The sequence below is a fragment of the Panulirus ornatus genome, chromosome 63 (genome assembly GCF_036320965.1).
Source record: "Panulirus ornatus isolate Po-2019 chromosome 63, ASM3632096v1, whole genome shotgun sequence".
Taxonomy (NCBI): Eukaryota; Metazoa; Arthropoda; class Malacostraca; order Decapoda; family Palinuridae; genus Panulirus; species Panulirus ornatus.
In genome coordinates this window covers 13,004,813-13,076,901 of record NC_092286.1, presented here as the reverse complement: position 1 = coordinate 13,076,901, position 72,089 = coordinate 13,004,813, and the positions used below count along the sequence as shown (strand labels likewise).

Below are 72,089 nucleotides of genomic sequence, written 5' to 3'. Positions count from 1 at the left end.
TTGCCCGCCCAACTGTAGTCGCGCAATAATAATTCATCAACACACCTCTAACCCACTTATTATACATCTATGTGTCTTAAGTATACCATGGACTGCTAGAAATTTAAATTAAACAAATATTAAATGTAAATTAAATAGATAAATGAAATGATGCATTTTCGTCTGCATTTTACACCTTCTCAGGACTGAGGTGCTCGTCAGCTATGAGTTTTGCAATTTCATCCATATACTTGGCAGCTCCTCCGTGGTTTGCAGACCAATTTTCTCTGCGTACTTTATTTATGGAAATTCCATGACACTTCTTGAATCTCTGAAGCCATCCTTCACTATAGTCAAGCTCATGTTGTAATTCAAGTTCTTTATGGAACAACTTAGCCTGGTCCATGATCATGCTACCTGACAAGTCCACTCCATCACTCCGACGCTGTCGAAACCATTCCATAATCTCTCGATCGTACTCAGTACTCTTACCATCTTTCATAGTTTTTCTAATTGTCATTTGCTTTTTGGAATCGCTGTCTGCATAGAATTTCATTATCTTCTCCCTTTGCTTCTTTATATCATAAATAGTTGATGAACCAATACTGTAGATGTCACACAGCTTATGCACCAAAACACCACGGTCCATTTTTCAACAGTCGTACTTTATCTTAGATCGATATGGATTGGTGTTTATGTTTGACACCATGACTGACACTCTCATATGTCTTAGAAGCCATAGCAAGGGTTGAATTTAAGCAAAATAAGCTAAGAATCTCACAGGATTGCGGTATCACCACCAACAAGTGCAGTGTAAAGAATGTAAATAAGTGTGCCCTACACACAATGCCATCTGTGGCCGCCCAGTAAACTAGTCTGGTTGCCACTTTAATTTCAAGTTCCCTCACGTAATTTTGTGCAGACTAAAGGAGGTACCAAACCATCAGTCGCCGAAAATTCGGTGGTGTACCTGTAGCTAGGCTGTGGTACTCTTCCTTTTGTTTTTCTCTATTTTACCTTTTTCCGTAGAGTCATGTCTTCAGACACTTCGGAGCCCTGATTAATTTCTACTTCTATTTTCTCTTTATTTTTTCTTTCATTGGAGGTGGCTTTGACTGGGGCATGTGTTGCTGATGCTATGATAATCACTCTGATAGAAAAAAATACATTTAATTGCAAGCATTCGTGACATCTTCCCCTTTTTGTAATAATCATTATGTTTTGATATATTTTCAGACATACCTTGAAGCAGCAAAAACAAAATTTACGAGAGGTTATAAAGGTTTAAACCCAAGCAAAATAACAACAACAGTTGGACAGAATGTTGGAGGAATAACATATGCAGGAATCAAGCTTAGTTTTTGGGATCTTGGGGGCCAAGAAGAATTACAGCCACTGTGGGAGAAAGTAAGTAGATATTTACTGCTAACATTTTTTTTAATTAAGGTTGCTCATACTCCTTTGTCACTGGTTTTACTAGATATGAGTGTTTTTTTTTATAAATATTGATTTAAAAATTTTTCATTTTAAAGGAAGTGTATATCAGTTTGCAGTAAAGTTACCCACTAAGTATCTTCCCTAAATACCTGGGCACAACATATCTCAAATTTCAACATATATGTGTATCTAGCACATTTACTCCATTCGACTGTTGCTGCACTTTGTCATTCATTGCATTAAATTTCACATTCACTCTTGTTATTTGTAGGGTGTAGAACCTTAACATAGCTGAATCTGTAGGGTAAGACCCTTTCATTGACTTAAATTTTTATTATGTGTGTGTGTGTGTGCATACACACACATGAGTAAAGACATTGTCAAAGTTAAGAGATGGGGCAACAAGAGTGTAAAACTCTGTCCCTGTAACACAAAAATAGTAATCTTAAATAGTGATAGACACAAAACAGGTACCCAAACTTTAACTGTGACTCCAACAACCACTTCATATCCAATGAGGATGATTACAAGCAATTGTAGGATACAAGGGCCTGGAGCATAGAATGTGCAATAGAGTGGGATCCACCACCCAAAGAGCTTTCTCATCCACCTCTTAGTTGACCTGAAATTTCTTCTTTGCCATATTAAGGCCAAACATTTCTTTGCAGAGATATGCTATTGTAAGCTTTGATATCAGTGGCCCTGACATTTTGTAAAACTTGGAAAAATTAGAAACTACACTCTCCTATATAGCTTTACACAAGTGTCACATGATAATATACGTAATTTTGATGAATACATAGCTACTAACTTTTAAATCCAATCACATGATTGTTATTCAAGGATAAGTATACAGAAAATGATGCAGCAGAAGGGGTTTAGGGGTCCCTTTATGTGATATGCATATGTAATCAATCAATTCCACTACTGCAGCACAAAACTGTAATGTTCATCCTGTCATTAAGAGCTCCTTACTGGGTATGCTCAGACAAAAATGCATCATCTATGACCTCAGTGATTGGAGATGATACTGATTCTTTCAGTAAATAGCATTACCACAGATGAAAAATATTAATGTTCTCATTCAATATTCCCCATAACTGAATTACATTTCAGTCTCTTATCCATTTACTGGATTAGATTCAGTTGGACCAGCCAGTCATAGTTACTGCCACTGCTCTCTCACATATGCACATACGTGCTCAAAAAATAGTCACAGTCATCCCACTTTTAGTTGATGTTTGGACTATAGTCACATTCATCCCACTTTTAGTTGATGTTTGTACTAGACATGTTGTCACTTCTCTTTTTGAAGCTTATGCATGCACCAGTCATTAAACAAGCAACACTACCAAACGTTTTATTTTGCTTACTGTGTGTATAAGTCATTAATTTGTTGTTTGAGACTTTATTCCTTTCAACTTTAAAAAGAATAATTAGTTGACATCACATAATGGTGATATCATGAGAAAGAGGAATACAGAGAAGTTTAATAGAAATTTGTTAGGGACATGTTTTATATGAAATACTGTCATATTCCATAGCCTTTTTACTTGGAAATCTGTGAATGTATCCTTGATATGAACATACTGTTATGAGGATTTCATGTAGTAATGGATATTCCTTGTAAATATGCTTCTCATTATTTGTCTTCATACCATCTATGCAATAAGAGACTACAAACATATAAACAGTGCAGTGAAGAGGCTGACAAGATTTCTGTAATTAGCAAATGTTTCTCCTCAGTGCTGTTATCTACTCTTTTCATTGATGTTGCATTGAGATCTTTTGCTAGTTTTTCTGGCAATACCTTTGCTTTGTGCTATTCTCAAATTGCACTATAATACAAAAGCAGTTGGCGTGCATCATTTTGGCTGAATGCATCATACTGTATCTCCCACATTGTTATTCACAATAGTAATGTTTCTGAAGCTTCATGATAGAGATTTATTAACATGGTAATTCTTGCTGGAAGTAAATTCCTTGCAGATTGCCCGTATGTTTTGACTTGTGATATGAATAAGTTTACAACTGAGGCATGGGGAAAGTTATGTTTGTATCCCCCACATAAGATAATTATTTTAGTACATGTATGTAATTTACACATAAGGAAACACACTCATAAAATATACGGTGTTTTATGGTAAGAATTAAAAGTTAGATAGTTATACTGAAAAATACAGACAGAAATGAGAGTACAGTTATGAGCTACCAAGATAATCATGGACATTACAACAAATGAGGGTCTATTAGGTGACTTGAACTTATTTAGCCTAGAAAAGAAGAGGGTAAAGGATGATATGAAGCAGTTACTCAGATTTTATGCGTGCTTGCCCTTTTCCATGGAAGGTAACACTAGAAACACAAACAAACCCATAAGCTGTCATATATATAGCATTGAAATCATAGCCTACCATCCGTAGCCAATCCCCACAGACCTTTCTGTGGTTTATCCTGAACATTTCATATACCCTGATTCAGACCATTGAAAGCATATTGCCCTTAGAGTACCATGTAACTCTAATTCACTTTTTCCAATGCATGCCTCACACCCTCCCGAAAGTTCAGGCCCTGATAACTCAAAACATCTTTCACTCCACCATCCCTTCTTGTCCTCAATCTCCTTATTCCCTCAGCTTGTGATGCATGTATTCCTTGATTCAGTGTTCTCACTTATTATCTCATTATGTTCAAACCATTTCTGCTAACCCACCTCAGCTTTCTCAAACACATGTGCTCCGATTACTACCACACTTCCCTCTCACAGTGTCTTCTTACTTGATCAACACTCATCATACCACATATTGTCCTCAGGCATTTTTTGCTTCTGGGTACTGTATTTTTTCCACCTTCAAGATGATAGGCTCTCACCTTTCTAAGGATGAGAAAGCCTGAATTCTCACCTGGAAGCAAGAAAGTGAGGGTGCACAAGATATCTAGGTACACTGGGAGCTCGGAATACATTATCAGGCAGCAGCTTACCAGTGTCTCCCTGACAATATCATCCCCCATCCAGAACCTATCCCTGGTTGCATGCAGAACGATATCTACTATGAAAGGATCTTCACATTCCCTTCCACAAGCCAGCTACCAAACCCCTGCTTATGAAGGAAGTGAAATATGAATGACTCAATTTGCAAAGAAATACAAAGACTAGAGTGAGTAAGAAATGAAGGGGAAGGTGAGGAGGCTGGGGTTGCCATCCAATATAATTCTCATATCACAGTGAAGGCTGTGAAACACCCAGATAGTGTGATGATCTAGGGTTGTGTATTGGTTTAAAGGGTCAGGAGAGTTTTATTTCACACTTGAAAATAGTACAATGAATGGAGAGCAATGCATTGAGGTGCTATCTTTTGCTTCCTTTTTATAAGGTTTGCCGGTTTGATCACTTTATGCAGGATAGTGACCCTTGCCATAAAGTTTGAAACATGAACTGGATATCAGAGAAAAGTATTCAACTGCTGGAGTGGCCTAGAAACTCCTCAGACCATAACCCAATTAAAGACTGTTGGAGCCAGATGGAAGCCAAGCTTGCTTCCAGTACGACCTCATCAATGCCTCACCTCATTCAGGAGATCAAGACCCTTTGGACCCAAAACATAGAACTAGAATCCTTCAGGGACCTTTCCAATTCCATGCCCAGAATGTGACCAATCTTCAGAATGTGACCAAGGCCATAGAAGAGATGATTTCTCAAATGTATTGGGCAGACAAGGATTTTTGTGGACACTGTATATTATTTATATTTTTTACCTACTTACATGTATAAGTTTATTTACAAGAATATATGTAGGGGGTGACTGTATTGTTGACTGGTTGGTAAGGTTATTTAATGTATGTATGACTCATGGTGAGGCTCCTGAGGGTTGGCGGAATGCTTGTATAGTGCCATTGTACAAAGGCAAAGGGGATGAAAGTAAGTGCTCAAATTACAGAGGTATAAGTTTGTTGAGTATTCCTGGGAAATTATATGGGAGGGTATTGATTGAGAGGGTGAAGGCATGTACAGAGCATCAGATTGGGGAAGAGCAGTTTGGTTTCAGAAGTGGTAGAGGATGTGTGGATCAAGTGTTTGCTTTGAAGAATGTATGTGAGAAATACTTAGAAAAGCAAATGGATTTGTATGTAGCATTTATTATGGATCTGGAGAAGGCTTATGATAGAGTTGATAGAGATGCTCTGTGGAAGGTGTTAAGAATATATGGTGTGGGAGGCAAGTTGTTAGAAGCAGTGAAAAGTTTTTATCGAGGATGTAAGGCATGTGTACGTGTAGGAAGAGAGGAAAGTGATTGGTACTCAGAAAATGTTGGTTTTCGGCATGGGTGTTTGATGTCTCCATGGTAGTTTAATTTGTTTATGGATGGGGCTGTTAGGGAAGTGAATGCAAGAGTTTTGGAAAGAGGGCCAAGTATGCAGTCTGTTGTGGATGAGAGAGCTTGGGAAGTGAGTCAGTTGTTGTTCGCTGATGATACAGTGCTGGTGGCTGAGATATGCGAGAAACTGCAGAAGCTGGTGACTGAGTTTGGTAAAGTGTGTGAAAGAAGAAAGTTAAGAGTAAATGTGAATAAGAGCAAGGTTATTAGGTACAGTAGGGTTGAGGGACAAGTCAATTGGGAGGTAAGTTTGAATGGAGAAAAACTGGAGGAAGTAAAGTGTTTTAGATATCTGGGAGTGGATTTGGCAGCGGATAGAACCATTGAAGCGGAAGTGAATCATAGGGTGGGGGAGGGGGCGAGAGTTCTGGGGGAGCGTTGAAGAATGTGCGGAAGTCGAGAACATTATCTCCGAAAACAAAAATGGGTATGTTTGAAGGAATAGTGGTTCCAACATTGTTATATGGTTGCGAGGCGTGGGCTATAGATAGAGTTTTGTGAAGGAAGTTGGATGTGCTGGAAATGAGATGCTTGAGTACAATATATGGTGTGACGTGGTTTGATCGAGTAAGTAATAATAGGGTAAGAGAGATGTTTGGTAATAAAAAGAGTATGGTTGAGAGAGCAGAAGTAGGTGTTTTGAAATGGTTTGGTCACATGGAGAGAATGAGTGAGGAAAGATTGACCAAGAGGATATATGTGTCAGAGGTGGAGGGAACGAGGAGATGTGGGAGACCAAATTGGAGGTGGAAAGATGGAGTGAAAAAGATTTTGAGTGATCGGGGCCTGAGCATGGAGGAGGGTGAAAGGCGTGCAAGGGATAGAGTGAATTGGAACGTTGTGGTACACATGAGCTGTGGTTTCGGTGCATTATTACATGACAGCTAGAGACTGAGTGTGAACGAATGTGGCCTTTGTTGTCTTTTCCTAGCACTACCTTGCACACATGCGGGGGGGAGGGGGTTGTTATTTCATGTGTGGCGGGGTGACGATGGGAATGAATAAAGGCAGACAGTATGAATTATGTACATGTGTATATATGTATATGTCTGTGTGTGTATATATATGTATACGTTGAGATGTATAGATATGTATATTTGCGTGTGTGGACATGTATGTATATACATGTGTATGTGGGTGGGTTAGGCCATTCTTTCGTCTGTTTCCTTGCACTACCTTGCTAATGCGGGAGACAGCAACAAAGCAAAATAGAATAAATGAAATAATTTGGGGCATGCAGGGAGTAGAGTGAGTTGGAACGATGTGGCATACCGGGGTCGACGTGCTGTCAATGGATTGAACCAGGGCATGTGAAATGTCTTGGGTAAACCATGGAAAGTTCTGTGGGGCCTGGATGTGGAAGGGGAGCTGTGGTTTCGGTGCATTATTACATGACAGCTAGAGACTGAGTGTGAATGAATGGGGCCTTTGTTGTCTTTCGAGCGCTACCTCGTGCACATGAGGGGGGAGGGGGTTGTTATTTCATGTGTGGCAGGCTGGCGATGGGAATGAATAAAGGCAGACTGTATGAATTATGTACATGTGTATATATGTATATGTCTGTGTGTGTATATATATGTATACATTGAGATGTATAGGTATGTATATTTGCGTGTGTGGACGTGTATGTATATACATGTGTATGTGGGTGGGTTGGGCCATTCTTTCGTCTGTTTCCTTGCGCTACCTCGCTAGCGTGGGAGACAGCGACAAAGCAAAATAATATAAATAATAATGTTTGTATGAGTGGATGGGTGTTTCGTCATTTGTTTCTGTGCGCTACCTCACTGACAGGAAATGTTGATCCAGTATGATAAAAAATCAAATGATCTTACTCTCATTAGAAATGTAAACTGATGCAATAGAAATGGCCTTTTTATTCTAAAAATGACTACAATATTAGGGATGTAAATCTGGCATATGACAAATGTGCCAAATAACATGTTCATGCTCTTTGACAATATATGAATGAATGAGATGCATGGTATTTTTTCCATCTGTGGTGGTAGACTGCTGATGACATCTGTGGGTAATTGGATGAGCTAAACTTTAGCTGGGATTTTAAGTGATAGCAAGAGCTGATATAATGTTATATGACACGTGGAACAGCCGTATCATAGCACATTACAGCAGTTGCACATGGATCAGAGAAAGGATTAATGCTAGAATCAATATTTTGTGTATGAGTGTTGCAATACCAAGTGGTCTAGAGAGGAATTATTTGAGGTGTGACACATTACTGAAGAAAGTGAAAATTTATTTTTTTTCTAATACTTGATCGTTGTTTCCCGCAATAGCTAGTTATTGTCAGCAACAGATGAAGAAAGGCCACATTTGCTCACGTCCATATTCTAGCTGTCATGTGTAATGCAGTGAAACTACAGCTCCATGTTTACAACCAAGCCTCATAGACCTTTCCTTAGTTTACCCCAGATGCCTCACATGCACTGGTTCAGTCTACTGACAGCACATCGACCCCAGTATATCATATAGTTCCAATTCACTCTTAACCCATCCATGTCTTTCACCCTCTTGAACTTTCGGGCCCTGATCACTTAAGATCTTTTTCACTCCATCCTCTACTTCTCACACGTATATCCTCTTTGTCATCCTTTTCTCTTTCATTTTTATGTATATGAACCATTTCAGCACACACTCTTCAGCTCTCTCAGCTGCACTTTTTATTACCTACACATCTGTCTTGCCCTTTCATTACTTATTTGATCAAACCACCTCACCACATATTGTCCTCAAACATTTAATTTCCAACACATCCACCCTCTTCTGCACAGCCTCATCTATAGCCAATGCCTTGCATCCACATGGTATTATTGGGACTGCTATTCCTTCATCATACCCGTTTTTGCCCTCATGGATAAGGTTCCCTCTTTCCGCACATTCTTCAGTGTTCCCAGAACCTTCGTTCCCTCCCCCACCCTATGACTTCTGCTTCCATCATTATGTTTCCATAGTCTTCTCTTGAGTAGCTAAGCTATGGAATTCTCTTCCTTATTTTGTCTGTCTTTCTTTTTACCTTTTCTACCTTTTAAGAGTTAGATCTCTAAACTATTTTGGAACCTTAGTTAATTTCTACTTTTCGCCTCTGTTTTTTCAATTAACATGGCCTTTGGGTAGGGCATGCTTTGCCGATGCCTTTGTGTTCTCTTTAAAGAAAAGAATTACTTTCCATAACCATTGGTTATGTTTTGGATGGGTGTGCTAATGTTACAGGTTAGCATGGGACATTATTTGTGGAAGGTTATTGGAGGACTGCTACAATTCATTACAAAATATCTAACCTTTTCAGCTGCAGTTCAGGTTTGGCTTACAGACTTCATTATTTTTTATCAGTAATGGAAGTTAAGTGTGATAATTTCATATCACCATTTATTGTGATCAAGTTCAGCATGTAGGCATTTTTTATTGGACTGAATCTGTGTGAAATAATTTTAACACAAGCTAGGAACATATTAATCTCCTGAAGGTTTTAGCATATATTCCTTTTGTTCAGCTTTGTAAGATTATATTGTTAATTATGGCACTTGATGTGAAGGAATAATGGATTGCACATAATGTTATTGGGTATCTGACACCAAATGAATAATCTTATAGAATTATTTCAAGCACATTGGAACAAAACAGATCCAAATATATTCAGAGCAAGATTTTTTAATATTAACATCTGAGTGGCAATTTTTTTAATTGTATTGTTTTATTTATTTACAGTACTATGCTGAGTGCCATGCTGTAATATACATGGTAGACTCTGCAGATAGGGATAGAATGGATGAATCCAAAGAAGCTTTTGGTAAGTTATGATGCATTCAGATATCTAGAAGTTAAGTCATGCTGATGGATAGACCATAAAGATCTCTTTCTTTGTTGTCTGGTCATTATGTACATCTCATATTCTTACGCTGATTCCTTTGTGCACACACTTCCATAACCCATATTTGTGGCCTCCACCTCAAGTATCTTACCATCTCTCTGTTAATCTCTTTTTTTTTCATTTATTCATGCCATCTCAATAGTTTTAACTCCCTCATCTACTTATTACATAATTCCATATTTTTTTTTTTTCCTCATTTTAATTTCTCTAACACCACTGCTTACCTGCTTGTGGACTAATATCATGTATAGGTTTTCATATATTTAGAATCTTCCTCAGTGTTTTGGTTGAAGATTCATTGATATTATATAGAACATTATGAATTCTGAACGTTGGTTTGTAATAGAGATCCAAGAAAATTGTGAAAAATAGAGATCAAGTCAGACAGGAAAAGGAAAAAACTGCAGAACTCAATGTATCTTAGTTATAATAGAATATTAGAATGTGTTTTGACCAATCATTGTTGTTACACTGTCAATGTGGCAAAAAGTAAAAGCAGTTGGTGAGGAAAGGGCAGTTCCAGGGGACAAACCTGTTTCCACATCTTTCACTTTTCTAATGCTGGATCTGAATGGTGCCACTGGTTGAGGAAGGCTGGATGATTTCCATGGGCCCCCTTGACTGATGTCAAGCAACTGGGAACTACCTCAATATTCTGGCCCCAGCTCCTTGACCTGGCTCTTTTTCTGTTCATATTTGCAACTTCTGATGTCTGAAATTTAACATTTCCTCTGTTGAACACTCACCCATGTACTTCTTCCCCTAATTTTGTTCTCTTTGAAACCTAACTTCCCCTTTTAATCACTACCATCATTTCTACTCCAAAGGTATTGTTTTCACCTATGATAGTACAAAATCATCAAGTACTTGCTTCTAGGTTTAATGCCATCTGTCTCAAAACATTTTCAACCCTTTATAATTTTGTTCCTGTTTCATGTATATTCCTCCCAGTTCCTCTAGATTTTACACTCCTCAGATATTTGACTTCCTGCCATAGAAATTGCTCACTTCACATCCATGCTCTGAAATCCTGTATGCAGGGGGTTTAATGAACACTAGAAGGATCGGTTGGAATGATTTTGGCAGAGCCAAAACCTTTTCTTCTTCCCTTGTTAATGATCAAAAACAGATGATAGGATACCTATTACAGGTTTTCAACCTTCATGACCCCCTTCCAGAACACTTGACCACATTTTTACTGCTTAATCATCTCACTATAAATACAAGGTTTCTGTATCCTTAAGGGCTTTTAATGGAGCACTCCCACCATCTGTCCCTCCCTCCTTGAAATGCCAACTGTGGCACTTTGAGAGAGCACAGCAGTAATTCTTGCATGCCTCTTTACTGACTCATGTTTTGTTGAACTCATGGATGAGATTTTCGTGGTTGGGATGGATTCCTGTGTCACATAATACTTATTCTTTTTGCTCCCAATCATGTTTTGATTGCTCTTGATCTGATGCCTGTCCCATGATGGACAGAGCACACTTGACCATGAAACGTTTTTTTCTCTGAATCCCACACCACTTTCAATTCTCCTTGAAATCACTGCAACGCTGATCTTTGTACATTTAAGCATACCTAGATAAATAGAACGTTCATTGACTTCTTTTACCTTCTCCGGTCCTTAACCAGTAATTAAAGTAAATCAGCTTTACCCCATTTTTCTGACTTGATCTGATATCTAGCTGATATAACCACTCATTTTGGTACTTTTTTTTTGTAATACAACTTTGGATGATACTGCTTCTAGGCATTCATTCCTATCTCCTTCCACTGAACCTATGGCATCATCTCTATTTTCCCCATGCTAGGTCTTCCAAGGAAACTCTTAGCTCCATATGGACAAAGCAAATGGCCCAGGTGGCATAGCTTTTTGTCATCAAGGATTGTTTCTTTGAGATAGTTCTGATCCTTGCTCATCTCATTTTCCTGTCTAAAGATCTAAATGCATCTTTCCTCTTGGTGCAGCCCATTCCTTAGGGGGGAGGCCAATCTAATCCCTTTAGCTGTTGCCTGGTTTCTCTCATTTCTGCTATATACATAGTCTTTTAGAACTCCCCCTAACTCCCACTTTCTTATGCAGGTTCCCATTCCCTTTCTGACTGCCATTATGGATTTAAAAGTGCGTGGTCTTCTGATGATCTGTCTCTTATGTGACTCACCTCTGCCCCTCCTCTTTTAGGGATTTTGGTGAAACTTTTGTCATTGCCCTTGACATTTCCAAAGCATATGACAAGGTGTGGCATTAGTCTTTTTTTTTTTTTTTTTTTTTTTTTTTTTTTTTTTACTAAACTTCCTTCTTCTGGTTTTGCTTCTTTCTGTTCTCTAATACATAGCATCCTTTCTGGCCATTTTGTTGTAGTAGATAATGAACCGACTTCCCCCTCTTGTCCTATCTCAGTGGTGTTTCTCATTGTTTTGTCCTACTGCCAGCTCTGTTCTTCACTCTGAAAATTATTTTTTTTTTTTACTTCAAACCCTTTTCATGTATAAGCTGATGATTCTTTTTTCCCTCTACTAGCTCTCTTCTTAACTCTGAAAATAATTTTTTCTACTTCAAACCCTTTTCATGTATAAGCTGATGATTCCACTTTACACACTTCAACTTTTTTTCCTTCCATTTTTTCCTCTTAGTTCAGTCCTTAGTAGTATATCATAATTGGGAAGCAGTAACCTTTTCAGATTTAATACTTTATAGTACACTTGGTTGGATGTAGCTGAATTTTTAACCTTGCAGTTGTCCATAAGGGGGGTCTTAAATGTTAACTTCAGGAATGAGTCTTAAGATTTGCTATATCGTCCTTTGTATTTTTCTCTGCTCTGCCCTGAAGATGGAGTTGAATGTTTGTCTATGAGGATACCCCAGATTCTAGTCAGTGGTGACTAGCTTTGTTAAGTATTGTTGAATTTTTATCAGATATGTTCAGAATATTACTTTTACTAATCATTAACTGATAAGACGGAGCAGAGTTGCACAATATGTACATTCCAGACATTAGTTTCTACTTATAGTCTTTACTAAAGCATGTCTGATATTGTCAGATTTGGTTTAATTACTGATTTTATCAACTCTTATCTCAAGTTCAGAGAAGGGAAATTTCATATATGTGAAATCTAATATAAGTTGCTGTCATTAACCAGCTTTGCTGTTTTGTATCTCTTTTGCATAGAACATTTAAGGATTATTTGTTTAAGTCATCCTCAATCCTGGTTTGAAGATTGAGTTGAATCACATATCCTTCATTATACTTTCACAAACTGTTTGTCCTGAACTTTAGTTTCTGATCTAAGAATCCATATTTTTTTTTCCTTATCTAAGATGATTAAGAGTAACACACAATGCTTGATTTACTTTTTATATTTACATGTTTTTAAGATCAGAATTGTATGGAGAACATAATGTTGTTTATTATATACCTTTGTGAGGTAAAAGTTGAGCTGTTCCAGTACCTTTTTTGCTGGCTATTCAGTTGGGTCTCAGATTTAATTTTGGATATATAAATGTTTCTAATGTTGTTATGAGAAACGTGAAAGTTGAGGCTGTGTCTTGGCATCCATGTTGGTTTTTGCATCATTACCTAGACTGAGGATTCCATCTAGATTATGCATCTTCACATAATGAAAGTGATTCTGTAATCCATAATTACAAGTATCTTATCTGTCTTTCAGACACAATGATTTCTAGTGAGAACCTCTCAGGAGTCCCACTACTTGTTCTTGCAAATAAACAAGACATTCCTGATTGTATGGGTGTTCGAGAAGTGAAGCCTATTTTCAACCAGTCAGCAGATCTCATTGGCCGAAGAGATTGTATGGTGATGCCAGTCTCTGCTTTGACAGGGTAGGTAGTCTGTCATATGGTTTGTATCATTTAATAGATTTTTTTGAAATACTGCTGAATCTAGTTTGTACCAGGGGTTGCATCCTAAGGTAAGGCTGATATGAATCAATTTGATATAAGTGAATATGTTTCCATGGTTAAAGGGGGATCTGTTCTCAGTTAGAGCCAAAATTGCCCTTTTGACTGGAATTGTGTTGAGAGAGGTTGCTCATTAATGGGAGTTTGGTTCCTTGACACAGTCCATGTTAACGCATAACATATGTTTGCATGGCAGGTATGAGGTTGGAGCTCAGATGCCAAAGAATATACTCAGAAATGCTTAATAACTGTGTTAGACTGTAAAGTTCATCTGATCACACACTCATAAATGTATCTATTTTAATGACTCTAGCTGCCCCTTCTAAGCAAAACTATTGGCATCTCAACAAAGCTGACTAGAATAATTTAAGAAAATTCTTTTCTGACTTTCCTTGGGTAAATTACTCTCTCATGTGGTGATGCTTCTGTCTCCAGCAAACATATGGCAGAGGTTAATTTAGCAGAAACAGAAGCATTTATCCCCTTTTCCTCCCAAGATGACTCCTTTTTCCAGTCCATGGTTCAGTTTTTTATATGGTCATTGGAGAAAGAGGACTTACCTTTGAATTCATGTGTTTTTTTTTTCCTTCATTTTGTGTTAGATAATGAAGTTTTATTGTAGTTTATTCTCTCTCAGAAAACCAATACTCTGTACCCACACAAACTACAAGGAATCACAGATACGAGCACCTCTCTGTGTCTCCAGTTAGTAGAACTGACTGCTGATTTTTGCTTATGGCACTTTGCCCATGTGGAAGCAAAGTTATTCACCAGAGATGCACTTTTGGCAGCTGTATCTAGCATGACTGAAAAGGGACATCCTATAAATGGGCAAGATCAAATCTTAATAGTAATAAACTGATAGAGCATTATCTAAAAGAGTTCAAAGAAATACTTTCTATATAGCTGTCACTCTTGTAGACAAAGCAAGTCTCTTTGGTTGTACTTTCTTTTCCAATGCAACCTTGGATGAGTCTAACATTCCTTCACTGAGTATGTCTTCAGTTAGCAGAATTGTCTTCTGATTTTTGCTGATGGGACTACCCATGTGGAAGCAAAGTTATTCACTGGATATGCCCTCTTGGCAGCTGCATGGCTTGCCAAGGGACATCCAATTAATGGGTAAGAGCAAAACATAATGGGAATAAACCGATGGAGATTTGGCTAAGAGATTTCAAAGTAATATTATGTATATAGCTGTTTTTCCCTTAGACAAAGCAACTCTGGTTCTCATTTCTCATCTAATTCTACCTTTGATTAGTCAAAGTTTCCTTTACCCCCTGATACTCGTCTTAATAATCGTATGCCCTTCCCAATAATTTCTTTTCAAATTGTTTGAAAAGCATTTCTCTTTCTGAACACACGTAAGGCTCATGTTTGTGATTGCATCCATCCCTGTGAATTGAAAGAGTGTGCTTCTGAACTTACACCTGTGCTTGCTTGTCTGTTCCATTTCTGTTTAAAACCAGACCCTTTCCTTCTTCTTGGAAATGTGCATTGGTACATCCCATCCCAAAGAAGGGTGAATGTTCTAACCCCTTGGGCTATTGTTCTCTTGCTTTGACATCTACCATTTCTAGTCTTTGAATCCCTCCTCAGTTCCCTTGCCCTCAGACATCTTGAATCTTATTCTCCTCTCTGATCGCCAGTATACCTTCTGTTAAGCGAGATCAGTTGGTGATATTCTTTCCTATCTTACTAATGTCTGGTCATTATCCCTGAAAGATTTTGGGGCATCCTATGTAGTTGTCCTTGATATATCCCCTCTTTTGGCTTCTGTCCCTTACTTTGTTCCCTCTTCTCTAGCACACTCTTTTGCCAGTCTGTCTCCATGGTTGTTGATGGATCATCTTTTCCCTTTTTCAGTCAACAATGGCATCCCTCAAGGTTCTATCCTGCTCTTACACTTTTTCTCCTGTTTGTCAATGATTTCCTTTCATACACAAATAACCAAATGGACTCATATGCTGATGGCTCAACCCTGCATTCTTCCACATCCTTCGATTCTGCTCCTTCTCTTACTTGATCTGCATCTTGTCTCAACACAATATCCTCAATAAACTCAAATTTAGACAGAATATTTCATTTAGGCAGATGAAATCCAGTTAGGTTTAACACCTCTAAGACCCAGTTCCTGCCCATCATTTTATCAAAAATTCCTTACAACTTTCCTTTGACAATACTGTAATTCCACCTCTTGAATCAGTGAACATACTTGGTATTACCATAACATCCACTGTATTATGGAAATAACTAAGTCTGCTTTTAAGAAACTGAAAGTCCAGTTTGGGTGTCAAAATTTCTTTCTACCAAACAGTTGCTTTGTTTATACAAAGGATTGATGTGTCATTTTATGGAGTGCTGCTCTCACATCAGGGATGGCTCTAGCTCTGCAACCTTACTTTGACAGAGTTGAGTCGAAAATGGTCTGATTTATCAACTCTCCCAGGCTGACTATTAGTTCACTTTCCCTTTTTAGGTATTACTTTGGTGTGTGCTCCCAAGAGCTGGCTGCTTGTGAGCCCCTACTACTATCTAGACCATGCACTACTTAGCTAGCTGCCACGTCATGTGATTACTGTATGGCTGTTGGCAACTCAAGGGTGGACCATTTTGTTAAGCATTTCCTTCCCTATGCCTTGAAGCTTTCAAACTTCTCATCTTTCCCAGTGAATGTAACCTGGAACATTTTAAAAGTCAGGCTTTTCACTTCCTCCAAAATTCATAAAAACTCTTCTATCTCTCTTCTCTTTCCCTCTCATTAATCTCTCTATATTTAGATATTTGATATGGATCGGTCTTTATTTGGACTTTTGTCCATGACTGGAGCCTCCAGTGTAAAAAAGAAACAAAAATGCATATGTTCAAGTTATGCAGTAATATATATTTTTGGAGCAGCATTTTCATACTTGATTTCATAAATTTGTGATATAGGTTTGGTCATCCTCCGAAGTCCTATCAACAAGAGAAGAACAGTTTAATGAATTAAAATTTTTTCATTTTGACCCCTTGTATTCTTTTGAAGATTTACTTTCGATGGTTATGTAACTTTTTCAGCCCTACTTTGTGATCTGTTTTACATTTTTCATGATCATGTGTTCTAAAACCACTTTTTTTTCCATATATTTGTCTCAATTTTTACTCTTCCCATATCATTTACATTGGTCACTACATTTAGAAGGGCACATTCTAGTGTTAAGTATTCAAAAAAATCTCTTAATATTGTGCAAGCTGAATGTATTTTTTTGTGCATGTGAAATTGTTGTAGGGTCTCTCGATGATATATGTTTGGAAATGAATTGTGATCAATCTTTAGAGAATATACCATCAAGCATGAGAATGAACTAGTTATATACAGATTTATGAATGTATAAATGTATGTGAGAAATACTTAGAAAAGCAAATGGATTTGTATGTAGCATTTATGGATCTGGAGAAGGCATATGATAGAGTTGATAGAGATGCTCTTTGGAAGGTATTAAGAACATATGGTGTGGGAGGCAAGTTGTTAGAAGCAGTGAAAAGTTTTTATTAAGGATGTAAGGCATGTGTACGTGTAGGAAGAGAGGAAAGTGATTGGTTCTCAGTGAAAGTTGGTTTGCGGCAGGGGTGTGTGATGTCTCCATGGTTGTTTAATTTGTTTATGGATGGGGTTGTTAGGGAGGTGAATGCAAGAGTTTTGGAAAGAGGGCCAAGTATGCAGTCTGTTGTGGATGAGAGAGCTTGGGAAGTGAGTCAGTTGTTGTTCGCTGATAATACAGCGATGGTGACTGAGTTTGGTAAAGTGTGTGAAAGAAGAAAGCTGAGAGTAAATATGAACAAGAGCAAGGTTATTAGGTACAGTAAGGTTGAAGGACAAGTCAATTGGGAGGTAAGTGTGAATGGAGAAAAACTGTAGAAAGTGAAGTGTTTTAGATATCTGGGAGTGGATTTGGCGGCAGATGGAACCATTGAAGTGGAAGTGAATCATAGGGTGGGGGAGGGAGCAAAAGTTCTGGGAGCATTGAAGAATGTGTGAAAGTCAAGAAAATCATCTCGGAAAGCAAAAATGGGTATGTGTGAAGGAATAGTGGTTCCAACAATGTTATATGGTTGCAAGGCGTGGGCTATAGATAGAGTTGTGCGGAGGAGGGTGGATGTGCTGGAAATGAGATGTTTGAGGACATTATGTGGTGTGAAGTGGTTTGATCGAGTAAGTAATAATAGGGTAAGAGAGATGTGTGGTATTAAAAAGAGTGTGGTTGAGATTGCAGAAGAGGGTGTTTTGAAATGGTTTGGTCACATGGAGAGAATGAGTGAGGAAAGATTGACCCAGAGGATATATGTGTCAGAAGTAGAGGGAACGAGGAGAAGTGAGGGACCAAATTGGAGGAAGAAAGATGGAGCGAAAAAGATTTTGAGTGTTCGGGGTGGCGATGGGAATGAATGAAGGCAGACAGTATGAATTATGTACATGTGTATATATGAATATGTCTGTGTGTGTATATATATGTATACGTTGAGATGTATGGGTATGTATATTTGCGTGTGTGGACATGTATGTATATACATGTGTATGTGGGTGGGTTGGGCCATTTTTTCATCTGTTTCCTTGCGCTACCTCGCTAACGCGGGAGACAGCGACAAAACAAAATAAAATAAATAAAATAATTTGTATATGTTGATATGTATGTGAGTTGTGCGGAGGTAGGTGGATGTGCTGGAAATGAGATGTTTGAGGACTATATGTGGTGTGAGGTGGTTTAATTGAGTAAGTAATAATAGGGTAAGAGAGATGTGTGGTAATAAAAAGAGTGTGGTTGAGAGAGCAGAAGAGGGTGTTTTGAAATGGTTTGGTCACATGGAGAGAATGAGTGAGGAAAGATTGACCAAGAGGGTATACTTGTCAGAGGTGGAGGGAACGAGGAGAAGTGGGAGACCAAATTGGAGGTGGAAAGATGGAGCGAAAAAGATTTTGAGTGATCGGGGCCTGAACATGCAGGAGGGTGAAAGGCGTGCAAGGAATAGAGTGAATTGGAATGATGTGGTATACCTGGGTTGACGTGCTGCCAGTGGATTGAACAGGACATGTGAAGCGTCTGGGGTAAACTATGGAAAGTTGTGTGGGGCCTGGATGTGGAAATGGAGAAGTGGTTTCAGTGCATTATACATGACAGTTAGAGACTGAGGGTGAATGAATGTGGCTTTTGTTGTCTTTTCCTAGCGCTACCTCGCGCACATGCAGGGGAAGGGGGTTGTTATTTCATGTTTGGCAGGGTGGCGATGGGAATGAATAAAGGCAGACAGTATGAATTATTTACATGTGAATATATGTATATGTCTGTGTGTGTTTATATATGTATACGTTGAGATGTATAGATATGTATATTTGCGTATGTGGACGTGTATGTATATACATGTGTATGTGGGTGGGTTGAGCCATTCTTTCGTCTGTTTCCTTGTGCTACCTCACTAACGCGGGAGACAGCGACAAAGTAAAATAAATGAATAATAAGTATCATGATTCAGAAATATCCAAATTCCCTTTGTCATTTCAGAGCTGGAGTTGATGAGGGAATAGATTGGTTGGTAGAATGTATCAAGAGGAACAGTGATATTAGGCCTCCACTAAATCATGATGACACCTGATGGACCATTGTCTCTATAGATATATTTTAGTTATATTTTAAGACAACATTACTAGTTATTTAGACTGGGCCAGGATTTTCTTAACATAGAACTTGTAGAGCAGTAGTGCAAAGTGTATGGGGTTTCTTAGGTTAGATTTGGAAATCTAAAGCTTCAATTGGAAAGAGTTTAGAAATGGCATTTTATAAGGGTGAGAAATTAGAGAAATAATGCAGTGTATTACAAACTAGATTTCAAACAATTGGAAGAATCTGTTAGCATTAAGGAAGATGAGTTTGTTATGAGATTATCCTCTCAGTCAGGTATTTAGTTTGTGATACAGACCATTAGAAATCTTCACATTATTGTCAAGTTGTTAGTTTGTCACTGTTTGTAGATTTTGGCAAAGAAAGTGGTTATCTGAATATGTCAAATATTTTTTGTATAGCAAATAGGATTTTTTTTTTCTATAAGTATAATGATAATCCTTATAACTAAACATATTTGAATGCTTTATGAATTTTCAGACATTAATGTTAGACAAGTAGAATGTCTTGAATCATGATAAAGTTTAGGTAATAGTATATTATCACAATTTTAGTTTAATCTCCAACATTGATATAGAACTGTGACCACAAGTGTGCAATGGATATGTCAGTTGCATAATATTTTCAGAACTTACTACCTTTTAGCTTTCTTAAAGGAATGTGCATATTACAGACATTTCAAAATTACATTCATATCTTATAACTCTATCCTTATAAAACTATTAGCTCTGTTTCACATATGGTACATGATTTTGATCTACTGTGTATGAATGTTACAAAATTTCCTTGTACATTTATTAGTATATTCATACTTGGTTTTGTGAGTCTTTGCTGTCCATTGATTTGGCCATCCAAAATGTTTTTTACATAAATGAATTTAGCCTAAGTTGGAAAAGTTGAAGACTCGTTCCATTTTCTCACACATGTTGGTTTGTGCCACCAAGCACAGACATAGTTATGAAAATGAAGTTCAAATAATACTGATACTGATCTGTTAAACTCGACTGCTTTATTTCTATGTATAGATAGACAAAACTTTATTTGAAATATAGGATGTAGTAAAGATAAGTAGGTACAAGACTTTTTGTATCATATTGTTAATTCACCAAATAAGATAAGTTGTTTCAACAACAAAAAAATTTTCAGATGCTAGGGGACCTCATAAATCATGTTAGATGTAAGATGATGCATCAAAGAGGTTACAATCCTTTCAGTAATGAGTATAAGGATATTCATACATGTGTTTTGTCACATCTTGGTAAATTGTTGGTTTGTGCAGTACAACACAGGGTTTTTTGGAGCAGAGAATTTTTTGCACTGTTAGAGTGTTTATAGTTTATAAGTGAGGTGTACAGGAATAGTGTTACTGTAACTGTGTTTTAATGATGTGAAAATAAGTTGCCCTGTTATTGCTAGCAAATGGAGTTTTGGAATGTGTTTTCTAAGTCCAGTCATGTATGATCAGTTTTGAGTGCTATGTAAGTGAGTGATGTTCCATGGACTGTTCAACTTTAATATATTTTGGGTATCAAGTATTTTTATTTTTTTCAAGTGCAAGTGGCAGTGTTTGAAATTATATAAACTTTGAAGATTTTCTCTCATGAATAATACATTTATCTATAAATTTATAAATTCTATTGGCAGTAAACAGATATGTAGATAGCATTACAGATATAGGGTATTTTTATTCATATATATGTAAATATATTTTATACATTATACATTATCCCTGGGGATAGGGAATGAAGAATACTTCCCACGTATTCCCTGTGTGTCATAGAAGGCGACTAAAAGGGGAGGGAGTGGGAGGCTGGAAATCCTCCCCTCTCATTTTTTTTTTCTTTTTTTTTAATTTTCCTAAAGAAGGAACAGAGGGAGGCCAGGTGAGGATATTCCACAAAGGCCCAGTCCTCTGTTCTTAACGCTACCTCGCTAATGTGGGAAATGGTGGATAGTTTAAAAAAAAAAAAAAAAAAAAGGAATATTTTATACATATTCACCATTTTCTGCATTTGTGAGGTAGCATTAGGAATAAGTGACTGAGATGTAGAGGAAAAAATCCTTACCTCTATGTTCCTTCTTTTGAAAAAGTAAAACAGTAGGGGAGAATTTCCAGCGCCCTGCTCTCACCCCTTTTAGTTGCCTTCCACAACACACAGGGAATACATAGGCAGTATTCTGTCTTCCCTATGGAGAGAATGAGTGAGGAAAGGTTGACAAAGAGGATATAAGTGTCAAAGTTGAAGGAAACAAGGAGAAGCAGAAGACCAAATAGGTGGTGGAAGGATGATGTGAATAAAGATTTTGAGCGACTGGGGCCTGAACATGTAGAGGGTGAAAGGCATGCATAGAATAGAGTGAATTGGATCGATGGGGTATATTGGGGCCGATGTGCTGTCATTGCATGAACCAGGGTATGTGAAATGTCAGGGTAAACATGGAAAAGTCTGTGGGACCTGGTTGTGGATAGAGAGCTGGTTTTGATGCATTACACATGACAGCTAGAGACTGAGTGTGAGTGAAAGTGGCCTTTCTTTGCATGTTTCCTGGTGATATCTTGCTGACGTAGGGGATGGCGATGTTACGTACTTTCACACTTGCTAGTAATTATGGAATAGACTTGAAGGTGATACTTCAAAATTTGCAAAATGGCCATGGAATAGATTTATAGAGTTATAGGAATTTACACATTTGATGACTGCAAGCCAACTCCTGTTTATGGTCAGAGCATTTTCTTGTTCCAAAGAATATGGGTATTACCTGCATGCCATCTTTCATAAGGAAGAGTTGCACCTGACAGGTTTGTGGTTTGGCCATATAGATAATTATATCTTAGTGTGCAATAAATTTGAATGGATTTTTCACTTTGAGAATATTGATTCACCACTGATAGGCGAACCCTAGGGCAACGTGTATGCATAATGCAAGTATTTGCACAAGTGAGATACTATGCTGTTGAATTTTATTAAAATATGAAAAGGCAAGGATATATAGAAAAATATTAACCTTTCAGGTTAAGTATGAACTTGATCCTTAACATTTGATATAGAGCACCAAAATTTTCTGTTGATATCTGTATGTACCATGCTTACCATTTCTTACATTCAGAGCAGAATGGTTCTTGTAAAACCTTTTCCAAACTTTCCAGTTGCTGTTCATCTCACCAAGCACATGTAAATGAAATTGTGGAATCGATTCATAGATTTTTTCTGAATATGTATCGTATTTGTAAGTATCTCGCATATTTATTTATTTATTTACTCATGAATGTATTTATTTTACACTGTTCACTGAGCACCTAGGTACATAGATGACACTAAAACTGCAATTCAAGGAGATAGATGATTTTATGATTTCTTTTATTTGACTTTACCTTCCATTAATCACAAAAACACTGCAGTAAGTTTTTTATGTGCAATACACATCATGAGTAAGATCTCTAGTTGCAATTTCTGTAAAGCAGAATGTTCCATGAGTTTGCTTAAAACTGTAAGAGTAATTTTTAGTAGAGGGCTGTAGTATAAATAAGTAGGTGACTTATTTTGATTTTTTCAGAATCTTATTTTGCAGATGTTTTTGCATAAGTATTTGGTTTCTGGTTTAATCCCATGTGAAAACATAGTTCACTGAGCACCTAGGTACACATATGACACTAAAGCTGCAGTTCAAAGAGATAGATTATTTTATAATTTCCTTTATTTGATTTTCCTTTCAATTAATCACAGAAAACACTGCAGTAAGTTTTTTTCTTTTTTTGTGTGTGTGTAAGGCACATCAAATGTAAAATCTCTAGTTGCACTTTTGTAAAGCAGAATGTTCCCTGCATTTACTCAAAACTGTAAGAGTGATGTTCAGTAGAGGGTTGTAATAGAAAATAAGTATGTGACTGATTTTATTTTTTCAGAATTTTTGTTAGGAGATGTTTTTGCATAAGTGTTTGGTTTCTGGTATGATCCTATGTGAAAGCCCAGTTTTGGAGATCTTACATATGTCAGACTGTCTTGATCATAGGACAAGCATGATTAGTTATTGGAGACAAGACCAATATAGATGAAATTTTACCATAATGAAGACTTAAAAAGAATCTTGAAGTATCAGAACATCAAATATATAACTATATCTTAACTCCTTTGGTGCATTTTAATTATGATGATGTACTGAAAGTCTTTAGTCAGAGAAAAAAAATATTTCAATAAAAACTGTCAACAAATAATATTCTCACATTTCTTTCTACTTGAATACATTTGATGTTCATTTAGTAAGACCATTGCAACTGATCTGTCCTAGTTTGCAGACCAAATTTTCTTGGAAAACAGACAACTTTCTAGAATGGTTTTGTTATCCCATTGCATCTAGCATTCTTGCAGTCAGAAGTCAGTTGAAATGCAATTTATGAAATGCTGTTGGTAAAGGTAACCTTAACTAATCTTTGTTCTTCTTCAAATGATCTGTAGTCCCTCCACTATCCTTAGCTCATTCTCATTTCATCAAACCAGCAACATTTGATATGACTTCCTTGATAATAGTTTAAGAAATTTTAGTGGTATGATGCCTAGTTGCCACACGCTGATATATTAAGTATGTGGGTGACTTACATAGTTTTTGTGTTGGTAATGGGACATGTAGGTTCACTCTTCCAAGTCTAAAGGAAAGTACTGAACACATGTGACCAGTTTTATGATTGTTAAAAAAAATTGAGAGCACATTTGACTTGGATGTCTGGTTGCTGTTGAGCTCTTAAGTTTCATATTTCACTGCGAGTAAGTTTGTCTATTAAGATGAAATTTTTTAGCAATAAAGTTAGAAATCAGGACAGTGATGAAGTGAATAATACAAATATTGACACAGCCACATTTCCATGGCTTGGGTAACACATGCCCTATCCTAGGCATCTCAGATGAAAAAATGAGGAGAAAGAATTAGAGAATTCAATCTAGGCTTCACAGATATTTGTAGAACTAACTCTTAGAGGCAGAACAAATAATTAAAGGAAGAGGGAAATATGAAAGAACGAAGAGAATCCCAGGTCATCTTTCTTCTAGGAAGAGAAGTTATTGTAAGTTTTTTTTTTATTTTTTTTTTTTGACATTAGAGGCTCCAATCACATAAAAGTCCACATCAAGGCAGGTTCTTAATTGAATATAGAGAAGATTTTGGAAGCAATAAAGAAGAGACAAGGCAAAGTATTTTAAAATTTTGGAGGACATGAACAACCTGTCTTAAGATGTGCCATGTCATAGTTATTGGAAAAGTCATGAGAGGGTAGAGAGTTCTAAAGCTTTGAGGTATAGGGGAAGAAACAGTTATCAAAATGACCATCCATGAGTTGCCAATGGCCACACAGTGATCATGTGACAAAGCTGTTTGCTGAGTACTGATTGGTTTAGCTACAGGTGGGCACACACAAGCTACCAGCTTTAGGAGTAAAAATTAAAGTAATACCTATAGAAGAGGGAAAGTGAATGAACATTGTGGCATAGGTTAAGCAGGTCAAGTTTTGAAGTTACCATAGGAAAGTTCATAAGTTAGATTCCTTTTGACTCAACTCAGTCAAGTTAGGATGCAGAGCTAGAACCTTCCCTGATGTGAGAGCAGTACTACATACAAGGATGGATCAGTCTTTTGTATAAACGGAGCAGAAAAAAATAATTAAAATTATGCATCTAAATAGAAATCCAAGCTATTTAGAGGCAGACTTAGATATTTCTGTAATGTGGGGTTTCCAAGAAACAGTGGATGTTATAGTAATACCAAGTATGTCTATTGAGTCAGGTGGTGGAATTACAGGACTGTCAAAGGAGAGAGGAAAGTTGTGAGTTTTTGATGGAGAGATGGAGAAAAACTGGGTCTTGGAGGAATTAAACTCAACCAGATTTTTTTTTACACTACTAAGATACCCTGTCCAAATCTGAGTTAATTAAGGAAGTTTTCCTCTGACAAGATGCAGGTTGAGTGAGAGAAGAGTGCACGTTTGTGTTGTTTGTGGAAGAGAAGAAATCATTTTTAGAAAGGAGAAAAAGTATTGGGGACTGGACTTTGAAGGACACTGTTGTTGATTAAGAAAGGTGGAGGGAGGCTGATCCATCAACAACATGGAGTAGAGTAATTAGAGAGGAAGCTAGATATGAGGGAGCAAAGTAAGGGAGGTGAGCTTAGAGATGAGACTCTGATGCCACACCTTATCAGAACCTTACTTACTTCTCTCATCACAAACAAACAAACAACAGCATCATTTGTGCATCCACTCTGGCTGTCATCTTTATTGTACTGAAAGTAGATTTAGCCATCCACAGCCAATTCCCATACTATTCTTTGGTCTACCTTGACTGATTCATTCCATCCCATGTATGCCTCTCACCCTCTGGAACGTTCAGGCCCTGGTGCTGCATACTTCTTTTAAGGTAGATAATAGCAGAGGGTGAGAGTAAAAGAAATCAGGGGAATGGAAGAAGAACAGAAATGTTTTAGGGAAGTATTGCTTAGATGTGTTGGTGAGATGTGAGGCATATGGAAGATGGGCTTCTGTTTTTTGGTCAACGAACATGCAATCACTCCATATCATTCATGACGCTTGACAGTATGTAATTCACACCAGTTCTTTGTAGCTCTTTGGTTTTCTCTAGTGAGTATTATGTGCTAGCCCTGCATTCTTGTTTGGGAAAATTTATCTATGCTTCATAAAAATGAACATATTGTTTAACACTATGTAACTGGTGGTGGATGGTCAACAAAAGGGTAGATTCTCAGGTTTGTCCACATCCAAGGGGTGGGTGGTCAGGTCCAGCCTCAATTAAGAGTAGATATTGAGGTTTATCTACATTTAAGTGAGTGGAAATAAAACAGCGTATTTCTAGGTTTGTATATTCATCAACAGCATTAAACCTAAATTATATGCAGCACTTACAACTAGATATGAAATGATGTATAAAACATTCACTAGGTGAAATATGAGGAAAGATAAGAATATAACCTAACTAAACCTGTTTGTGATTTACTATTTTTCTGTTTTGGGAAGAAGAGTTTTTCACTTTCCCTGTGTTTTTGGGTGTGTCAGGTTAAAACAGCATACAAGCAGTATTGTCCTCAACATGAAGAAATTCTGAATGAGAAAAAAATTTCACAGCTGTAAAGATTTCAAGAGTTAAGTTGCAGTTATAGTGGTGGTCCTAGTATATTTCTCATTTATTGCCATATCTTACCCCATTCACAGCAGCTGATAAGAAAAAGATACAGATGCCAAAAAACATTCACTGGGACCTTGAACAAAGTGAAAATATACTGTACTGATTCACAATTTTTGATGTGGAGATACAAAATCCTCCCACAACTATAAGTATATTTTTACATTAGTGTATAACAAGATGCTAAATTTAATCTATATAAGAACTGCTATACTTGCCCGAACACTGGCTCTGCAACTTGTTCAGCTGAGCTGAAAGTGTTCAGCTTGGAGAGTGGATGATATGCTAAAGTTGTCAATGTCACAGTTCAAAGTATTTAGTTTATAAAAGAAAGCAGCATCTTTGAAATTTAGTTTTATTATATTTCTGAGTATTTACTTAATTGTTATCAACAGGGCCATACAACAACAAATGTCTAAGTCAGTACTGATGTCATTAAGGTGTTTTATTTTCTACATGAGTTCTTCAGGACCTGCGGGAACCCATAGGTATAGATTCGAACCCATCAGTCATTCCAAACTTTCTGAGACCCACCATCATTATCACAATTCCCAGTACGAGACCCAAGATGAACATTCCAATTCCCATTCCTGCCATGTCACCTGGAATGATTAAGAATTATTAAAAAGAATATCTGGAAACTTTAAGTTGTTGATAAAGTGTGTATGTGGTGAAAGTTAAAAGGAAATATGTTCCAGTAGATATACTGCAATCAAGGATGTACTTTTACACTTGTCATGAGTGTGTTCCTTGTGAATGTATCTTTTATCAGTAGGTTTAAAAGTCATAAATAGATATAGGTTCACACCATAGCCTGTCTTGACATGCAAACCATTCTAAGTTGCACACACACAGCCTTATCATTTTTGGAGAGAGAACCATAGTGTAGATGTGTGTAGACCTTCCAGAACAGGAAGTCTTTATAAATGCAGTGGGTTACACTCACCAGTCAGCTGACTGACTTGGGTTATCTGTCACAGGGACATAAATAAAGTTATTTGATGCATACACATGGAAAACGAGTCAAAACTAGTTACATGACATTGCGGGCATCTCTCTTATTGTGGAGCATACAATTAGTCTGATGTACAGTATGAGAATAGTGGATAATTGGATTATGCTAAGTGAAGAAACTGGATGCAGATGTTATACTGATTTAAACAGTTGAACGCTTAATATTTGAGAAGGCATATAAGATGATGTCCCATCAATGTAGAACTTGCTGTGTGCACTGTATGAACAAGTAATTGCACTTATGGAACTACACAATTGTTTCTGGTAGAGGGCTGAAGATGGTAATCTGTTACCTGGTGTATACATTGGAGAACTCCTAGTCATCTTTTTGCTTGCTGTGTCCACTGCTTGCTGCTCAGTGAGGCCACGAATACCTTGGACTGTCTTGATGAAGAACTCGCCACCAAAGAATCCAGCCAGATATTTTGGTTTTATTGTTGTCTCTGAAGGTTGTCCATTTTTCTCTTCTGAGATCTTTTTGCCATTTTCCTCAGCAGGGTCGAGCTGAGGTAATTGGTCATCCCTCCATTGTGTATCCTGCATTGCCCGCCCGGCTAGTGACACACCCTTCATCGGCGAACAGTTGTCTTCAAACATTTCTCGGAGACTGTCGGAGTATGCCACCATCAGCTTGGTGTGCTGTGGGCATAGACATGGAACTCCTGTTAGCGTTAAAGATTATGGATTCACTGCAATCAACATCACTATGATTTCCCCATAATTACACAATCTTTGATTGAAATGCTAGAAACAATGTAGCCTATCTAAATAGCTGCTGGGGGTGACCATGAGTTATTCAGTATATTGTCAATATTCATAGAAAGGACAAAGTAATTCTGAAACACTTTAATGTCACCAATATTACTGGTGTTCTTAACCTTTCTGTAAGTAATGGGAAACGGTTGATACAGTTGGAACAGTTAGTAGTGCTAGTGAAGTGTGGGAGTATACATCTTTGTCTTATGCATCTTATAAAGACATTTACATATTATCCAATTCAAAAGAATGTTAGGATATTTTGAGCCAAAATTCAGATGAAACTTCACCTAAAAGTTTGCTAGTAACTATGAAGAAGCTGTTTAACTTTTATACCAACTGCTCCAAGTCTTGCTTATATTGTTAGATGTTACCACAAGGCATGGTAACAGACTTGTAAGTGACTACGTTTTCTAATTACTGAGGTACATTGGACTTGATGGATATATTCTTTCCACATGATGCAAATCATATGCATTCATTGTGGTTCACCCACAGGTTTGTGATATTTGTGGCCCATGTATATATGAAGAAAAAGTTGTTTAAAAATTTTGGGAGAAAAAACCCTATTTTCAAATAAATGTAGATTTTACTAGAATAGTCCATCTAGCTTACCTAACAAAAGGTTTAGCCAGCCAAGTGGGATTTGCTTACTTTGTTGGTTTGAATGACTTCACTGGGGACTTAGCTTCCTTGCAGGATTAACCTATTTGTGTTAAGGTTTGCGTGCCTTAACAAGAATTCATGTAGAGTGGTTACCAGAAACTTTACTTGCCTGGCAAGAAGCTAAGCTTGTCTAGTCAAAAGTCAAGCAGACCTAATAGATTGTTCAAGCTTTCTTGTCAAGATTAAATCTCTGTAGTTAGGTTTAGTTTTCTTGAAAAGTTCTAACTTACTCCTGGGGATTCATAGCTGGGATCATAGAGGATGACAACTAGGTATTTCATAGCATTTTGGAGATTAGCCACCGCCTGCAGGAGGGGTGGACCCACACCTGCAGGGAAGTCCACGTTGTCTACCTGCGGCTGGTCCACTAGAGTGAACTCGCAGTACAGTTTCCCATCCTGCTCATTGAACTCCAGCTGTATGGAGAAAGAGATAGTTTATTAGGAAACTCCAGTGGCAGGGAAATGGATGTGGTTGATTAGTTTCTCAATAGTGGCATGGAAGATAGGGAGACATTACTGTAAAATTGATGTGTGAAGAGGAGAAAGAGAGAGATGGTCTGTGTGTGATTTGCATTCCTATGGAGGAGGTTACAGATGATTTACAACTGTGATGCTGTTTGAGAGGCACTGGTTAAGTGTTTCATATTTGGCAGGTATGATAAAAAGTGAAAATAGGTAGTATTTTTAGTTTACAGAAAGGAAAGATGGAAGGATGGTAAACACCATCAATACTGGGATAGATGGAGGTACTTGGTCAGTGTTCTTCATTTATATTGAAAAGCCAGGCAAAGAGATGCTAAGTATACCTCATTTATGGGGAAGAATGGATAAACATTTCAATTAGATATGATGTATTGTTAAGGAAGGGTTAAAATGTGTAGCAGAGAGATAGAAAGTTTGGTAGGCATCTGTATGTGGGGAAAGAGAGTTAACACTTTAGATAACTTACAGGGGAAGTGGAGAAAGTTAGGAGGGAGATGATAGATTGTATACACTGGGTGTGGAAGAGTTGGCTGGTAACTGTTCGTGTAGGGAAGAGGAGTGCAAACCATGTAGTGAGGGGGAGTTAGCCAGGACACTTGTCAATAAGGGGAAAGTAAGAGCTAGCTAATATACTGTATATGGAATAGGAGATTTTGTGAGGGAATAGGTAGGAAGTATACTATATGGAGTACATATAGGAGAAGGGGACAGCTAGCTGGTACACAATATATAGGCAGAGGGAACAGCCAGTATACCATATATAGTAGGGGAGAACAAGCTGATACACTAAACTGCATACAGTTGGAGGAGACAGTTAACCTGTATATCTCATATATGAGAGGGGAGAGCTTGCTATCATAAATGTGAGAAAGGGTAGACCCACATGACAGGTAGGGACTGAGGAAAGGTAAAGGGAAAGAACAATGGAGGATTAAAGATAAGGCATACCAGCATTGTCTTTAAGCATCTGTGATTTCAACACCAGATAGTGATCTTGTCTACAGGCTTGATACTGGAAGAGGAAGGCTGGTCAGAAACAACTTCCAGGAGAGGAAATCCTTACAGCAAGTTGAGTCTTGTGAAAAGATTCTTTTCAAGGATGCCTGTTCTTTGAGGAGTTAGAAGGTGAGTACTGTTGCATGCTCCTGTGGTGTATGTACCTGTGTGTGGTAATGATATACGTCTTTGTGATATGACTCTCTTGATTTTCATAATTTGCATAAAACATATGAGAAGAATGTGTTGGTATGTGGAGTTTTGGGGCTCACTACAAACGCTTAATCCTTGGAGCACAATGGTTTGATCTTTGAGCATAGTGATGTGACCTTTGTTTATATAATGGCTTGGCCGTTGACTATATCCTGAAGAGTTCAGTCATCATAGCCAAGAGTCATACCTGTTGTGCTCAAGGGCCACCATGCTCATTGTGCTCAAAGGTGTTCAATTTTTTTTTATTCTCACATTGTTCCTTATTTTCTTGCCCTCCCTCATAAAGTAGACCTCCCCCATCCTCTCCTCATCATCCATCATCACTCTAAGTTGCCTCGAGCCTCACCATCACATGTTGCAGCCGGATGAGAGCGACTTGCACTTCACGGGACAAACTGGACTGAACAGCCAAGGTGAACTTGACGGAGTCCTTCTCGAAGTCATCACGGAAGTCCCCAGGGAAGGCCACCTGGAAGCGCCTGATGTGGTCGTGGCCACGGAAGCAAGGGGTGATGTCGTACACACTCATGCTGGGGACCTGCTCTTCATACCTGCAGTGGCAGAGGGAAGGTGTGTGAGCTATTATTTCAGTACTGCCTTCGGAAGAGGTTGCTGGGCCTCCTCAGAATGATGGTACAACCATAGGTGACTGATGATGATCTAGCCTTTGACCTGATTCTTCAGGGACAGTTCTAGAGCCAGGTTTTCATACCCAAGGGTCCTACGATGCATCATGCTTAAGGGTCATGCTGTCATGCTCATGGCATGCATGCAGTTCCATTGCTAAGATACAATTGGAATTGAATTTTTTCTCAAAAATCTGTTAAGAAAATGTTCACTGATTTTTTTTACTACTATACATCATTTTGACCAGAATATTATGTACACATTTCTACTACTACATAAAGCTAACATTATCTGCTTTTCATAATTGATTTGGATTATTTGCTCTTTCATATTACTCATTCATGCAGGTTCATACTTATTGCTACCTAAATCTAAGAAGAATGTGTGGAAGGCAAGAACATTATCTCGGAGAGCAAAGATGGGTATGTTTGTAGGAATAGTGATTCCAACAATGTTATATGGTTGTGAGGCATGGGCTATAGTTAAGGCTGTGTGGAGGAGGGTGGATGTGTTGGAAATGAAGGACAATATGTGGTGTGAGATGGTTTGATTGTATATGAGAGAGCTTGGGAAGTGAGTCAGTTGTTGTTCGCTGATGATACAGCGCTGGTGGCTGATTCATGTGAGAAACTGCAGAAGCTGGTGACTGAGTTTGGTAAAGTGTGTGGAAGAAGAAAGTTAAGAGTAAATGTGAATAAGAGCAAGGTTATTAGGTACAGTAGGGTTGAGGGTCAAGTCAATTGGGAGGTGAGTTTGAATGGAGAAAAACTGGAGGAAGTGAAGTGTTTTAGATATCTGGGAGTGGATCTGGCAGCGGATGGAACCATGGAAGCGGAAGTGGATCATAGGGTGGGGGAGGGGGCGAAAATTCTGGGGGCCTTGAAGAATGTGTGGAAGTCGAGAACATTATCTCGGAAAGCAAAAATGGGTATGTTTGAAGGAATAGTGGTTCCAACAATGTTGTATGGTTGCGAGGCGTGGGCTATGGATAGAGTTGTGCGCAGGAGGATGGATGTGCTGGAAATGAGATGTTTGAGGACAATGTGTGGTGTGAGGTGGTTTGATCGAGTGAGTAACGTAAGGGTAAGAGAGATGTGTGGAAATAAAAAGAGCGTGGTTGAGAGAGCAGAAGAGGGTGTTTTGAAGTGGTTTGGGCACATGGAGAGAATGAGTGAGGAAAGATTGACCAAGAGGATATATGTGTCGGAGGTGGAGGGAACGAGGAGAAGAGGGAGACCAAATTGGAGGTGGAAAGATGGAGTGAAAAAGATTTTGTGTGATCGGGGCCTGAACATGCAGGAGGGTGAAAGGAGGGCAAGGAATAGAGTGAATTGGAGCGATGTGGTATACCGGGGTTGACGTGCTGTCAGTGGATTGAATCAGGGCATGTGAAGCGTCTGGGGTAAACCATGGAAAGCTGTGTAGGTATGTATATTTGCATGTGTGGACGTATGTATATACATGTGTATGGGGGGGGGGGGGTTGGGCCATTTCTTTTGTCTGTTTCCTTGCGCTACCTCGCAAACGCGGGAGACAGCGACAGTATGATAAAAATAAAATATATATATATATATATATATATATATATATATATATATATATATATATATATATATATATATATATGAAATTCAAATGATTTTCAAGCTGCCTTGATTTATGCTATCTTTATATACTCCAGTTTTCCAAATTTATTTGGTCATATGTCTTTTCGCAGCACACTGACCAGAGGAATGCCGTTATTCTTTCTCTGACTCACCTGAAGATGTTCTCTTCGATGTCGATTCTGATCTCTGTATTGGGGAGGCTGGTGACTGTGAAGTCCTCCTGGATCTTGAAGAGGACTGGGACTGGGGACTGCTGCTGCAGGGGGTCCGTGGCCCCGGTGTCCTCATGCCATCCAGGCTGTTGGCACGGAGAAGGTGAGGTGTTGGGGTTTAGTGTGAGTAGCTCGTACATGTTGTGGGGATGTTGATCTCTCTCTCTCTCTCTCTCTCTCTCTCTCTCTCTCTCTCTCTCTCTCTCACACACACACACACACACACACACACACACACACACACACACAACACACACACACACACACTCACTCACTCACTCACACTTCTGCTATAAAGTCAGTTGGCGAAACATTGCCTTATACCTTTTTTTTTACATACTTTCATCCACTGTTCATACGCGAATCATTCCAATGGTACTTTTTTTTGTGCGAGCGTTCAAAGATCCTTACCACAGTAGACTGACCATGATCAAGGAAACAGATGTTTAAGAATGGGCAGAAGGTACTGATCCTCCTGGGAGTCACCCACCTTTAGGAGGTACACTTCGTACATGAAGACGTCGTGGAGGCTTTCGTTTTCAAAGAGGTAGTCAAGGTGACCCACCCACACGTCGCAAGGCAGGCCACGGGCGTACTTCTGCACCGGAACCCAGGATGGGGATAAGTTAGTCAGAGATTTAAGTTAACAGTGATGGAGTTGAGCCATGTCTTAAGCATTCACCACAGCTCCCTAGACCCATTTTATTTTTATGATTATTATTGTTACATTCGCCATGGCCTTAGGGACCCGGCACTGGTCTTCAGTCATACGACATCCCCATGATCCTTTGATCAAAACCCTTGATTTGATCCTATATCTAAATGGCACTGTTTTTGGAGGGTTCCTGGGTGATGTGACCTTCCCAGTTATCCGAAACACGTAGGTCGATTCTCATTCTAGGTGATGCAGTTGTCAAAAGGTCTCCCCAGGCGGCCATGACCTTTTTCAAAGACCCATGGTCAGTGCTTAGTCTTAGATAGCATCTTTTTTTTTTTTTTTTTTTTTTTTTTCCCCGTGAGAACGACATTAAGGTTCTTGGGTGTGATGACTTATACCTAAGCCTATAGTACCGTCATGCTCAAGGGTCGAGCCTAGAGGGTTGTACCGTCACCTTAATGGCTTGTAACGTCATGTTTAAGGGTCGCGCTTTCATGGTGAAGGGTCATCGTGCTCAAGGGTCGTACTGTCATGCTTAAGGATCGTCGTGCTCAAGGGACTAACTTGTCAAGTTCAAGGTTGACACCGTCGTGCTCAGATGTCGTACTGTCATACTCTTAAGGTCGTACCGCCGTGTTCAAGAGGTCAAGTGATTTTTTTCCCCAGTACCTATAGTATGGTACCATTGGGTTGGTTATCTTTGTCCTGTAATTGCGAGGATGAATGACCTGCCCTAACCCAAGGTAATTGATCGTGCCTGACCCAGAAGTTGACTGACCTGGCCTAAAGCAAAATTATTTTCCCTGCCTGACCCCGATGATAACTGACGCCACCTGGCTTAGATGGTGGACTGACCTTGCCTAACTTAAGGTAACTCACCATGCATAAGATAAGGAACCATACTTAATATAATTGGCCTTGCTAGACCCAAGATAACTAACCTTATTTGACCCGAGATAGGATAACTGACCTTGTCTGACCCAAAAGATAACTGGCGTTGCCTGACTTCCAAGATAAATGACCTTTCCATAGAAGGCGTGGGTGATTTGCCTCCAAAAAATTCAGTCTGGTTGTCTCGGATACTCGTCCTGAAGTCCATGGGACTACATGGGAAATACAGATGATCTGTTCCTATACTAAGTGGATCAGGTAAAGGGCAGAACAGTGTAAAGTAAGGCTAACTCATTTAGTTCACTAAGGAGAGACAGGCTAAATCCATTAAGGTCACCAGTCTTTTCATAGTGAGGTAAGGCCAATTTGCACTTCATTTGTAACTCTGACTTAGCTAATCGTATTTGAGGATGTGTTGAAAAAAAGCCTCATCTTATCAACTTTGGGTTGATGAATCATGTTATCATGTTTCGTCGTTCGAGACTTAATGTCACTATCCCAATAGCTCGCAGGCTCATTAACCTTAAGCCTTTAACCCGATCCCAATAACTCCAGGCAAACTAACCTTATCCCACGTACTGTAACATTATCTCAGTAACTCCCGGCTAGCTCACGGTGTCCCAGTAACTCCAGACTAACTAACATCATCCCAATAACTCCAGGTTAAGGAGCGTTATCCCAGTTTACCACCCGGGTGACCACTACTGTGGTCCCAGTAAGAGTAACTGACCGTGCCGTAGTAGGTTAGGTTGGTGATGCCATGGAGGCCGAAGAGCGTCATGGGGTCCTTGATGGTGATGTCGCCGCTGGGGGTCGTGATGCTGTCGTACTCGCCCTCGGGGATGGCAATGGTTGTGCAGTTCCCCAGGGCCTTGTCGATGATGTACTCCACCCCGCAGCTGTAGTCCTGCCGCGCGCGCGAACACACAACGTAAGGAATGAAACACTGGAACGTTGCTTTATTGAGGGAGGGATGGTTGGGAGTTCTGGATCTGGAACACTGATTTTAGGAAGTCCTGGAACGAGTTGAGATATAAGAACAATGGACTTAAGGTAAGTTCTGGAATTCGTTAGGATACTGGGACATTGATTCTAGGGAATGATGGAGCGAGTTGAGGTACTGGAACATTGATTTTACGGAGTTCTGGAACGAGGTGAGATACTGAAACGTGGAATATATATCTGTTTATCCATAATTGTTCCAGGACCGACCCCTAGTCTTACCCAGGACGTTTCCAGTGGCTCCTGCCACCGAAGGCTGCGCTACTTCCAGTAACAGGGAAAAGTAGATTCCCTTAGAGTGAGAAGTTCTTTGACGAGATTGGACTGCCAGTGGTATAGTCTCGTCAAAGTTAACTTATAGCTCACTCACAGACTCCCAGTCCCCGAGGGGGACATTCATGAACCACCTGTACCCTCTTTGCCCCCAACACGGCGTAGGAGTGCGCAATGAGCTCAGGGCAAAATATCCGACAACTGTCAGTGGTTACTGATTGAAAGTCTCTTCCTCGTGAGAGCAGGTGAAGCTTACCTTGATGGAGGCGATCTCGTTCAAGCCAGCCTTAGCGAATTCCACACTGGCTGGGTCGGGGATTAGGTCCTCCCTGATGATCTTCCGATCGTAGTTGTACCAGACCTTAGTGGATTCAGGGTCAAAAAAGAGAGAGAAAAATATTCAGGTTACTGCAAGAATCAGTGTGGTTGGAGGGCACTGTGGTTCTCCATTGCAATTCCTTGACTCTGGGGTGAGCTTTTTATTTTTCCGAGGTAAACTACTTGGGGGGGTTATTAGTGGGGGGGGGGGGTAGTGGAGGTTACACCGTCAGGTCAATAATGGTCATCTAAAGAAATGGTAAAAGGTCGTCAGTGGTTAAGGGATATGGTATAAGGTCGCTGGGTTGTTAAGCTCCTTCTTGAGCAAGATAGTATACACCTTTCGGGTATGATGGCCTCTTTGTTTTTGTTTTTTTTATCTGAGTCAGGTCAAAGGCTAGACCATCGTACTCAAAGGTCGTACCGTCGTGCTCAAGGGTCGTACCTTCATGCTCAAGGGTCGAAACGTCGTGCTCAAAGGTCGTACCGTCGTGCTCAAGGGTCGAAACATCGTGCTCAAAGGTCGTACCGTCGTGCTCAAAGGTCGTACCGTCGTGCTCAAAGGTCGTACCGTCGTGCTCAAGGGTCGTACCGTCGTATTCAAAGGTCTTAACGTCGTACTCGAGGGTTATATTCAAGGGTCGTATCGTCATGTTCAACGGGGGTTCAAGAACTACCATCCAACTAACCAGCAGAGGAACATGTAAGCCTAAAAAAGAAAGTCCAGTGTGACTCTCTGGTGGGAATAACTGCAAATGTTCATTTTAATAAAAAACTTGACAACATTAACCTAGAATAATGTGATGTTAATCATCCGCGGGACAGAAAATGGGGTTCCAGTTAGACACTTGACATTCACAAGTTAGCGGAAAATGAGTGTAAAGTGAGCAAGAAATATGTCAGAGATGGACGTGCTTGTGGCCACTTCCACTCAGGGCTTTGTGTGGGGAGACATTTGGCCATATTGGCTACGGAAATCTTAAGACGCTACAATATCATTTGATCATCAAAGACTGCAGGCGAACCCGGAGTGGAAATGAAAAAAGACACGGGAGATGATGATGGTTGGCTCGGGAAAATACTAAGAGAAGACGTCATTTGCCTTGTGAAGGGAGAGGCACACATGATGTGAACAGAGAAAGGAAAAGACATACAGAAAACGAGGACTGATCTACGATCGACGTTTCAGAAAACGAGGATTGATTTACGATCGACGTTACAGAAAACGAGGACTGATTTACGATCGACGTTACAGAAAACGAGGACTTATTTACGATCGACGTTACAGAAAACGCGCGGCAGCTTGAAGCATTTTGCCTTGGATTGCAGTATTTCCGAATTTCGGAAGACGCTCAGGTCTAACGGATTACCTTGGCGGTGCTGACGAACTCGTGGCGCGGACTCATCGAAGTCTGGATGGCGAGCTCGACCCTGTGGGAGAACGCCTCGGCCAGGTGGACGGGAGGAGGCTTCACATCCGGGAGCCCGCCGCAGTACACATCGCTCGGCACCTGGAGTAAGACAACACAGACCAATAGGGTTATGTACATACACCCTTCCCTCACTCATGTACGACGGGACTCACACGGCCCGAATTTACTACATTCAGGTCAACTAATATCCCCAATTGCATCGTATGAATTAGCAAACACATGCAAGTCCCTCCATGACATACGGTTCCGAAAATGAGTTGAACTAGAGGTGATAAAACTGGTTAATTCAAGCCGTGAATTTGGTTACTGAGACACCGTGTGTACTCATCATCCAAGAGGGTATATTACCCAGGAATCCAAGATGGATGAAGAGATGAAGATTATATATTTTTTTTTTCTGTTCTTTAATCCGTCAGGTCTGTTTCAGTCACGGTCTCCTATTTTGTCTTTTCCTAGATTGTTTAAAGTGTCGGTGTTGTATACTGGCGCCCGGTGTATAGCCGTGCAGATATATATATAAGCCAGTTTTATTCAACCGTCTTTGGTTCGCTGATGATGGTGATCGTAGTCTTATTTGTTTGCTGGGAGGAACGTCCTCACGGTGCTTCTGCTGCAGGACGGATATTGTCTTTTGTCTGCCATGTTTGATTGTGTTCGTCTTGAAGCATCCCATGAATACAAACTCAAGTATATATGTTTGTGTGTGTATGTGTGTGTGATTACTATTATGTATTTAATGGTGAACTTTAAGTGATGCAAAGAACTGCAGTAATACTGTGTTGATATACATTATGTATTAATGGTGAACATTGAGTTATGAATATTTTCACGTTGGTTGCGTTACAGTGATACAGTTGTTAACATACGCTTAACTACGGGAAGCTAAGCTGTTTGCTTGCTTAGCAGTGCACTTGTTCATGGATTTTTCATGCCATGAGCATCGTAGTTGTTCATGGATTGTTCATAACATTCACAGATGTAGGTATGGGACAAGTCTTGTACGTGTACAGCACTGGTTGGTACAAGGTGATTGTGGTGACGGACGTTGGTCAAGCATTAGTCCCTCTGACCTTAGAGGAAATTGTTATTGAGTCTTTGTGGTCAGCTGGATGAGTCACAACTCCCATGGTCAGCTGGGTGGGTCACAACTTCTGTGGTCAGCAGGGTAGGTCACAACTGTATTCAGCTGGACGGGTCACAACTCCTGTGGCCAGCTGGGTGGGTCACAACTCATATGGTCAGCTAGATGGGTCACAACTGTAGTCAGTTGAACGGGTCACACAACTCCTTTGCTCAGCTGGACGGGTCACAACAACTGTGGTCAGCTGGGTGGGTCACACACAACTCCTGTGGTCAGCTGGGTGGGTCACACAACTCCTGTGGTCAGCTAGACGGGTCACAACAACTATGGTCAGCTGGACGGGTAACAACTGCTATGGTCTGCCTGGCAGGTCACAACTCCAACAGTTCATGCCGTGGCCATTGTTGTTTACAATGAGGTGACCGCAGCTTGGAAATATATATCTCTGTGGAGATTCTAACTGAGTGAGTGACTGGTTCACTGGTCAAGGCATCTAATATGTGTATCTCTTTCCCAGTCAGATTCCCACGGAGGTAGAAGCTCTCGTCAGGGGTAATCTAAGCGTCAAGCTTAGAGAGAGAGAGAGAGAGAGAGAGAGAGAGAGAGAGAGAGAGAGAGAGAGAGAGAGAGAGAGAGAGAGTTTTGGGGACATTCACTATTTGCATGTAAGAAGCAAGCAATCGGACGTGGTACGTAGCCATCAGCGTTGCCATTCACCAGTTCAGCGGGCCGAAAGCGCCACTGACACGCGTCCTACCCCATCGAGGGTTGGACGCATGTGTGTGTGTGTGTGTGTGTGTGTGTGTGTGTGTGTGTGAGTTGAACGCTGACGGAGCACATGAGCCCCGTACATTGCTGCTGATGATGAGCAGAGGGATAAGTATTATAATCGTACGATTTTGTGAGCCTCTTTGTATCGGCTCTCATACATGGCATGAACAATCCATGAACAAGTGCACAGCTAAGCAATCAACCAGCTTAGCTTCCCGTAGTTAAGCGTATGTCAACAACTGTATCACTGTAATGCAACCATGGCAAAAGCACTTCGTGGACCTCCTTACATTCCTGTAAGATTCATATTGTCATACAGTGTGCGGAGAAGTTCTTCCGCTCTGAATGGAGATTACTGGAGAAACGTTGAAATCAGAACGATCAAAATATTTGACTCCATATCTACCAGATATTGGATCGATTTACTGGTATTTAAAACAAGTGAAGTCATCATCAGAGAAATGACTGACACACACGTCCGTCACTTTCTGTAGAAACCTGGGGAATGTAATCGGTGTTCGGACGTCCGTACCTCACCTAAGCGGACCATCAGATATTCCCAGAGGTTCAAGACCTTACCTGGGCAGACGAGGTGGCGAAGACCTCCGTATCCTCCCGTGTGAGTCTCCTACAGGATAACACGAGATCATCTCGAAGGATTGGTCTCGATCACTTATAATAAGATTTGAAACCTTTTATGAAGCTGGTTCGAAATGGATGTCGAGATTACTGTTGCCCTGTATCATTCATACGTCACTACATTCAGTACAGAGCCGGTACTTCATTTCGAAGACAAAAATGCTTCGTTCATAGCTCGAGAAAGTACCGAACTCGCTTGACCACGAAGGTCCTTCGAGCGTCGAGTACGGTAGCCGTACCGTTCGTCTGAAAGGGTCGTCGTCACCGTGATCAAGAGAACGGATCCCATGCATGAGTGTAAATATGAAAACCTCAACACTTCACCTAACCTCAAAGACCCACTTCAGGTCGTTCCAATAGGGGTTGTCGTCGAAGAGGCCGAAATTGTACATCATGTCCATCGGTACCGGCCAGGGATCGCCGTTGGTCAGGTGCATCTCCCCAGTTAAGTGCATCATAACCGGCCGCTCGCTCGGGTATCCGAACATATCCTCGATGCCTTTCGGATCTGTGGATGAACTGGGCATTATGGCCTGGCTGGGAGTGTGGGGAATAAGTGTGTGTGTGTGTGTGTGTGTGTGTGTGTGTGTGTGTGGGGTTATGAATATGTGGCTGGAGGAGGGGTTGCTATGAATGTATGGGTGAATGGAGGTTGTATATGTGTGGATGCAGGTTGTGAATATGTGGGTGGTGGTGGGGGGGGGCTTGTGAATGTATGGGTAGGAGGGGGTTGAGTGTATGGCTACGGTCGATGAATGAGTCGGAAAAACGTGTATATAGAGATAGTGAATACCTGAGTAATACTTGTGAGTGGCTGCATGAGGGAATGGTAAACATCTGTGGTGAGAGTCTGGATAGGATGTGGTGAAATTTTATGAGATTGAATGTATATGGTTTGGTGAATGTTTTTTTGTCGTTACGTGATGAATTTATGAGTGTGTGTGTGTGTGTGTGTGTGTGTGTGTGTGTGTGTGTGTGTGTGTGTGTGTGTGTGTGTGTGTGTGTGTGTGTGTGTGCGTGCCCACGTGGGTGATACTGTGACCTTCCGGGTTGGAAGGCTCACGTGAACTGATGATGTCGTGTATGAATGAGTGGGTGAAGCTGTGATGGTATATATGAGAGTAAACCTCCTAGGAAGAGAAATGCCTCATCTCTTGGTATCACAGATATCTTCGTGCATACTCGGAAAAAAAAAAACAAGTCTTTCGATAGAGTTTAGACATGAGATTTGAAATCATTAATGAATGCAGTTCGTATGCAAACTATACACAGACCAGAACTGCACAATATCATTCTGAACAGTTTTGTAAACCTGCTTAAACTGCGGGAGAATGTTAACGCTGCGTTTCGTACTGACCCGACCAGTGGTACTCAATTTTGAGCGTTCCGTTGTTGGGTATGTTGATGCAAGCGTCCCAGCGGTTGCATGGCAGCTCTCTCACCGTGGCGTTGTCCACCCACGAGTACCTGAACAAAAGGGGGGAGAAGATTTAGTCTTCATAACGGTGGGACAATGTGTGAGTGTTCAGTACACTGTGTCTGAGCTGTGGTACAACTCTTGGTCACACCACACCCGTAGTTGTTTTCTTCATGGGAGATGGCTAAGTTGTTCATCCGTAATTATAGACTCTGGCGAAACGTTCGTCCATAGGAAATCACAGGATATGGCTCGGTGTTCGTCCATATATCACACTTCATGGTTTAGCGTTCGTTCAGAGGTCATAGGGCGTTGGCTTAGATGTTCCTCCATAGACCATATGACATGACAGAATGTTCATCCTAGAGAGTGGTACGAGGCCGACTAACTCACTGCCCAAGTTTGTAATTCATGATCGTATTGACCGACTGTGAGATGTGATAGGTCTACATTTCTCATCGACTGAGAACGCGTTTTCCTACGTACACTGTTTGGAAAGCAGTAGAAGAGGAGGATGCAGCTCCTGTCCATTGTACAGGAGAGTCAGTTCAGTCACAGCGTAGGTGTAGCTCTGAACAGAGCAGTTTCAGGAGACCAGGCGCTCCTGATTTGAAGGACGAGTTTTAAGAGCTGAAGACTCTGGAAGGGTTTTCTTGAAGGGTTCTAGGAGTGTTGATTGGAGGATTGGGTTGAAGGAATTGAAGTCTTTAGAAGAGGCTTCTCATAGTGTTCTTACAAGTGCAGTGACCATGAGAAGGGTAGGGTTATGAATAGATAAGAGAAGGAGGTAATAGATTCTCGGGCTCAGCCAAGATGCTCTCTTGTCCATCAGTCAAAATGAATGTTAGTGTGAGTAGTGGAAGAACATCTAATCATCTCCCTCGTTCGTGGATAAGACAAGGCAAGGTATCTACTGATGTAGACAAGCTTCCAAGACTATCCGATGTGGGAATAAAGAGTTCGATCCTGATTTTTTCACCCCCAGTCCGTCTTGTGATAGTCACTGGATCTGCTGATTTTCTGTACGTCAGCCAGGGCTCTGGGAAACTGTTCCTCAAGAGTTCTTCTATCTTCAAGAGAGGCAACGCGTCATTGATTGGTCTCGTGGAAAAGAAATGACAAAAGACAATGACCGCGAGAGGAGAGAAGTGGCAAGAGATTACGAAGAGTTCTTGTGACGCTAAGTGAGACAAAAATGATATCTGTTGGTCCTCTGGTTCATGGAGGGCGGCATTCGACTGAAATACATCAACGGTGCGATGTGACGTTCTGGATAGGTGATCGTAAAGGGTCACGTCAAAGGCCAATCCTTCATTCATTCTTTAAGGCTGTCTCATCGTTTCCAGGGAGCCCGCCCCCCGTCGTGCTGGAGGATCGTACAGTCGTTCTTAAGATGGCATTGACACAAGGGATGATGGCTTAAGCTGTGAGCTACTGGGGTGATTCGATCACAGAATTGCAAATGAAACGGGATATGAGATCGTGAGGTGTGTGTACTGCTGTATAGACAAGGGAGGGAGAGCGGAGGTCGACTGGGACTACGGGGTGATGATGGGGTGACCATGCACGTAGTGAAAGCCGTGAGTATAGAAGATTCTTTCACGAGTTCTCTACAGCGCAGCGGGGAGGAAAGCTAAATGACCTGCCTGGAAAACAGAAATGATGTAGTTACCCCTCATAAAGTATGAGAAAATGGATGTATATATCTGAGAAAGCACGTCGGAAAATGCACCCTGAGGGTGGGCGACGTACTTGTAATCACTGCCGAAGAGGAGCGCCTGTGACGGAGCGATGGCGAGCATGGAGGAGTTGTTCATGCCTGTGGTGAAGCCAGCCATCCAGGGCACCTCCTTCGAGATCTCCGTCGTGACGCACTCCACGCGGGCCCCGTGGTCCTCTGCGCCTGCCAACCATAAGTTTGAAGTTGTTATATAAAGTTCAAGTGATGACGCCCCACGAATGAAGAACCGCCACTCCGTACAGCAGAAATACGTAACCACACACACACACACACACACACACACACACACACACACACTCAGGTAGGTAACAGAGGTCTTTTGGACTAAGGTTATTCTTACCAGCGTTGACAACAACGTGGTCGTCTGGCAGTAACAACTCAGTAGATCTAAAAATAGTAAAACACTCATGTATGATTTCAGACTCAAAACTTAGGAAAAAAAAAATGGGAAAATCATCTCCGTGTGCTTTTATCTTGCTAAGTTACTGCCTGGGAAATAGTTTCTTCGGTGGTTATACAGTGCATAACAGATGTATTAGGTATACTTGGATCGAATGTGGTCATATGAACTCATTCATCTTGACAGGTGACCAAGCATTCTGAATCGATATATTAACTTCCTGAACACGATAAGAGATCAAAAATAGTTTTCTTTTTTTCAGAATTATGCAGCCACGAGAGGATCTCATCAAACACCAAGTGGTTAGCAAATGGTGCGGTTGCAACCACAGAAAACGGTGGTGCAGGTTTAAGACAGACGTTTGGAGACGTTTGTCAAAGTGTACGACTGTAAGGATCAAGGTAATAGATAGTGGTGTAGATGAAGGATGTACGAGGTAGATGTAGGGGTTGTAGTGATTGTAGCCATGTTCTCATGATGGTGGCAGGTATGTAGGGTTAAATGAACGTGCAGGAGTTCATGTGAAGAACAGGTAAAAGAAGATCTGATGGATGGTATATGACTAGGTCATCTGTTGGAGGACAGTACATGGGAAGAACAAGTATCATAAGACCTGATGGATGGTCTGTGACGAGGTCATCTACTGGAGGACAGTACATGAGAAGGACAGATGACAGAAGACCTGATGGTCTCTCACGAGGACCCCTGCTAAAGTGGGGTATGGTGGACGTACTTACCAAGGTAAGAGCGGATGATGATGGCGGTGTTGATGGGGTACATGAAGATGGCTCGGGTGTAGGTCTCCCTGCTGTTCTGTCTGACGGCCACCATCTGCTGCTGGTAGTGGTAGTACTCCTCGATGTAGTGCGTCGTGTTGTAGAGCATGTCCACCGCCTCTATGTATGCCATGTAGCCGTTCGGCGGCGAGGGCGCGATGGGTCCTGGAGGAACACAATGGGAATACCATAAGCCATGCTTGGGAGCATAAGGGAAGGATAGAAAACAAAGGACCTGATGGTCTATGACGAGGTTATCTTCTGAAGGAGAAGTATCTGGGAAAGACAGATAACAGAAGACCTGATGATCGATGACGAGGTTATCTGCTGGAGGTTAGGACTTGGGGAACGCCAGACGACAAAGGAACTGATGGACTGTGAGGAGGCTGACCTGCTGGGGCATGGGAGACCCAGAGAGCAGAAGTTCTGATCGTTTACGACGGGGGTGTCTGCTGCAGGACAGTAATAGTGGCTAAAGTTCCAAGTCTGTCGAGATAGACGCGACATAGTATCTTCTATCTGTCTATCTTCCTATCTATCTATCTATGTATCTATCTATCTCTATCTATCTATCTATCTATCTATCTATCTTTTTTTTACGTTGTAGGTTCCGGTCACAGACAAAAGTCCACATCAAGTTCGGGCCTTAATTGGAATATAGAGAAGCTAATGATGAAAGGAGGGGGAAACAAAGAGACAAGGAGAAGTATTCATGAATTTTGGAGGTGAAAAACTTGGTTTTCGGAAAAGTACCAGGTCATAGTTATTGGGAAAGATATGAAACGGTAAAGAGTTCCAAGCCTCGAGGTGTAGAGAAATAAACAATTGCCAAAACATTTGTCCACCTCTGAGTTGCCAACAGCCACACAGGAATCATGTGACGCAGCAGCTTACCGAGTATTGCATGGTCTCCCTAGTGGTTGGGGACACACAGGCAGCCAGCTTTAGGGAGCAAACACCAGAGTAATACCAAGAAGAGGGAAAGTGAACCAACATTTCGAATTAGGGGATGAGAGTCAGGATTTGAAGTTGGCTTGGGAGAGATGATGAGACGAAGCGCTTTCGATTCGACTCTGTACCTTTGAATACAAGGGTACAACACTTGAGAAATAGGGTACAAGCATTGATTATGACGGTACAACCCTTGAATATGAGGGTATAACCGCTGAGAAATAGGGTACAACCACTGATTATGACGGTACAACCCTTGAATACGAGGGTATAACCTTTGAGCACTAGGGTACAACCATTGATTATGACGATACAACCCGTGAATACGAGGATACAACTCTAGCATTAGTGTACAACCATTGATTATGACGATGCAACCCTTGAATACGAGGGTACAACACTTGAGAAATAGGGTACTACCATTGATTGTGACGGTACAACCCTTGAATATGAGGGTATAACCCTTGAGAAATAGGGTACAACTATTGATTATGACGGTACAACCCTTGAGTACGAGGGTACAACTCTTGAGCACTAGGGTACAACCATTGATTATGACGGTACAACCCTTGAATACGAGGGTACAGCTCATGAGCATTAGGGCACAACCATTAATTATGGCGGTATAACCCCTTGGGTTATGGTGGCCGAACCTCAGTCTGACTTTACTATTGGCTCATCCTCTTGAACGCTGAGGTACAACACCATAGATTGCGTCAGAACAACCCTTGCCTATGATGATGACCTGGCCTGATAGGTCACGTCACAAAGGTCAGACCAGTCATCCCCGAGGGTCAAATGGCCAAGTACAAGGGTCGCATTGCTGTGTTCAAGTGATAGATCCATAGTTACTCTTCATCTGCCGCAACTCACCGCAAGTGTAGGTATAAGGCGTGCAAAACGGCCCATCTCTGCTTGGCTCACAGTTCACGATCGCCGCCAGGAGCACCAGGCCAACACTCCACAGTGTATCCATCGCCTTCACAGGATCACTTATCCGGACACGCTGTGCATCGCCACTGTGCGACGACGCCGTCCACGAGAATGTTCACAATGGCCACCGAATTTGTCATCTGAGCTGATACAGCGTTGTCACGTACTCGTCAACACGACGTGAAATAAATCACGCCGTTCCCAGACACGGAGAGGTGAGATGGCCACCTCAGTGACCCTCCGAGACTCTAAGGTCGTAAGAGGTATTGTGACATATACTCCATACTGAGCCGTTACTCGTGTATAATACCATAGATAAATGGCGTCTAATTCTATAAGGCTACCGCCCGGTGATCCTCCCCCACCGATAAAGCCATATCTAAGCAAGACAGTAGGGATTACATCAGCCAGCCGTTCTCTCCCGGGCTCAGGCAAGATAAGATAATGATTGGCACCGAGCGCTGTGAGTGCCATTACAATAAGCTAGTGGGGAAATACCGAGGGAGGAAGAGGAGGGAGCGACGTAGGACTGATTACGGCAGTGCACATGTGTGTATCCCCCTTGGTACAGGCTGGCGGCGCTTGCCTTGCTATCTACGCCACAGTCACTTGGCACAGGATAGTCTATCAGGGTGATATGTTTGACTCGTGTCAGGAAGACACGTATTGGTATGATGTGTTGTGATGTAGGTTGTATCATCTGTGTCAAGGAGACAGTAGAATTACTGAGGAGAATTTACTAGGGGAGTTTTAACGCCTTGAGCACGACAGTACGACCCTTGAGCACGACCGTGCAACCCTTGAGTACGACGTTGCGACCTTTGGGAATGATGACCCGGCCTTTGAATTGACCAGTTATGGGTCAGGTCAAACGCCAGTTCGTCATACCGAAGAGTCGCACCGTCATGATTCTGGGGCGTATTCTCGTCCTCAAGACGCTGAAGGAGGACGAGTCTCCTCCAGCGTGTCGACCACAGTTGGCCATCTCCGGTTGACCTTAACCGAAGACAAGATGGATGTCTTGAAGAAGAAAGAAAAAGAAGAAGAAGAAGAAGCTGAAGAAGAAGAGGTTAAAGAAGTTGAAGAAGCTGAAGAAGACGGATTGGTAGAAGAAACTGAAGATGAAGAAGAGGTTGAAGAAGTTGAAGAAGAAGGGGTTGAAGAAGCTGAAGAAGACGAATTGATAGAAGCAACTGAAGATGAAGAAGAAGTTGAAGAAGTTGAAGAAGAGGTTGAGGAAGTTGAAGAAGCTGAATAAGACGAATTGGTAGAAGAAATCGAAGATGAAGGAGAAGAGGTTGAAGAAGTTGAAGAAGAAGAGGTTGAAGAAGTTGAAGAAGAAGAGGTTGAGGAAGTTGAAGAAGAAGAAGAGGTTGAAGAAGTTGAAAAATAAGAGATTGAAGAAACTGAAGAAGAAGAGATTGAAGAAGCTGAAAAAGAAGAAGAATTGGTTGAAGAAGCTGAAGAAGAGGTTGAAGAAGAAGAAGAAGGAGGAGGAGGAGGAGGACGAGAAAGAAGATAATTTTTGAGCGGATCCATGCACTTGGTGTCCTTGTAGATTATCATCATGGGCTACGACACGGGCTGTTTGCAGTGCTGGTTCATCTGAAGAAGTCGTTTCCAGGCGGTGCACCGTTAGACACCACGGGAAAACCACTTTAGTTTCCCGCAACAGTGGATCATCTTAATCTCCGGGTTACACAGTGGCTTGGCTTGCGCTCTTCCTTCCTTACTTACGTACTACATCGAACCATCAGTTATGGTCAGTGTGGAACAGTGAATGAATGAAATCAGTGATAGCTCTTACTTTAAAGGTGGCAAGACTGAAGGAAGAAAGAAAGACGAAGGAAGAAGAGGAATACCACAGCTTCGCTGTTCAAAGAAAAAAGGAGGTATCATAACGGTCAATCCTCGTGTGGCTGGTCACCACATACAATCTGTGGGATGTGGCTGCCACGCATGTGACACGGGTGCAAGCTGTGATGGCATGGATACTCGTAAACAACTTACGAGATCAGTGGCCGAAATGATACGTATAGAGCAGTGAGAAAGCAGCAACGTTCCACTCGATAGAAAGAGATGGATGAAGAGAGGTGATCGGTGGAGAGCTATTAGGCGAAAGGCTCCTCATTCCACTGTAGTTCAGGCAGGAGCGGAGGAAGACCCCAAGATATGGGAGCAATGCTTCGTACTTGGGAGGATAAAACCTTCCTGGGATTGTAATGGCCAATCGCTGGAAAGATAACTGCAACATCTGTAGAATATTCGTAGCTTTTGGGAAGCAGGTTTTGTGATAGTCAGTATTTGGGGTTTCCGGGATAGAGAGGAGGAGGAGGATATGGTTATGCGCAACATGTTTATGTTATTGTAAGGCTGACTTGTGATGTTTGTAAATGTAAGAATCAGGAATGAGTCAGATTTTAGAAAAGAGATATAGGGAGACATTTGGTTTATACACGATAGACTGTAGCCGAGTCACTGCCTCCCCATTCCGAACTGTTGCTCAGGTGCGGATCAAAAACAGGAGGTCCGTTCATCACGAAGAAAAACAGCGAGTATTTGAGGCGGGAGGGGAAAGTGAACTGAAGTATGAAGAGTTGGAATCATCGGTGTAGGAGTGAACAGGGTTAGAGGCTGAAGAAATGTGAGTATCAGTGGAAAGGAGAGAGAGAGAGAGAGAGAGAGAGAGAGAGAGAGAGAGAGAGAGAGAGAGAGAGAGAGAGAGAGAGAGAGAGTTGGTGTTAGAACAGAGCAGGTGAGGAACGCGACTGTTGATATAGGATAAGAGAGGTGGAGGAAAAATTGCTCCATCAACGGCCACCGCATTGGATCGATTACGGGAGGAGAGGATCAGTGCCTCAGAGATCAGAGAGAAACTAAAGGAAGGAACTTCAGAAGGTAAAGACGTGCCAGAACATCACCAAAGAAAGAGCCAGGTCTATGAATAGTCTCAGAGGAGGTGGGATGGGTTATAGTAGCTTGTTCGTTGGCCAGACGGGTCTCTGGGAACCTAAACCAACCCTCCCCTCCTCCATTGGTGTCACTCTGCTAACTCGGCGCCAGAGAAGTCTTATTATACGGGTATACTTAAAGTATCGTATGGGTGTACTTCCATACCTCTCTCTCTCTCTCTCTCTCTCTCTCTCTCTCTCTCTCTCTCTCTCTCTCTCTCTTTCGGACGAGGATGCCCCGTGTTATCCCTTGCTACAGGGCAAGATGTTGATGTAGGTGCTTGTGTAGACAGGTAGTCCTATACTCAACCTACCACCTGCTAGTGGTCACACAGGGAGCGAAAAGTTAGCCATCGATGAAGCTGCACCATCACCATCATCATCATCATCATCATCATCTTCACCATCACCATCATCATCACCATCATCATCTCCATCATCATCATCATTACCATCATCATCATCATCAGCGTAACACGCTGAAGGAGGCCAGCCATGAAGCCACGTAAAAGGTGGTTCTGAGGTGAGATCATACGATATAGAATATAGATTTTCTACGTTGGTTTCCTATTCTCTCGATCTGAAAATTTGACCTTAAGTCATCTGGGGGAAATATATCTACAACGGGGTGAACCTGTTGACCACGAAGGTATGATTGCCAACTGGTCTTTGAGATGGCTCTCAAAGGTCAGGTCAGAGGTCACGCCATCTGCATACCCAAGGATTGTACCGTCATGCTTAAGGAACTGTATGATCGTGCTTAAGGGTCATACCCTCATGCTCAAGAGTCGCACTTTCGTACACAGGATCACACTGTCGTGCTCAAGGGTTGGACCTTCGTTCTCAAGAACCCTACCTTTGTGCTCAAGGATCTGACCTTTCAGCGACCGCGGTGCGGTACTCAAGCAGTTAATGAGGAACAATATACAACGACTCGTACGAGAAGTAGTTTTGACGGGAATTGGTGCTTAGATATTTAGGTATATTAGCAGAGGCGATTCGTCCCGTTTCTCGTCTGCTTGCTCTTAAGGAAGGCGCGGATCTCACTGACCATTATTGACCTGTGGACTCTGACTTACAACGATAGATCCTTTTTAGGTTTCGTCGGAGAATGGCGGAATGGCATTGTCCAGCGATATAACCATTCACCCCCGCCATTTTTCCTCTTCATACGTCCGTATAGCAGGCACATCCTTCCCGCTCAACACGAAATTATTTTCCTAAAAATCTATCATCCCAACAGCCAGCAAAATGGATTTTTCCAAGAAAAGGATAAATTATAGACAATTGTGCAAGTGGGATTAGTTCAGTGTGTATCAACTTTCTCGGCGTGTTTACAGACGGACGACAGATTCGACTTTTTTATGATATAGTTTTTAGTTGTAGGAAGACATTACGTCAATATTCATTTCTCATATATATATATATATATATATATATATATATATATATATATATATATATATATATATATATATATATATATATATATATATTTCTTTTCATTCTTTCTTTCACTCTATTCGCCATTTCCCGCATTAGCAAGGTAGCGTTAAAAGCAGAGGACTGGGCCTCTGAGGGAATATCCTCACCTGGCCCCCTTCTCTGTTCCTTCTTTTGGAAAATTAAAAAAAAAACAAGAGGGGAGGATTTCCAGCCCCCCGCTCCCTCCCCTTTTAGTCGCCTTCTACGACACGCAGGGAATACGTGGGAAGTATTCTTTCTCCGCTATCCCCAGGGATATATATATATCCAGGTAAAGCTAATCGCACTTACGTAGCAATAGGCAAGTTAACAGCACGCAGGAGCAGGATAAGGTAGACTCCTCTAGGTCAATAAGGTCTTCCATGATGGTGCTGCGCTCCTTTCCGTCCGCTGGTGATGATCATGCCTCGTGGAGAGCGACTCATCACTCGCGGGTGAATCGCTTGCAGGCGAAGTCCGGTAACACTGTTCAGTAGTTACAATAACAACAATAGTAACAGCAGTGTCTGCTGCCTGGTAGTAGTAGTAGTAGTAATGATAGTAGTAGTAGTAGTAGTAGTAGTAGTAGTAGTAGTAGTAGTGTAGTAGAGTAGTAGTAGTAGTAGTGGTGGTAGTAGTAGTGATAGTAGTAGTAGTAGTAGTAGTAAGTAGTAGCGGTAGTAAGTAGTAGTAGTGGTAGAAGTAGGTGTAGTAGTAGTAGTAGTAGTAATAGAAGTAAGAGAATCATTGTTCGAATGAATAAATCTTCAAAGAGGAAAGTTATGGTGATATTCGACATTTGTGATGTCGAAGACATGAGATTCGCAGAGGAATATCCATTGAACCCTTCACGTGCCTTATCATTTCTTTATCCACCGCAAGGTGGTCATTGTGTGGGACGGCCTTGTATCTGGTGGCGGCGTGCGCTCGTACCTTTACCTAAATACGAATGATTCGTTATCTTCTCTAGAGATTATCATCATCATTCTACCATCATGTGAAACAAATATTTGCTTCAAAACAGCTTTTGTTTATGATTGATTGATAAGATCAGACCTGTGGGTTGGTTCTTCTTGTAAGCCATGAATATATATATATATATATATATATATATATATATATATATATATATATATATATATATATATATATATATATATATATATATATATATTTATATATATATATATATATATATATATATATATATATATATATATATATATATATATATACACATTATCTTTTTTATTATACTTTGTCGCTGTCTCCCGCGTTAGCGAGGTAGCGCAAGGAAACAGACGAAAGAATGGCCCAACCCACCCACATACACATGTATATACATACACGTCCACACACGCACATATACATGCATATATATTTCAACGCATATATATATATATATATATATATATATATATATATATATATATATATATATATATATATATATATGTTATCCCTGGGGATAGGGGAGAAAGAATACTTCCCACGTATTCCCTGCGTGTCGTAGAAGGCGACGAAAAGGGGAGGGAGCGGGGGTGCTGGAAATCCTCCCCTCTCGTTTTTTTTTTTTTTAATTTTCCAAATGAAGGAACAGAGAAGGGGGCCAGGTGAGGATATTCCCTCTAAGGCCCAGTCCTCTGTTGATAACGCTACCTCGCTAATGTGGGAAATGGCGAATAGTACGAAAGAAAGAAAAAGAATATATACATGCACAGACATATACATATATACACATGTATATCCACTCCCAGATATCTGAAACCCTTCACTTCCTTGTGTTGAATGTTATAGGTGTCTTTGTGGTGTGTGTGGGGGTCACGAGTGTGTCACAGGATCCTCTGACGGACCGAGGTCATAACAGGTCAGCGTGACCTTACATTACCACAGACAGCCGAAGGACATCCCCCCCACCCCCACCCCCCACCCCGCCTCCAATTAGGGACCAACAGTCATCGCATCAAACATTGCATGCGAGGCGCATTCTTGTGGACCGTGTTTACGCTTTGGGGACAACGACAAGATGGTAAGATCCTTGAGGACTAGGGTACGGTCCTTGAGCACGACGGTACGATCCTTGAGGACTAGGATACGGTCCTGGAGGACGACAGTACGATCCTTCCACACGACTGTACGACCCTTGAGCACGACGGTACGATCCTTCCACACGACGGTACGACCTTTGAGCACGACTGTACGATCCTTCCACACGACGGTACGACCCTTGAGCACGACGGTAAGATCCTTCCACACGACGGTACGACCTTTGAGCACGACGGTACGATCCTTCCACACGACTGTACGACCCTTGAGCACGACGGTACGATCATTCCACACGACTGTACGACCCTTGAGCACGACGGTACGATCCTTCCACACGACGGTACGACCCTTGAGCACGACGGTAAGATCCTTCCACACGACTGTATGACCCTTGAGCACGACGGTACGATCCTTCCACACGACTGTACGACCCTTGAGCACGACGGTACGATCCTTCCACACGACGGTACGACCTTTGAGCACGACTGTACGATCCTTCCACACGACGGTACGACTCTTGAGCACGACGGTAAGATCCTTCCACACAACTGTACGACCCTTGAGCACGACGGTACGATCCTTCCACACGACTGTACGACCCTTGAGCACGACGGTAAGATCCTTCCACACGACGGTACAACCCTTGAGCACGACGGTAAGATCCTTCCACACGACGGTACGACCCTTGAGCACGACGGTACGATCCATGAACACGACGGGACGATCCTCGGATGTGATTGGCCCGACCTTTCAACTCTGAACCATTAAGAGAACAAGTTAAAAGCCGCACTATCATACCCATGGGTCATGCCGTCCACCCACAGATGAAGTGACTGTGTACCATCATCAGTATCTTGGTGCCTCTATGTAGAGTAGCTCTGAGTTCGTCAAGATCTTCGTCTGGTACCCGCAGGACTGAGATGTCTGGCCACCTATGTCGAGGCGCTGTGTCTCCTACCCGACAGCCTGGTTCAGTCGTCCCATCTCCTTGTGCCTCAGGAGGTGGATCGAGTCCTGGTGTTACTCAAGGCTCCTTTTCAAGGGTGCGTTTCACCGAGTAGAGTGAACACGATGAACTCTTGTGAAGTCTTGTCAACTGACGATAGTACAACCTCGCTGTAGGTTACACTCGCGGTGTAACCTCACGCAAGGGGAGTCCGGTAACACACACACACACACACACACACACACACACACACACACACACACACACACCTCTATTTACAGTCGTCAGAATAACTACGACTTCCAAGCGTCGCTCTCTGACTTCGCTTCTACAACGATCCCTTGTATTTTAGGTGATTATCATGTCGCTGAAATAACCTCATTTGCTTAAGATTTTTAAAGCTGTGAATTACATGAAACTACTTGGGTGTAATTGATGCTTTAGTTGTTTAAAATCGGCAGCTACGCGACAATTCTGTCTCGTCCCGAGACACAAGCTCTGATTAGTTCATTGTTCATTTCAATTGTTGGTGAAGAAATGAGAAATAGCGTTACTTCTTGCACTTACATTCACGATACTATGAAGATTTATAGTTTAGATTACGAATATGGAGGCTATGAAGTCGTCTGCATTCTCAAGGTAAAAAAAAAAAAAATCTATGAATCCTTTTCTGAGCTTCATGTCGAAGGTTGTGATGGCGCTAAGACTCGCTGGATTCATTGTGGGCCGCAGCAGCATTGGTTAGTGTCGTGCGCCCTTACCGGAGCTACGGCAGTCACTTTGCTTCAAGCTGACTTGGGCTGCGTCAGCTGCTGCAGCGTGTAGCCAAATCGCTCGACAGTTAGGCTCTCTGGTACACTCATCTCCTGGTGCTGAGGTCAGGCCAGATGTCTGTGGTCTAAATTTGTTTGCCTTTGTCGAGTTAGTACCGCATCAGGGCAGGAGGATGCAGAAGCCTCTGTGTTTCTGGACGGGGTTATCATTGCCACACGGTTCTCTACTTGTGGATTCCAATAATCATCGCCTTTTTCTGTAGGTTATTTTGAGATGGCTGAAGACCAGTGAACTTTTAAAAGAGTTTTAAGTTCTCCTGTTCCTCCTCCTCCTCCAGCCAGGCAAACACACCTCAATTATCTAAGCTGTTGGCTCAGCACACCCGTGTCAATAGTCGTGGAGGCTGCCAGGTTTGCTCTCTCGAGTCCCTCCCTCCCCGTCTTGGTCTGGTAGAGCGGCTTTTGTTGTCTTCAAGCGGCGAGTCAGTCGAGTGTATTGCGGTGATCGTCTGTCAGCGGGATACCAACTCTGAGGCCTCGACCGTTGTACACACAGGAGGTGAATGGCGGTGTCCAAGAGGAGTGGCTATATACTCTCGAAGCCACAGAGACAGGAACTTTATATGTCTTCCTTCCTCGACGATTCGGAGGAAGAGAAATTTGACCAACTTCCCACCATGTCAAGCTTTTGGAGGCGACTAAACTCATCTGTGAATGACAAGGTGAGTACTACGAGGCCATCAGATATCAGCGTGTAGTATTCATGTTTGACCCTCGAGACTCCAGTACGAGTCAAGGATGAGTCATGAGACCCCCAAGCATGCTCTGGTTCCCTCGCCCTTAAGACCTCAGGACGCGAGACTGTGGGAAAACAAAAGGGTAAAGGAAATCGCCAGTCACTCGGAGCTCACGTTTTGACCTGGTGAAGACCATTGTATGTACACCGGCCGACGCAAAGCCTGGAGTACACACCCAAACAAAAGCGACTGACATTATTGTCCAGAGAACCACTTGACCGGAGGTGCCCCACACACGTTATCAACCTTTCACATCCAAAATGCACCACATTTCCTCCACGGGCGAATCTTCAAGCTTTGGGAGTGAAATATCCATCGTCAGTTCCCTCAATACCTGCTATAGAAATAGATTTCACAAGCCTGAAGAGACGTAAATGGATGAGCTATATATATATATATATATATATATATATATATATATATATATATATATATATATATATATATATTCGTAAACGCTGAACTCCCCACCTTTAACAATACCAGACACTCGCAATTTTGGGAAAGGATGAAATAAAGATAATCACTTGAAAGATTAATATCATCAGTAACTGATAAATAAAAGGAATAGTTTGCATTGCCATGGAACTCCTGAATCACGTTGTTTATCTCGAAGGGAATCTTTTTAACTGTTTGTCGACCTACAGTTTCTCTCTTGTATGGCGAATAATTTTGGGTCAGTCTGTTAACCCCTTTTAGTTACTGGCAGCGACTGTGGTAGGTTGCCGGGTCAACGTGTGACACACACACACACACACTCCTTCATGGAAGTGATAGATGGTTGGTTTAGCCTGGACGCTCAACATTTCTCGGCGAGACGTGCAGGTTGGCGGAGTAACACGGCTGAGGCGGGGGAGCGGCTCTCTTCACGATCCACACATAATGACTTGATTGTGTATATACCCTCGAGGAACAGGTGGAACCTGACGTTAAAGCTTATCGGAAAGACTCAGTCGTCAGGCTTTCCCGCATCTAGATAGATCATTTACATCCACAGGTGTGACCGGACTCCGCCCGCGCGAGGTAATGCCGCAAGTGAATAGGTCTCCTTTGGCAAGGCTTTAATACTGGAAGTAACAGTCTCGTCAAAGAACTTGTCACTCCAAGGAGTGCACCGCTTCCCAGACGCTGGAAGTACCGCAGTCTTGGGCTGCGTGAGCTTCTGGAGGAAGGTCCTGGGTAGCACCAAGACTCGTTCATATTGATGATCAGTGACAAAATGAATACATTCACAGCCACGAAACCTGAAGTTGGTCAGAATTACTTACGGATGGCGAAATGGTAAGAATATTAATAGATTATTCCTGGAGGTATAGAAAATAGACAATTCTGTAGGGAAATAAAGGAAAACGCTTTCCCTTATCTGAGTTGAGGTTTTTCGTTAGCTTGCGTCTTTAAGAAGTTTGTACAATGCCATTCTTTTTTTTGGGAACAGGAAACTTTACGAGTGCGTCACCGTCATCAACTTAGGATGTCATAAGAAGTCTATAAGAATTCGATCGATATTCGTCACTAGATTTGATACAAGGGCCTTTGGTGAACACTTGGACGACAGAAGCTTTATATATATATCTGTCCGGAGGTGGAGCTTGCAAGCGACCGACCGACCGACCACACCGCAAAGAGGCTCAAGGTCTACAAGGCAGGCAATAGAGGGAGGGAGCTCTTGTCTTAAAGTGAGTTCTGACGCCACGCTCGGAACGGTAACTATGATAGAGATCTAGTAGAGAGGAAGGAAGTGTAGAGGAGTTGTCAAACAACCCCTGCACCGCTTTTCTAGGAGCTCCTGTAACTTGAAGGTTGCGCTACACTCAGCCACAGGGAAAGGATGGACTCCTTTAGAGCGAGAATTTCTTTGACTAGACTGTAACCTGTTCACGATGATACAGCCTCGCCAAAGGTAACTTTTCACTCGCAGTGTATCTTCAAAAAGCCAGAGTTAGCAACACTGTATATATATATATATATATATATATATATATATATATATATATATATATATCACTAACGAAGTATCCTTGCCATTTGTGTCCTAATCATCATCTTCAATGTGCCCTTCACAGATACCTTCCTATGGTTCAGTGAAATTCCTCTACCTTCCCTCTTAAAAGATGGGTACGATGTTTCTTCGCCCATTCCCCTGGATGTGATCCTTAACCAACAGAGCTTTGAGACAACTCAGGTGGTGTGTCGTACGAATGTGTCTAATATCAGAAGATGTAGGCGTGTAGGCTGTACTGTTTGATGTAGAGGAATGTATCTGTGTAAGTCAGTTCACTCGCTACTGTAGCGTCTATCTTGATTTAGTCCGAGGGCGTAAAACCTTACCATAGAGGCATTTGGCTCCTTTGGACCAAGTGGTGGGTCATTCTGTCTCGATAGCTGGGGCACCTTTGTTTACCAAATGGTGTCCTAGCTACGTCTCTTCGATGTATATCATCTGACTTATATTTCTCTCTTGTGTCTCCCCTGATGGTGTGATTATTACACGAAAGTGCCCTTGGGAACTTATCGTGTTTCATTTTCCCCGTGGACTCATAGGAGTATGTGTGTGTGTGTGTGTGTGTGTGTGTGTGCGTGTGTGTGTGTGTGTGTGTGTGTTGCTGGACCTGATAGGCGGAAATAGCTAAATGTCATCAACTTAGGTTCCGTAACGCATGTCAGACATACAGGGTGATGAGATCGTCAAGAGCACCTGAGAGAGAGAGAGAGAGAGAGAGAGAGAGAGAGAGAGAGAGAGAGAGAGAGAGAGAGAGAGAGAGAGAGACTCAACGATACGACTTTTGAGCATGACGGTACCACGACCAATGAGCACAGACGAGCGACCGCCCTTGAGGAAAGCCATACGACCCTTGATTATGACGGTACGACCTCTCTTGACTGAGCACGACCGAACGACGATGACCTATGTAGTGTGATGAGCTGGTCCGTTGACATGACCCGTGACAGTCGTGTCGGGTCGGGGGTCAAAAAGCTCACGCCATCGTACCGAAGGGGGTTCCGTATCGTCGTACTCAAGGGTTGTGTCCCGTCGTGTTCTTTGTAGCCAAGTAAGCTGGTAGTCTTCACAAATCATGACCCCCATCATTTAAGACACGACCTTAAACGTGTTCATTCGAGACCTGGCGAAACCCGTTTTCTTTCTGATAATCTTGTCTCTGGCAGGGAGTAAAATCAACTATTGTAAATGACAGGACCTTACGTAAGCTGTCGTGTGTTCATTGAATTACAGTCTGATGCAGTTTAATGCTTCAATTTCTCTTCGATGATCATTAAAAAAAAAAGACTTAAAATAAAAGGAATTATCTTCTCGTGATGCCACATTGGGGGGTCAAATTAAAGGTATTTAAGACTCTGATCTCTTGACAACGACCACAAGGGCGTCTCAGCAAGACCAATCATTTATATTTGCTCGTCTATGATTAAATACTAATCAGTGGAGAGAGAGAGAGAGAGAGAGAGAGAGAGAGAGAGAGAGAGAGAGAGAGAGAGAGAGAGAGAGAGAGAGAGAGAGAGAGATGCCGAAGATAAAACATGATGTGGAACTGATAAGAGAGGTTGAACTCGGTCGGTCGCAAGACGCTCTAGCGACCCCCGGCACCTCCTTGTGTGAGTGGGGGTCTCCTGCGAAACTGACGAAGTGGATCAGTTGTACTGTGACCGGCGCGCGCACGAGACCCTAGTGTCGTGTGGGTTCATCCCTGACGTGTGTTGAGTGTTGGGGGTTAGTTTGGGTTGTTGACAATCCACCTGCGGGTGCCTCGCTTGTGACTAGCCTTTACGATGATTGGACACTCGATGTATCGTAGAGGTTGTTAAGTGCTCGTTGTGAAGTACAAGAAGGAAGGGGGGGTTAGAAAACACACGCTGAATTTCCTCTGGTTTAATTGTCACAACGTTGAAGTGAATAAGTGCTCCGTCTTTTGATCATTTTTCATTTTTGAGTGCTTCATGGATTATAAGCAAGTGTTTAACCAGCAAGGAATGCCGACATTTTGCTTAACCTAACTGCCTTGAATGGCTGTTTGATGTGATATCACACTGTTGATTCCCTCCCCCGCACTCGATACCCACAAGAGGCTGTGCCCGTCTGGGGGTGGTGAGTGGTTCTCTACCGCAGTGGGAGTGATTATGGTGATGTGAAAGACCGGGTGGTGGTGGTGGTGCCCCCCCTTTTTTTTTAAAGGTGTACCCTCAAGCACTTGAGGTGTCCATAACCCTAGGAGCTACCATGGTGCCAGGAGGCACGGGGTCCTGCCCCATCAGGCTGGTCCTGGCGTACCTGCTCTTACTACTGCCGTTGCTGCAGGAGGGTGCACATGCCGTCATTGAGGAAAGAGGTAAGTGGAGTGAACGTAATTAGGATAGCTTTTGTTTACCCTCGTTTGTAGTTACACAGTTGGTGTATTGAGGTAGTAAACCCCGAAAGGGAATTGTGTATATTGCATGGGCAAGGTGGAGACGAAAGGGTTCGATTACTCCGAGGGAATGAAGCTTCGGCAAAGGGTCGAATAACGTTCGGCTGCGTGTGTAGAGATAGGGGAGACAAAATCTTATCTTCAATCAAGAGAAAAACTTATCTCGGTGATTACCCTCATTGTGTCATGTATGGTAGGAGGGTACTCACCAACTTATTTCATTGGCAGTTCAGAGTGAACGGGTTTATAACGCCGTTCAGCTATGAGTATCGAATCTTGGTGATGATCCGAGCCGCCTCGTCTCGAAACCGAGCGATCGCCACAAAAATTTTGGCTACGTGTTGCGTTGTTGAGAGAGAGAGAGAGAGAGAGAGAGAGAGAGAGAGAGAGAGAGAGAGAGAGAGAGTTGGACGGGCAAATCATGATGCCTTTGTATGTCTGTCGTGGAACTGTTGGTGTTGCTGATGTAAGAAAAAAACAGATTGAGGATGAACGTGACCATATTGTTTCATTTGTTGGTTATAGGCTGCGAGCGGCTCGTGCTGTGTGGATACAGCTTTGAACACTTGCTGGAGAAGTTGAGACACTTCCCTCTGCATAATCATTATTGATGGTGAAGCAAAATATGATCCGAGTTTAGTTGTTTTTTTACATAAGGACAAAATCTTCGGGTTCTATATTTACGAATTGTAGCTGATACAGTTTATGTTTTGGAAGTTCACGTTCAGCGACTACAGTTTTTTTTTTTTTTGGGGGGGGGGGAAATGTATAAGCTTTTCAGACCTCGTCACAAAATTTAACCCATTGAGCAGCAGGACAGAGCTATACATGAGCCCTACGGTGTTGACCTTATGGTATGATGGCCCCGGCCGACCTTTATAATTTGACCCTTATGGGTCAAGTGAAAAAGGTCACGACACCCACTAGTTCTACCGCTCGTGCACAGTGGGGTCACACTGTCGAAAAGTGGTGATGGTGGTAGATGTCTCTTGGCGTTGTGTCCTCCAGCTGTAGTTAGCTAACGTGTATACATTACTGTGACGAGGATACTCTATCCTCACAGCTTAGTCTGCGACCAAGCTGGAGGAGACGCGTGCTTCTTGTACTTGCTGTAAGCTCTTGAAGGTCGAAGTCCAAAGACACAGTTGGGCTATTTAAAGATGCGTTTTGCAGGCCCGTAACTTTGCTGGTGTCTTGCGCTTTGTTGGTAGCTATCGAAAGAGATTATTATTATTATTATTATTATTATTATTATTATTATTAGTAGTAGTAGTAGTAGTAGCAGTATTAGTATTATTATTGATATTATTATTATTATTATTGAGTATTATTCCGTTTTCTGACAACAGCTTTGGATCTCTGATGGTCACACGTTAATTTTTTTTTTTATCAAGCCATTAAGTGGAAGATTAGTTTTACCCATACGTGATGACTGCCTGTTGATGGTGAACGATACGTGATGACTACCTGTTGATGGTGAACGATACGTGGTGACTACCTGTTGATGGTGAACGATACGTGGTGACTACCTGTTGATGGTGAACGATACCTGGTGACTACCTGTTGATGGTGAACGATACGTGATGACTACCTGTTGATGGTGAACGATACCTGGTGACTACCTGTTGATGGTGAACGATACTTAGTGACTACCTGTTGATGGTGAACGATACCTGGTGACTACCTGTTGATGGTGAACGATACGTGATGACTACCTGTTGATGGTGAACGATACCTGGTGACTACCTGTTGATGGTGACTGCCTGTTGAAGTCTTCAAGGGTCCTTCTACCGCTACTCATCCTGCGCGTTGGACCTAAGCTGCTGCTGAGTTGGGTCGTCCCCTGCTCTCACCATAGTTGTGATCATGTAGCCGTGTAAGGCAGCCTCCATACTGTCTATCCAGTGTTTATGTAGCCAGTTTCCGGGTCGAGTTATGGGGGGGTTATCTCTGGTATATGAAAGTGTGTTTTACTCCGTACGGGTCGAGGTGTTTCGTGGGAAGTATAACTTGTGAGTGTGTTGACTTTGATTAATAATGAGAAGCTTTTGAAGTTAATGTGACTGGAGTGGTATGTAAATGATCCACGAGTCTGAACTATGGCGAATGATTTTGAGCTTGTAGATATTGCATGGGAGGGTGGATGGGGGGATATGTGAATATTTTATAAGTTTGAAATTTAGCTAATGATTTTAAACTTTTAGACATTGGTTATTGGAGTGGTTTGTGAATGATTTATGAGTTTAAACTTTGATGAGTAGATTTTTTTTAAAGCTTTTCAAGCTTATATAGGTGGCCATATGTGAATGATAAACGAATTTAAGCTCCTAGTAGATTTTTAAGCTTTTGTAAGGAACAACATGTGATTAATCTACAAGTCTAAACTATGAAAAGTAAATGTTTAATTTACTCAAAGCTTATGCAGGGGAATGTTATGTTAATATATTACGAGGTCGAATATTGATTATTGACTTTAAGTATTTTCGATATTATGCAAAGGAGCGATAGAGTCGAGGGAGTAGACTAGGCGCCAACCACTACAGGTAATTTTATTGGAGGACCAATATCTTTACGGCTCCGTTGGTAGTGGTGGTGGTGGTGTGTGTGTGTGGTGGTGTGTGTGTGTGGTGGTGTGTGTGTGTGTGTGTGTGTGTTTGTCTTGTTTGTCTTATCTCTGGGAACTTAATGGGCGGGAGATAAGGCGAAGTGGACAAGATCCTTTTTTTTTTTTTGTTTTTTACCAGCCATACAGTTCATATCGATAAGGCCCTCATGGCGCACGAATTATATATAGAGATCATAACCATGTCACAAGTGGATAGAAGACTAGGCGCTGAAATTCTTTCCTGCAGCAGCGCGAACGAACAGGGCACATTGACGGGTGGGATAGCAAGCGCGCGTAAGCATTCAAAGTGTTATGTCTATAATTTCCTATCGTTGGATGTCACGTTTCCTTCCCTTTCCCCCATGGGAGTGACGGGTCGTTGTGAAAGTGATGGGAGTGTGAGAGGTTGTCTTGCGTGGTGTCGTCGGCGTCAGTGTGTGTGTGTGTGTGTGAATGTTAGATGTTCCTGTCATGTACTGTGGTTATGTATGACTGTGAGGATTACAGTTGTCTGCCCCGACGTACAGACAGTTTGATAATGTGTCTTTGATCCCCTGATACTCCTCCGTTTCAGTGAGGTTATGCAGCCTGATTATGACCATTGCTAATGAAAACTGTGGGCTTAATTTTACGCGTATATGACCATTGTGTTACTGTCATTGTGTTAGTGTATTCGGATAACTTGATTCGATTTTTAGAATGCGTGTATGAACGATGGTTCGTCTTGGAGGGGGAGGGGTGGTTCTTCGTGTTTACGAGTGGTGGATGGTGACTACCGCTTGGGAAGGGTGGGTTCCACTGGGGGATGGTGGCTCCCCCTGGGAAGGTGAGGGTCTCTCTCTCTCTCTCTCTCTCTCTCTCTCTCTCTCTCTCTCTCTCTCTCTCTCTCTCTCTCTCTCTCCACGCCTCAGAGGGAGTGTGTTGCTGCTACGTCCATATACCCGATGCACGTGTCCTGTCTTCCTCATCCTCCGCCTCTCATTTCGCCTCCTCGTTTTTGAACGTCCTCTTCCTCCTCTTATCTATCCTCGTACAGCTCTTGTTTTCATTCAGTCTTGTAGACCTTTTTCTTCATTTCGATGGAGCTATTTTTTTGTTTTCATTCCTTTTAGAGTTCTTTGGTTATTCATTCTCGTAGAGCTCTTTTTCACTCGCTGAGGCTCATATTTCATTTTCGTAGACTTGTTTTTCATTTTTGTAAAGTTTTTTTTTTTTTTTTTACAGTTGCCCTCTTCCCTTGCGCGCGCACACACACACGCACACACACACACACACACACACACACACACACACACACACACACAATTCCAGGTCACACCTGTATGGTACCAGTGTACCTGCACGTCGACTTTGCAGACATCTCTCTACCTGGGTCTGGTACTAAGGTACAGTGTTAGTTTTAGGTTCATTCCACAGTTATGTGAGGCCGACTCCACCCCAGGCAGACACTCACTGCACAACCAGACTTGTCAAGAGAATTATCATTTTTCATTTTGTGAGATATATTGTACAGTAGATTTATCAGTCTATAGCGTAGGTGGTCCATAATAATTATAAGACTTACGGGTGTTGAGTTCTACACTTACCCCGGACTTTACGATGGTTTGGGAGGTCTTCTACCCCCACAGCTGGGTCTGGGATCTTACCTTACCTTACGTATACCTTACGATGGTTTCGGAGGTCTTGTACCCCCACAGCTGGGTCTGGCACCTTACCTTACCTTACGTATACCTTACGTTGGTTTGGGAAGTCTTCTACCCCCACAGCTGGGTCTGGGATCTTACCTTACCTTACGTATACCTTACGATGGTTTCGGAGGTCTTCTACTCCCACAGCTGGGTCTAGGACCTTACCTTACCTTACGTATACCTTAGGATGGTTTCGGAGGTCTTCTACCCCCACAGCTGGGTCTGGGACCTTACCTTACCTTACGTATACCTGACGTTGGTTTAGGAGGTCTTCTACCCCCTTAGCTGGGTCTGGGACCTTACCTTACCTTACGTACACCTTACGATGGTTTCGGAGGTCTTCTACCCCCACAGCTGGTCTGGGATCAAGCTACTGTCTTTCTTATCGGTTCTATCAGGCTGTTGGAGGCTGCTGTGTGCACGCTTCCTTTCCTTGATATATGTTTTTTTTCATTGTATTAACTTTAAAACTTTTATCCATCTATCTATCATCTATCTAACTATCTATCTATCTATCCATCATCTATCTATCTGTCTGTCTATCTCTCTATTAGAAAAATATGGAGGATGATAGATTGATAGATTGTTGTATGAAGAACAACCTGTTACGAACAGCGTTTTTTTTTTCTTTTTATTATCGCCAAAAGCCTCATATAGATTTACGAACTTTGAACACCTTAAACCAAGAAATATAAGGAAAAAACCTCAAACCTTTTTTCCTTTTTTTCTTCAAAGAAGAATTGATGAATTAGAATGTTCTTCAACCGTATGCAGTCACAGACCTGGAGGAGGCTTCAAAGAGGGTGAAAAATGGAGAATTGATGAATTAAGATGTTATTCAACCGTCTGCAGTCACAGAGACTGGAGGAGGCTTGAGAGATGAAGAAAAAAAATAGAAAAAGATTACGGAGGATATCACGGACACGAAGATCACGGGAGGAACGGTAAAGTGCAGACAGACAGACACACGTACACGTTCGTGGTGGCAGTCGCAGCCGACGCAGGAGACGGTCGATACGAAATGTGTGAGAAAATGGTCATGGAACAGAATACCAGACACGAGATTAGATTAAGTTACCGAAGGAAGGAATATGGAACATCTGGAAACGAGGTCTTGAGGACGAATTGTAGAAGAAAAAAAAGATGATCAAATTAAGATAGTGGACCCTCAAAACCAGATCCTATGTAAACAAGTGAAGGCCTCTTAGAAAACTAGAATATGAGAGACGATTTGTCAGAGATGGAAGATGGTGAGTTTACACCGGGTTTCAGTGGACATGGTGACCGTTGAACTGGAAATGTCGATGAGGAAGGACTTGATATACTTGATTTTCCCTTCCAATGGAGTCCCCCTAATGGTGTGGCAGAAGTGGGCAGTTGCACGACCATGAGAATGGTGAATGATAATGTGAAAGTCCAGCTACAGTATGTTGTAAGGCAGAGATGGATAGATAGATAGAGATAGATAGAGAGAGAGAGAGAGAGAGAGAGAGAGAGAGAGAGAGAGAGAGAGAGAGAGAGAGAGAGAGAGAGAGGCCGGTACCAGCTGACAGCGGAAGACGGGCAATATGCCCAGTAGTTAAAAGGAAAAAAGGCGAAATAGGGAAATGTGGTAACTATGGGGGAATGTCTTTTGATAATTCCATGTGTCCAGGATACACGAGAGGATATTAGAGAGACGAACTAAAAGGTAGAACCACAGTCATGTTTATGACAGCGTAGTCTCCAAGTCAACATGGAAAACGAGACACATATAAACAATCTCTGAAGATCGACAATGTAATTAACGTATTTTGAGCGATCGGAATCCATTTACTCACGATTGTTAAAGGGTTTTGATTAGACTTTTGTGAAAAGGTTTCTTATAAAAGAATTTGTACATTTTTTTTTTTTTTGCAGTTCCTGTGTACTGTATCAGCTTGTTATACGTTCTCTAATGCCTTTGCACTTATGCTGTAATGGTCGAGTGGCTGGGAATGGTAGTCCAGTTAGTTAAGGTCTTATTAATCTACTTCTTACCACTGTAACCAGCCTAGCTAGGCTACGTCATACCATTGTAGCCAGCCTGGAAAGTCTACGGCATACCATTGTAGCCAGCCGAGTTAGGCTACGTCATACCATTGTAGCCAGCCGAGTTAGGCTACGTCATACCATTGTAGCCAGCCTGGTTAGGTTACGGCATACCTGTGTAACAAGCTTGGTTAGGCTACGTCATACCAGTGTAACAAGCCTAGTTAGGCTACGTCATACCATTGTAGCCAGCCTGGTTAGGCTACGTCATACCTGTGTAACAAGCTTGGTTAGGCTACGTCATACCAGTGTAACAAGCCTAGTTAGCCTACGTCATACCATTGTAGCCAGCCTGGTTAGGCTACGTCATAACTGTATAAGCCCAGAGCCTAGGTAGCTCAAGTCGTACTAGTATGGACAGCCTAGTAACCGTTTCTCTTCCTTATCAATCCATTACATGTGTTGTGATAGCGACGTCTTACGAGTCTTGTACCGCGTCACCTGGAGGGAATGACAAGGACAAATGGAAGACGGTTACGCGTGGGAAAAGAAAACTGTAGGGGGGAAAACTAAACTAGTACTTACAGGTAAGGAAGATAAAGGTGAATTTATCGGGCTTCCATTTTCTGATTTTCGAAGTGGTCTTAACTTAGGACCATATTCTTAAGCGAGAGAGGAGTTGACCTCTACTCCGAAGCTTCGAGACGTGTTGATCGATGGTTCGTAAGGGGATGAACAAGAATCAACTGCGTTACGAAGTCGACCACCTGAAACTTCGAAATATGTCCATGATTCGTAAGGAAACGAACGTGAATCATCGTAGTGAAACGAATATGAATTCTGGGGTTCTGATTCGTAAGGGAATGAACGAGAACCACGTAACAAAACGAATCCGAACCCAAAGATCCAAAACGGGTCTATATTCGTGAGCGAATCCAAGAGAATCCCGTGGTGTAGCGGTTAGCTAGCGTTCTATGACCGCGAGGAGTTCGAAGTATCGATAATAACTTCGTAATGATTAGCTTCTTGTTGACGCCTTCAAGGAAGTCTGGGTAACAGTGATGGTTACCAAGTCATGGGAAAATACCGTGTGTTAAGTTGTTTTGAAAAGAACTTACACTGACGACCCAGGTGCCCAATCCTCTCCCAATGAGAATATACAATCGTTTGCCAACTACGCTCTCTTCACGGCGGACAGAGCTATCGAGTTTGTGACTCCGCAGTGCACAGCTCACTCTGTCCATGTTAAAAATCAAGAGCGACGTGGAGCGATTGAAATCGCATGCTGCTCTCTTATAAAGGTTCCACATGGAATGCCAGGAAGGTATGGTTTCCATCCTGCACTGAGAGAGAGAGAACTCTTTTTAACAGCCATGAAAGGCTATGTCAGATAACCTCACTGGTGGAAAGATGTCAGATTTATGTATGAAGACAAGAGCGTAAACAATTGGCGACTTGGAACTGTTCGATTCGATGTACACAGACATCAGTAACCTAAGCCTGTGTTCGATTCGATGTACACAGACATCAGTAACCTAAGCCTGTGTTCGATTCGATGTACACAGACATCAGTAACCTAAGCCTAGGAAGATAGATTACGGCTCACGTAGTAAAGGACCTCCACTCCGTCCGTACGTACATGTACAGGTGTTGTCAGCGTGTACCTGATGATGAGTCAGGTTGTGGCGGGGGACGCTAAGGCTCTGAGCTGTGAGAGCTTAAGCAACCTGAGTGATCAGAGGAGCAAATGGGAGTGTTAGTCCCACATCATCATGTTGTGGAGGTGGAGTTGCGCCTCCACAGTTGACGTAATGTGTCAGAGGTTAATTGCTCCGGCAGAACATATCCAAATATATATATATATATATATATATATATATATATATATATATATATATATATATATATATATATATATATACACACACACAAAGAGATGAGAAAGAGAGTATGAACATATTCGTTGATGAACCATACAGTTCGTATACCTGATAATGGCTTTGAAGTCTCTTCTGTGTTGCATCTCTACTTCTGTTGGCTGTTAGTAGCTGTGGCCTGCAGGCATACGTCACGTAAAATCAATCAGTGATGGAATGATTCGGTTTTGGGCTTGTGGAGATGGTGTCACACTTGGCTTGCATCATGTAATGAGCGCAGGCGGTCTAGCGCAATGACTAGCATGGACTTGATCCACTCGGCGTCAGAAGAGCCAGTCGGGGGTGAGGGTTTATAACTACGTCTGTGTGTTCGCTCATTATTTACGCATGACATAGTGTAATTCGCTGTACAAAGGAGTGTACTGGCTGATTCGTTCTTTCAGCTTCAGGCCTGACGAGTGCTGGGGGTGGTCGTTTAATAAACGTCTAGTTATAACCACCAGCTTCAGGTATCCAAGGTTATTCTGAGAACATTCTCTCTCTCTCTCTCTCTCTCTCTCTCTCTCTCTCTCTCTCTCTCTCTCTCTCTCTCTCTCTCTCTGCATCTACGACCCTTGAAGAGATATAAAGGTATATTCTCTTGAAGCGATATAATGGTATATTCTCTTGAAGTGATATAAAGGTATATTCTCTTGAAGCGATATAATGGTATATTCTCTTGTATAGGGTCGAGGCATTAAGCTTCATGTTTCGAGGTGCTTCGAGATAGATCTCGAAAACGAGAGAGCGAGTATCTCTCTCTCTCTCTCAGGGTTTGTTCTGCCGTCCTGGAGCTGACTGATGCGTGGCGGCGTCCGTCACCATATGCGTCCCGGATGGTCAACTGAGCTGATACAACTGTAGCTCTCGAGGTGCGTACGGCGGCAGCGGCGGCGGCGGACGGAGTTCCAGAGACTGATGGTTCGCGTGCGTGTCGAACCAGTTGGTTATATCTACTCGACGACGTGGATTGCCGCAGACTGGCCGTGAAGCATTTTCTGTTGAACGATTATCGAACGATTATAAGTCAAAGAATGATGACTTTTTTTTTTCCTGTTTTCTTAATGAGACTTGAAGGTCGATCATGGCCGGAAACACATGTTGCCAGCAAGTCTTCCAGCATGCAGTATACTCGAACATGATCGGAAATTGCGTTGGCTGCCTGGGGTTTACCGGAGTGTGGCCGGAAACCTGAGGAGGGGAGGGAGCGGGCGAAGGTGTCTAGCCTTACATTGTAGGGAGTTTGGGGTTTTCTATACCCACCTCAGAGTTACTTTACTGATGGCTTACAGGAGCCATCGAAACTTGTAGGGGAGATGGATGGATAGGTCCTCGTCTTACCCGGTTTGATCTGTTCTGTCATCTTTTCCTCTGTCTCCCGTGCCCTTCGGCTGTTTACAGGTCCGTTCCATGTGTGTGTGTGTGTGTGTGTGTGTGTGTGTGTGTGTGTGTCTACTCCCCTAGTAATCCCAGGGAGGAGGAGAAATGCTATTTCGTCTTCGTCTTTTTCCTTTGGGCCACAAGGAGTCGAGTTTTGGTCTTACGTATCCCCCTTGTGCCTGACTTTCATCATGTCGGAGAGATTGGATTTGTTCTTTATTGCTTCCTGCGCTGTGGCGGTGGTGTTCCTGAAGATACATGGCTTTGTCTGGATGTTTCAGAAGAAGTTCTCGAACATAAGCTCATCGTCATTGTTGTCAGGATGGGTCGCCGTTCTTCACGTTGTTAATCGCGGTTTTTTCATGTTCCTTTTGTGGTGTAGGACTGCCTGCCTCCGCCCTGGCAATGTTCGGTCCGGAGTTTCGAAGTCTTGATGATGTTATGAGCCGAGAAGACGTGGTGGAGCTAAGAGACCTCATGAAGCAGAGATTCAAGAAGACCTCGTGAAAAAGTGAGAGACCGGAAGACCTCATGAATTTAAAGAGTTCAGGAGACGTCATGAAATCCAAAAATCCAAAAGCCCACATGAAGCCAAAAGTTGAGGACCAAGAATCTTATGAAGCCAAAAGTTCAGTCGACTTCGCGAAGTCGAGAGTCCAGAAGACCGCTTGAAACCACGAACCAAGAGCTTCACGAAGCTAAAAGTCCAGAGGGCCACATGAAGGCAAGTATGTAGAGGACCTCGGTGAATGCTGTTGGTCAGGTGTGCGTGACGTCCATCGCAGGGGAGGGAGGGAGGAGGCGGGAGGTAGAGTTCCCTTTCTCCGCGGCACGACCCAGCAGGAAGTCAACCTTTTTTATTTTCTTTTGTTCTCATCTTTCGCACTAACCCGACGTCTTAACCCCTCATCTTTCGCACTAACCCTCGACGTCTTAAGCCCTCATCTTTCGCACTAACCCGACGTCTTAACCCCTCATCTTTCGCACTAACCCTCGACGTCTTAAGCCCTCATCTTTCGCACTAACCCTCGACGTCTTAAGCCCTCATCTTTCGCACTAACCCGACGTCTTAACCCCTCATCTTTCGCACTAACCCGACGTCTTAACCCCTCATCTTTCGCACTAACCCTCGACGTCTTAAGCCCTCATCTTTCGCACTAACCCGACGTCTTAACCCCTCATCTTTCGCACTAACCCGACGTCTTAACCCCTCATCTTTCGCACTAACCCGACGTCTTAACCCCTCATCTTTCGCACTAACCCGACGTCTTAACCCCTCATCTTTCGCACTAACCCGACGTCTTAACCCCTCATCTTTCGCACTAACCCGACGTCTTAACCCCTCATCTTTCGCACTAACCCGACGTCTTAACCCCTCATCTTTCGCACTAACCCTCGACGTCTTAAGCCCTCATCTTTCGCACTAACCCTCGACGTCTTAAGCCCTCATCTTTCGCACTAACCCGACGTCTTAACCCCTCATCTTTCGCACTAACCCGACGTCTTAACCCCTCATCTTTCGCACTAACCCGACGTCTTAACCCCTCATCTTTCGCACTAACCCGACGTCTTAACCCTCATCTTTCGCACTAACCCGACGTCTTAACCCCTCATCTTTCGCACTAACCCTCGACGTCTTAAGCCCTCATCTTTCGCACTAACCCGACGTCTTAACCCCTCATCTTTCGCACTAACCCGACGTCTTAACCCTCATCTTTCGCACTAACCCGACGTCTTAACCCCTCATCTTTCGCACTAACCCTCGACGTCTTAAGCCCTCATCTTTCGCACTAACCCTCGACGTCTTAAGCCCTCATCTTTCGCACTAACCCGACGTCTTAACCCTCATCTTTCGCACTAACCCTCGACGTCTTAAGCCCTCATCTTTCGCACTAACCCGACGTCTTAACCCCTCATCTTTCGCACTAACCCGACGTCTTAACCCTCATCTTTCGCACTAACCCGACGTCTTAACCCCTCATCTTTCGCACTAACCCGACGTCTTAACCCCTCATCTTTCGCACTAACCCGACGTCTTAACCCCTCATCTTTCGCACTAACCCTCGACGTCTTAAGCCCTCATCTTTCGCACTAACCCTCGACGTCTTAAGCCCTCATCTTTCGCACTAACCCGACGTCTTAACCCCTCATCTTTCGCACTAACCCTCGACGTCTTAAGCCCTCATCTTTCGCACTAACCCGACGTCTTAACCCCTCATCTTTCGCACTAACCCGACGTCTTAACCCCTCATCTTTCGCACTAACCCGACGTCTTAACCCCTCATCTTTCGCACTAACCCGACGTCTTAACCCCTCATCTTTCGCACTAACCCTCGACGTCTTAAGCCCTCATCTTTCGCACTAACCCGACGTCTTAACCCCTCATCTTTCGCACTAACCCGACGTCTTAACCCCTCATCTTTCGCACTAACCCGACGTCTTAACCCCTCATCTTTCGCACTAACCCTCGACGTCTTAAGCCCTCATCTTTCGCACTAACCCGACGTCTTAACCCCTCATCTTTCGCACTAACCCGACGTCTTAACCCCTCATCTTTCGCACTAACCCGACGTCTTAACCCTCATCTTTCGCACTAACCCTCGACGTCTTAAGCCCTCATCTTTCGCACTAACCCGACGTCTTAACCCCTCATCTTTCGCACTAACCCGACGTCTTAACCCCTCATCTTTCGCACTAACCCGACGTCTTAACCCCTCATCTTTCGCACTAACCCGACGTCTTAACCCCTCATCTTTCGCACTAACCCTCGACGTCTTAAGCCCTCATCTTTCGCACT

At 42.2% G+C, this 72,089-nt stretch overlaps 2 protein-coding genes across 4 annotated transcripts in view; one reads left to right on the top strand and one right to left on the bottom strand.

Moving 5' to 3' along the window:
- The window catches only part of Arfrp1 (ADP-ribosylation factor related protein 1), a 50,154-nt gene extending 26,684 nt beyond the window's left edge, over positions 1–23,470 (top strand). Inside the window, exons 3-6 of one of the 3 annotated variants that reach the window (XM_071656718.1) lie at positions 1,216–1,386; positions 9,519–9,600; positions 13,354–13,525; positions 19,141–23,470. In XM_071656718.1, coding sequence (XP_071512819.1) covers positions 1,216–1,386; positions 9,519–9,600; positions 13,354–13,525; positions 19,141–19,231 — 516 coding nt within the window. In that variant the 3' untranslated portion in view covers positions 19,232–23,470. The remainder of the gene's footprint in view (positions 1–1,215; positions 1,387–9,518; positions 9,601–13,353; positions 13,526–19,140) is intronic. The other 2 variants (XM_071656720.1, XM_071656719.1) reach the window with 2 other exon arrangements.
- Positions 23,471–26,104: 2,634 nt separating this feature from the next.
- On the bottom strand, positions 26,105–46,417 carry LOC139745972 (uncharacterized). The gene is made up of 14 exons (XM_071656717.1): positions 46,239–46,417; positions 44,376–44,579; positions 43,250–43,400; positions 41,438–41,547; positions 40,410–40,588; positions 37,527–37,667; positions 36,095–36,199; positions 35,294–35,470; positions 33,505–33,612; positions 32,955–33,100; positions 30,915–31,119; positions 29,105–29,290; positions 27,746–28,091; positions 26,105–27,040 (listed from the first exon to the last, which is right to left on the bottom strand). The coding sequence occupies exons 1-14, from the start codon at positions 46,339–46,341 to the stop codon at positions 26,904–26,906; spliced, it is 2,298 nt and encodes a 765-aa protein (XP_071512818.1). The 5' UTR covers positions 46,342–46,417; the 3' UTR covers positions 26,105–26,903.
- Between the last annotated feature and the right edge of the window lie 25,672 nt (positions 46,418–72,089).

Bases quoted from the DNA above. Each gene is read 5' to 3' on its own strand.
- LOC139745972 (XM_071656717.1), bottom strand. From the start codon at position 46,341: ATGGATACACTGTGGAGTGTTGGCCTGGTGCTCCTGGCGGCGATCGTG. The intron at 36,200-37,526 runs GTAATCCGTTAG...GAATCCACTAAG, and splicing joins AGTTCGTCAGCACCGCCAAG to GTCTGGTACAACTACGATCG. The intron at 31,120-32,954 runs GTGAGTCAGAGA...CTGCCACTGCAG, and splicing joins ATCGAAGAGAACATCTTCAG to GTATGAAGAGCAGGTCCCCA.